General features: G+C 37.4%; 1 pseudogene; it reads right to left on the bottom strand.

Moving 5' to 3' along the window:
- Positions 1-11,679: 11,679 nt before the first annotated feature.
- LOC140241759 (casein kinase I-like) lies at positions 11,680-56,275 on the bottom strand (annotated as a pseudogene).
- Positions 56,276-56,627: the final 352 nt, after the last annotated feature.

Raw genomic sequence — 56,627 nt, 5'->3', positions numbered from 1 at the left:
CTTTGTATTGTTGTCCACTCATACGTCATATCCTCTAGTAGTCTCCTCATCCAGCGGTTTCAACACCAAAACTTTAAAAATTCATAACTTTTGCATCGATTGTCCGATTTTCCTCAAACTTTCACTGATGTGTTCTACTAATGTTGCTGCTTTCACTCAATCCACATTGCTTTTTGGGTTTACCTTCCCTTTAAAAGATACTGCCTTTTTTGTATTAGAGACTGAACACGGAAGATTGAAATGAGGTCTATATTTTTGCCAAAGTCAAAAAAGATTTGTTTCTCAGTCTTCGGCATGTCAGTGACATTCTTATTTGTGGTGGCAATTGATATCCAGTTTGTCATATGGTTATGCAAGAAATCAAAGTTTATCGTAGCAAATACTTACATGAGGAATATGCAGACACTGAATGTGAATAGGGTTGCTGCTCATCATAATGGTATGGTATGAAGGTGGATTTGAAATTTTGCGATATCCAAAAATATTAAATAATGGACTGTATTAAAGACTAATTTGACTCCAAATGTTCAAATCTCATGAGCAACGCTGCACACTGGCACTGGTCTGATGGTCCAGGACCAGTCAAAATCACTGTCGGATTAGTAACTTTTTCAGTCTGAATAAACCAGTAAAAGATGGTAAAACTGGCTACCTATTGGTCAGACAGACAGGTCGGACTGGTAGAAAAAATGGGTTAGCGTTCAGCCCTGTCATTAGTCATGTGTAGAAATTAAATGTACCTAAATTTCATCACAGTAATAATATTCTCACAGTACAATGAAATGCATGCAGTAGAAGTTAATTATTGCATGCATCATCTCTTTATACCTCCAGCCTTCATACCAGTATGCTCTGACTTACATGGTTCAAGCTGATCAGTATATTGTCCCAGGCTTTGTAAATGGATTAAAGTTAACCCATTTGCCTACATGTCAATCTCTTTCATAGAATGGGTAGCGAGAATCCTGCGATCTCATTGGTCAAGAGCTATGTGTTGATTTTTACTGGCCGCATGCTGAGTCACAGTGGTAAACATGTTATCACACACTTGTAACAAAGGTTTGCGCACTAAGCAGGCGTTCGCGCACTCAGTAAGAGACGCCTATTGGTTAAAACAATCATGCATCAGCTTTTACTGGATGCATGGTTCTGAAGAAAAACCATGCGTCCAGTAAAAACTGATGCATGGTTTTCAGGCTGTCGTCTCTGGCAAGCCAAAAGGAAATGCACCCAGTAAATTTGTCATCGGGTAACACAATAGAAAAATGGGTTTTTGGCAAGAAAATTAGCCATTCTATGAAACAGATGACGCACATGTCTTTTCGTGCGTCAGTTGGAATATAGTGTGCATGCGGTAACTATGGAATTTAGCCTAAACCCACTCGGCTTTGCCTCGTGGGTTAAGCATTCCATAGTTACCTTATGCACACAATTCCGACTGATGCACTCAGACCTGTGCGTCATTTGTATACTGAAGATACACATGAAAGGTGGAAGCAAATGTGATTTGGCTCTTTGATGTAAACGGCTGCAACAGATCTCTGTGTATGCGTCTATACAGCAAATGAGAAAGGTAGCTCATATAAAGCATTCATAGTACTCTCCTTGTGTCCCATTTCTGTGATACAATGTATCTCTTTCTCTCAGTTGAGTGGGCATTCAGAAACTCAGTATTTCCCATTGGAGTAGCGTTGGACCTCTGTTTAGGCCGTGTGTATTTTGTTCGTGTGAACTAAAGGTTATTACAAAACAGGTTGGCCTACCAGCTATTAGGTTTCTACTTTTCACTGTGGCTGCTGGAATAAACAATTTCATTTGATATAAAGTATCGTTACACACAGAGATAGAAAGGAAAGTAGAAATATGAAATGTCACTTTGAGCCACCTGCCCTTTGTTTACTGGTCAGTCATGAAGTGCACGATATACTGTATATGCATAGGTGCTCATCTTTGTACTGAAAGGAAAATGTGTGATAATTGTAAACAATTACTCATTTGGTGGAATGAAATGAGCAATATCAATGTTTGATATAAAGCTGAAATGAAAGCAAGAAGAGAAAATTTGTTTACAGATCCTTCACATTTGGCAACTGATTTACAGAATATATTAAAGTCTTCTTGCACACAAGAAAGTTTGCTTGACTTATACTATGACCTTTATACTTGACACGTGATGTGCTTTTGCCTATGTAATAGTGTGTTCGTGTTTGTGTGTGCATGTGTGTCCAGGAAGGTTTGTGCGACTGTTAACAGAACAAAATACATGGAAATTCTGAAAGCATGTCTTTACCCTGATACTAGTGTGGAAAATGAAATGTATGCATTAGCCTGAACGTGTTCCACTGACTAATTTTTCATCAGTGTCTGTTGATGGTTCCTGAACTCATGATATGCGGATTTGGCTTATTTATGATGTAGACCATTTCACATAATCGTGTGCATAAATTGTTGAATGGTTTTCAGTTGAATCCTGATGAGCAGTGAATGAAGATTGATTCATCAAGCCAACCTTCCTTCTTCATGTTACTGGGTTTTTAAACCATCTCAATTTGCTTCAGTTCAATTCAGTTCAATAAAAATGTTTACTTTATTATCAAGACCTGATTAGATATGAACAATAAATCAGTATCGGGATGTTTTGGAAAAGGCCAAAAGTCTTACATGGACAAAAACATGTTTGTACAAACTATTTCTTCATGTACTGGTGAAAGAATCTAAAAGCCTTCCTGATAGGAGAATTGTTGTTGCTTATTGAGGTACTTGTAGCACATAAATACCTATCTGATAGCTATTTGGAATCTTGCTGATTTTGTCAAGTGACTGTCGGCAGCCCTAATGTGATTGTGTTGGGATGAAAAAAATGAGCAAACGGAACATGTGCGAAGCTATGTCTGCAGAATGGGCAAGGAGAAATTTTTTTTTTTTTTTTTTTTTTTTTTTTGGTGGAATAGGTAGGGCAGAGCAGAGCCTTTGCAATTTGTTATTTTTCTTGCAATATGTTACATGTATTTTATATCAAAGAGGAGAAATATTTTTATAATTTTGAATAAATTTGCATGGATTCGCCCAATGTATGTCTCATATAAAATGTCTTCCTTCTGTTCAGAAATTATGTGTATCTCACATCTACCAAGTAGACCCAGAATATTCAACATCAGTCATTAAATAATGTTGGAGCAATTTGTGCAATTGTGATGATAAATTTGCACAAGTTGTATGAGTAATGTTGATATGAAATTTCCACATTCTGTACAATTGTTCTCTGTATATCTCATAGCTGGACAAGATCAAACATGTAAATGGAATTTGTTGTTTAATGAAGAAGCATAGCTATGATTTTGAATGAATTTACATTTTCAACTCGCCTTCCTGAAAGGGAATTTCATCTCGATATTATGTTGTTTTGTATGAAAACAGAACAAAAAATGAAAAGTAGATTAGTGAAAATTTTGTAAAAAAGTTAGACACACAAAAAATAGACTGATAAAGTTCAGAGAGCAAGAAAAATTGGCAACTCTGTGTGACATCGATGTTGAGCAGCTTTCCATTCAATTCATACACAAAAAGTCACAAATTTTTCATTTATCTTGAGAGAATTTTTTTTTCTTCATATCTGCTCTTGGTATATAATAAGAGTAATACAATTTGTGTGCAAAAAATGGAGAGTTGCTCAACACCTATATCACACAGATCTGCCAATATGTCTTGGTCTTTATCCGTTCATAATTGTGTGTGTGTGTGTGTGTGTGTGTGTGTTGAGTTTTTCCCCAAAATTTTCACTGATCTACATTTCTGATTTGTCCATTTTCATACAAAGCCACATATCATCAAGATGGGCTTCCCGTTGACTGATTTGACAACTCTGAGTGGAGGTCTTGAATGTTCCTCCTAGTCCAATCATCCATAAAGCAAGCAGACAAAAATTAGATGAGTAATGAAGAAGTAACATTTTTAAAGGACAAGTTCACCTTCATAAGCATAAGCATTGAGACAATGCAGCAATATTTGTAGAACACATCAGTGAAAGTTTGAGGAAAATCGGACAATCCGTTCAAAAGTTATGAATTTTTGAAGTTTTTGTGCAGTCACCGCTGGATGAGAAGACTACTGCAGTGTATGATGTCACATGCATACAACAATATAAAGAAAATATAAAGAGAATTTTACAAAATTTCATCCTTTGAAAAAAGTGCACATTCCCTTGACTTGTTACTGACATATGTTATGGGTAATATTATTCCCATTGCCTTTAGAAAGAGACAAGTCAAGTGCTCTTTTATTATGCGAAAAAAGTGAAAATATGTTAAATTTTTTTTACATTTTCTTTATGCTGTTGTACTCATATGACATCACAAGCCTTAGTAGTCTCCTCATCCAGCAGTTCCAACACAAAAATTTTAAAAATTCATAACTTTTGCATCGATTGTCCAATTTTCCTCAAACTTTCACTGATGTGTTCTACAAATATTGCTGCATTCTCTCAATCCTTATGTTAATGAAGGTGAACTTGTCCTTTAAATTGTGAATGGACATCGGATGACATTCTGGCTGGACAAGGGAAGAATTGCAGTAAACTAAACTAAGCAGGATCAAACAAGTGTCGGTACAATGTCAATATATGTGATACAGCTACTAATGTGGGCTCCATTTCATATGCCGTATACGCCATATATTTAGCGAGTCTAAATTTTCGCGAATCGGGACTTCCCAACAATTTTGCAAGGGGTTAATTTCGTGATCGTGGAGTACTGTACTGAACGGAGAAATGTATACTCATGTGTCACATTCATGTTGGGATCAGAGTTATTATTTTCATGAATAGCACCTGACTTCCGAAATTTGTGAAAATAAAAACTTCGTGAAATATTTGGCATATACAGGCAAAGAATTGTCGACACAAAATTCACAAACTGCAAACATCAACAGATGGTGTGTGTTGATTGTTTGACAGCGGTTCATTTTTTAAGGCATCTAAATATAAAGTGACAATACATATATGCACACACAATTTCACTGGCTTAGGCAGAGTGATGGCACTGTACATGCCGGTATTTATTAATATAAGCCAGTTTGTAGTTTAATAATCTGTGCACATGGTACAAATGACCTTTCTCTTTTCTCAGTTGGTTAGGCACTTCACTGGTTTTCAAAGCAACATAATGCATAAGCTTGCCCAAGGTAACAATTTATGGAATTCATCAATCATGTTTCAATAAAGCAAAAAATAATCTTGCATGGGCCAGATGACCAGAATGGTCTGTCAATCAACACTTGGGGAAGCATCCATTTTATTGTTTTGCATTGAATGTATTAATAACCTTTTTCTATTGACATTGCAATATACTAGGCTTGCTGTCAGGTGGATGTGCTGCACCAATAATTATGTGAATAATCACACTATATCTTAGTTGCTTATCTCAGTGAATTTCAAAACATGCCTGTTGGTGCAAATGACCTTTTTCTACCCGTGCACAAAGTGAACTCCGAACTGGCTTATATGTACAATCAGGATAACATGAGTACAGCCTCAATACATGAGTGTCGCCTTTGTCTATTGGGCCTTTTTATCTCTTTATTTGCCGCTATTGTTTAAAGGGGAATTCCGGACCAGTTCACAGGTAGTCTTATAAGAAAGCATACAATTTTATAAACGTGAAATTTTACGACATCAGAAATTAACTCAAAATTGGATAGAAATTAAGGAAGTTAAAACATTGTGATGTTAGGCTAATTTCCACATTTCCTGAACAATTAATATGAATATGCAAATGAGTTGATGTCATCAACTCATAACTTGCCATATATTTGTACACAAAATTGTGAAATTTGCTTCTTCTTTTTTTGTGTGTGTGTTTTTGTTTTGTTCAAATGCAATTATGCCTAGTCTGAAATCCTAATATATCTGACTGGTCATTATTTTGAAGTTATTCAGCCAGGAAAAAAAAAAAATGTTCACACATTTACAGCAGAAATATTTAATCTTTGTCAATTCTTTGTCCAAGATTAATGGAAAATTTGTGAGATGATGACATCAATTTGCTCACTCATTTGCATATTTATATTAACTGTTCAAGGGGTGGTGTGCAAAAATTACCAAAACTTCACTTTTTCTGAACTCCCTTATTTTTATTTGATTTTGATTAAATCTTCCTTGTTTTGCTTATAAGATTTTACTATTTCTTTTCAGTCTCACTCATAAGTGATATTGGTCTCCCCTTTAAAGCTGGGTAACAAGCACAGCATACATATAAATGTAAACATGAGGAAATTGATATTAACTCATATCCACATTGCATTCTTGCATGCAAACTGAATCAACGAACATACACAAGTTTCTTTCTGGTATGTGTGTGTGCGTGTGCGTGTGTGTGTGTGTGTGTGTGTGTGCGCGCGTGTGTGTGTGTGTGTGTGTGTGTGTGTGTGTGTGTGCGTGCGTGTGTGTGTGTGTGTGTGTGTGTGTGTGCGTGTGTGTGTGTGTGTGTGTGTGTTACTTTGCCACATACCATAACTGCTAAGAAGGCATCTATCGCATGCAGAGTTTCAGTTTCTGGTGGAAGCTGGAAAATAATTTGGGAAACTTGATACCCATGACAAGTTACTTTCATTTCAAACTGGGTAATAGTGAGGATAAGTGTTAGAAAAATAGATAGTGAGGGATCAAATCTGAAACCTGGTGTAAGACAAACAATTTGAACTACTGAAGTACATGTACATGTAACTGACATAAACATTGTAAACGTGCGATTTTACCAGTTTTGTGCTATATCTGTGTTGCGTTATGTTTGCAGTCTAAAAGGGATGGTTTCATCCTGGTTTACTACACACACTTCAAGGAGGAAGAAACCCCAAAATAATATTGAGCGAATGCTGCAATTTCAGTAGAAAACATCAGTGAAGTTTGAGGAAAATCTGACAATCTGCTAAAATGTAGAGTTTTTGAAGTTTCGGTGCCGTCATCGCTGTTTGATGGACTACAACATTACATAGATGATGACTGGCGGGGGAGGGAACATACCGAATGTTTCACCCGAAGGGTTTGAAATGCTATTGAGGGAGGTTATAAGTCCCGAGACGAAGTCGAGGGACTTATAGCCTCCCGAAATAGCATTTCAAACCCTGAGCGTGGAACGTTTGGTGCATGTTCCCGACAACAAAAGTCATCATCTGTTATATTATATGGGTGAGTCAAATACGATACGTCAAATACGTCAACATCAACCACCAGCACAACACACTGGATCGCTCACTCGATCGCGCAGAGCCAAATTAACTGTGCGCGCGCGGTACTAGGCCTTCTGTCATTTGTTACGTGAAAATGTTTTCCCATGGGAGACCATTACAAGAATGTTCGCCCATGGGCGAAACATAACGAAACGAATTGTACCTCCATCACGTGACTGTGTTTAGCCAATCACTAACCGGTATTTGACTAACCCATTTAAAGGTCCAGTTTACCTTTGGGAGCAGTGATTTCAAAAATTTTCAAGATATCATATTTGATGCATATGTGTAGGTCTGTTGTATCATAAAACATCCTACCATATGAAATATTTGCAATAAAACCTAAAATATAAGGAGATATCAGGGTTTTTCTCAATAAACCGTAACTGTATACGGTTTTGTCTGGAAAATTTTTTATTATAACTATTGTTCACATTTTGTGTATTTAACAACACTTAACATCGATTATACGGATTCAAATTTTGAGAGTGGTTGTTTCTATCCCTAACTCACATTTTAGAACTATTTTATAGCACTAATGCTTTCATCTGCAAATGGTAAATTATGCCTTTAATATTACTTGATGTCATGCATGGACAACCATAAACACTATATAAGGAGAATTTAACACATTTTCATTTTTCGAGCAAAATGAAAGCACGCACTTTACTTATCTCTTTAAGAAGATTGGCGGAATTATATTACTCTTAACACATGTCAGTATCAAGAGGAGGGAATGTGCACCTTTCAGACAAAATTCAATTTTGTGGAATTGTCTGTGTATCGTCATTCACGATGTCACAAAATGTTGTAGTTTTCTAGTCCAGCGATTACGGTATCAGAACTTTTAAACAGACTGTACAATTTTTCTCAAACTTTACTGATGTTTTCTACTGATATTGCCATATCCACTCAATCCATATATCATTTTGGATTTCATTCCCCTTTAAATCAGCCATAGCTTCACTCACACAGAACAAAGGACACAGGTAGCCTCAGTGGTTTCTTCATTTTTTTCCAATGTATATCACAGCAGTATGCCTACTTTTTTATTTACCTTACCGACAAATTCACATTTGCTGTACAGAGCACTGGATAGTGCACGACTCCCTTCGCTCTGTTCATCTCAACAGGAGAAGGTAACAATACAATATTTGGTGATCGTAACTCCCAGGCTTGTGAATTCAACAGTGAAGAAGTCATAACCACGACATACTGGAGTAAGCAATAAGGATACAAACATACAGAGAAATAATCCACGTTTGATTTCGCCCCTGACGACAGAGAGAGTGAGACATAGTATCAAAAGACTTTTACGGCTCAAAAAGAAAAAAAAAGATAGGGGAGCGGCGAATTTTTGCTGCTCCGGCTTTTCCTCTCCCTGTGACAGTTTCACATTCACAAATATGAGAATTCTTTACACAAAAGTACAAATAAATACATTCCATTACATGCTTGGGAAGAATGATGCAACAGACATGAATTGGCTTCCCTTATCATCGCTCCTTCTCCATTCACACAATATTTGCACGATGACAGAATGGCGTCTGTCTTGCAAGATTTCAATGACCCACGACGACTACATACCTAAAATAAAAGAAACACAATTGTACATAATCCTAGCGCTATTATAAACATCACAAGAAAATTAAGTTAATGTACAACTTTATTTTACACAATGCAGGTATGAAACAAAACATACAGAGGGAAAAATTGACAATGACACAGGAACATGGTGTTAACATTCAAAAGTACACCAAGCTGATTATCAGAGAAAAAAAAAAAATCATAACGAAAAGTCTATCAGTGAAAATTACTCACGCAGCTTCTAAGAACACTTAACCAGCTAAAATATAACATGCTGAGAGTTGTTTGGAAAAATTTACAAAATAACTGAAAGCTAGGTGGAGGAAGAAGATGTGCCTTTGAGAGTGAAGATTTTTCTCTATCGCTTTCTTCATTGTCCCATACACATATAGGCAGTGTCTACCCTGCCAAGGAAACTGAAACTTGATCAAACGTCTTCTAGAAAAGGAAAGAAAAGTTACTTTTGACCTCATTAATCCAGCATGTTTTTACTATAAACAAACAATAATGTCCTAAATATAAGTCACCAGCAATCTGAATCTAGAAATGCTTTGATAACATAACATTTCTTCTGAAAATCTAGCAACCTGTATTCCTATTTGAGAGTCTCCTGCCCCAGTGTGCAGACTCCCCTCATATATATGTGGCAAGCACCTCTGACTTGGAAGCAAGTCGGTGCTGTCTAGCCAAGGGAATCATAGCATCACGAGTGACAGGTTCGTGGACACCTGACAAATATTCTGAGCAATTGAGGCCCCTCTGTCCCATTAATCAGTACACAGGTGGATGGGGTTCTTCCCAAAGATGGCTGTCAAAAGTTGGGTTTGACCGAAGTGGAGGATTCGTGATGCCGTACTACCCACCTACCAGACTTGCTTCCTTTGCAAATACGGTGGCAGAAGCACAGAAATCTACTGGGCCCAACCTCTTTGGGGAATGGTCCCATTTGTTCGAAATGTTGGGACCCTCATCTAAATGGTAAGTAAATTCCTGTAGTTAAAAAAAAACCAAAACAGTATGGGCACAGATTCTCACGTATCAATACCCACACTACATGTTTGACCAATGATAATGTCCCAGTTTTCCTTCATTACATAGTAAATGCCAGATTTTATTTCATTTTTTTTAAGGGTTGAAGACAAAATCTCCAAACACATTGACCTAGTGGTACCTATAACATAAATAAAACGGAGGCAAAATACAAATATTGTCCTTGAAGGATATGAACAAAAATTGGAACTCAAAGTATGAGGAATCAGCTTTCCAAACAATGACTGAAAAACACTTTGTCTTGAAGAGATTCAGTGTAGAGAATAAATGAAGAATGGACGTAAGGAAGCATGATTAATGCATTCTATATAGCAAATGGGTAGACAACATAAGGTGAAAAAGAAACAAACTGAAATTAATCCATTTTCACCAGGCTTCCATATTGGAAAACCTCCTCAACTTAGCTTGTCATCAGTCAACCCAAGAAGCAGCACTCTATCTCTCTTTAAAATGGCACAGCAAAACCAGGCCTGGGCTAAACACGCTCTGTTCGTCCCAATGTGCCAGTGATAAGTAACGTTATTTTTGGGACTACATGAAACCAAATTCATCAAGCTCTACATCTCCTTTAAAAAAACAAGCTCAAACGTAACTTCCAAGATCAGCTTACAACTGAAAAGTGAGTGGTATTGCATGTCATTGTATACCATTGTGAGAAAGGTTGACTCTTTTTTGTTTTCATATTTTCTTTTTTGAGCTGTCCACATAGACTCTACAATTACACTATATACAGTTTATTCCACAAAAGAAAACACTGACATGCAATACGGAACAGAAATTTGCATCTTCTGTGTGATGATATTTACACGTTATGGCATCTCTCCACATTTTCTAACCATCTCTTGACTCATGTTCTCTCTCTCTCTCTCTCTCTCTCTCTCTCTCTCTCTCGCTCTCTGTCAGTTCATAATAAGTCTCATCCCCCTTTCTAGATCACACTGTCACATTTTGGCCTTCTGTTTATACAGCGAAGACTATCAATCATGTATACAGTGTCAGCAGTCCGCGTCTGATACCTGGCTACTGTGCATTAAGTCCAACAAATGTCAAAGATCTGATTGTATATAATCTTTCAATCCGGCAGTATCCTAATACATTTATATTTCTGGACTAAGCCGAATTTGGTCACCAAGGGAAAGCTTCTTACGTGTATAAAATGGAGAAAAGATTTTGATATGTGTGCTTTCTTTTTCTCTTTACAAAAATGCTATAGACATTTCTTTTGTTTTTGTATACAGATCTTGTCAAATAAGCAAAAGAAACCTTACAAGAGATGGCTAGTAACTGATCAGTGGGAATCAGTGGGAATGCTGGGGGATGATTGTTCCAATCCTTGTGGGATTCATTTTGATCTATTGTTGTGTGAAAATTATTTGCTTCAGAATGGTCTCATATTCAAGTAATGAGCAGTTTAATGTTTCTAGGTTAGCATGCCTGTACAGTGACGGGGCACTAAACTGCACATTACTTGAATATGAGATCGTTCTAAAGCAAATAATTTTCACACAACAAGAGATATGTAATGTACTCTTAAATGAATCCCACAAGAATTGGAACAATCATCAACCAGCATTCTCACTAATTCCCACGGATCAGTTACTAGCCATTCCCTTTAAGTCTACATCATATACAATTTTTTAGCAGATCTTGTTGTTATAGTCCTAACATGACTCAAAATAGTGAAAAGTATTTATATGGTTACCATTGACAGAGTAAACACCTTATAGTTAACATGCTGGTACAACAATCATGGAAAAAAAAAACAAAAAAAAACATTTCACTATCAGTCTACAATGTAAATAATTCACTGAGACATACCAATTGCATAAAATAGTGTAATTTCAATTTTCTTCAGGGTAACCAACTTAACAAGTAATACACTTACTCCGTCTTCAACAACAAATACACAATGTTCATAAAACATGGCGCCATCCTGTATTTGATGCTTCCATGGGCTTTCTCTACGTATCCATGTATATTTGTTTGTTTTGTTTTGATTCATCATTTGTTCTGACCAGTAACGAGAGACAGTTAAGTTACAAGAGTTTGCCAGTTTGGGGTCTCTCGAGCCATTCCGTGCTAGTCCTGTTCACAGGCGAGCGAGCCTCCGACTGGTCTGCATTTTGCTATATTGCCGTAGGCTCTGCGACAAAGATCAGTCTATAACTACTGGCGGCAACAAATATCTTGATAGTGAAAAGGACTGCCCATTTATGTATGCGTGAGTGCTGAACATTCGCTGTTGTCCGTGAAGAAGTGTGCGGGTTTTGGCTTGACCTCTGCGTGTCTCCGGTCTCAGCGCTTGCTTTTACTTCTGCTCTCTGAGTGCTTGTTGGTGCCGACGTTGACACCGTTTGAGACACTGGCCGAGGCGGACTGCTGGGTCACCTTCTGCTTGAGAAGCGTCCAGTCGAAGGTGAAGTCGTACTGGTGGTTGAGGGTGCGGAACAGGATACGGAACAACTGGCGCAAGTACACATAGTCTGGTCCCTCATCAAAGCGCAGCCCACGGGCGTAATTGAGATACATGGCAAACTCTGCTGGGAATCCCTACAGATAAAACAAAACACCAATAAGTCTAGGTGAGATTTCAAATCACAAATCTCTCAGGGCAGAAATATTGATTCATTCTCAAATTTAAAGTAGCAACCTATGCAATGCATTTTTTTTTTTTTTTTGAAGGAATACCCATCCCTGAAATTTTCAGTGTTGTTTGCAGAACATATCGAAAACAAGGCATATCAATTTCCAAATTATTGCAAACTCACTCAAAACATTTAGTGTCATTAAAAAAATGTTTTCAGACACATTTGGAGAGACCTGTCAAATAACAAGATAAAAATTCATAACAGCACCACAGCTACCTTGAACTTCTTATCCATTCTTTTCAAAACAAAGACACAATGCATTTAATTTTTTTTTTGTGGTTCATGATGTATGAAAGAAAAAGGAACAATTATAACTTGAACAAGACAGCTACAAAGACATGAATGCCCATTTAATGTGAATCAAACAAATGAAATAGAACAACAAGTGATGCTTTCCACACTTTAATTCCTTCATCCCTAATTTCTCACTAAGAGCTTTATGAATTGTAAAGCAACCTCTTTTCCTTTTTTTTTTTTTTTGGGGGGGGGGGGGGGAGGAGGTATTTGGTAATCTGAGGCCTATATTTACAGACAAGGCTAGAAAGCAATATCTCCCTTGACAACTATTTACGTTCATAACCAGGATGCCGGCTTGTCCAGACATGATTAGGCAGGGACTGGACTCGGCACACATACGATAAGGTGATATGCTGTATACACAAATGACTGGACCTCGTTATTTCCTTCCACTAACTCTTAGAAACATGTGAACATGAGCCAAAAACAACATATAGGAGTGCATTCTTTTATCTATATTTTTTTTTGTGTGTGTGATATGCTTTGTTGAAATTGGTTGTCTAAGAGAAGACAGGTGAAACAATGAATTCAATGGCAGTGGGTGGGGTGGTGTGGGGAGCGAAAAATGGGGCTCTGAGGGGCCCTCTGGAATGACAGCTTATGTGGTTAACAAAGTTAACAGTTTATAAATTTCATCTTTGAAACCTAGCATTTACGAGAAAACATAGGCCAGAAATCTTAAAGGTACTGTTTACAATTGGGAGCAGTGATTTAAAAAATGTGTAGGTCAGTTGTATCACAAAACATCCTACCATATAAAGACTTTGCAATAAAGCCTAAAATATAAAGGAGATATCAATATTTTTCCAACTCAACCATAACTGTAGACGGTTTAGTCTAGAAACAATTGTATCATAACTATTGTTCACATTTTGTATATCTAATAATACTTAACATGGATTAAAAGATCAAATTTGTTACACTGGTTGTTTCTATCCCTCACTCACATTTAAGAACTATTTTGAAGTGCTAAAAATGGCTTTTTGCTTCATCTGCAAAAAGATGGCTGGTGGATGCCCAAGGTATTTAAAAAGAACAATAATGAAATATAGTGCACTTCTAATTGCCCCATGCATAATATACAGCATGGTTATTGTGTGATAATACCAAGGGCTGACAATCAATGAAATTTACTCCGGAAACTGGCTGTGTGATCTTTACAGGAAGTAGCTCTACTCTCAAGGGTTCTCTCATTGAAATACACTCACTATAGCTGGGAATTACAATTCTACTTACAATATATCTAGCTTTTTATGTGAATGAATTCACTCACCTGCCTTGGGCAAACACTGAAAGGATTGGGGGGGGGGGGGGACAGACTTAATGGAAATTCAGAGAACTCTGATTTAGGGACAATATGCTGTGAAAATCCAAGCCAACTCTGAGGCTTAACAATTTAAACCTCTGCAAGTGAAATTTGAATAAAAAACAAGGGATTTTTTTTCCATCTTCCCTACTTAACTTACATCAGATATTCAGATTAAAAAAAAGAAAGTAAACAAGAAAGGAACCAAAGGTTGAATATAGCATCTTCTTTCCTGAGAACAGTATGAATGTTTTTATCAAACATGCAAAGCTGGCAGCATGCATGAAACCAATTGGACATCAGAATGATAAGAAAATTTATATCATTGTACAGATATTGGATCTGCCTGCAAGAAGGGCTAATATTAGGCGTGTCTTCATCAGACCAAAGTTCAAACTAGAAAAGCACTCTGAGAGCGCAGACCTCCGCCAAGCAGCTAATTTACACACATACACTCAATAGAAGCCTTTTGTTACATCATCAGTTTTCAGCTGCGTGGCGCCTCGGATCGCCCGAGTAGAGCACGCGCCTTAGAGCGCGTATGCAAACCTCAAATACGCTCAACTTGACCTCTCAAGTTCATTCACCCTATCTGCAAAAAGACAAAAAATTCTCTTAAAATCCATAAAAATTCCCGGATCACTACCAAACTTTAATGATGTGTTCCTTGTGTCATAACCAACTTTTCCTGCAAGTTTTATTCAAATCCGTTCACAACTTTTTGAGCTATTTTGCAAACAGACAAACCAACGTCGATGATCATTTAACCTCTTCCTAGGCGGAGGTAACTAGTGGGCTATTTTGCGGTTTAGAAAATAGCTTGCTATTACGAATGTGCATCTTCATCAGCTCGATACTAGCCCATTTGGAAAATTAGTCCGAAGTTGACGCATGCAAACTTTGCATCATTACTCAGCTCGCTCACTCAGCCACAGAACTCTATGGACAGTTCTGTACAGTCAGACCGCAGCGTCCGAGCTGTGTGAGCTCAAGTGCCGTTCAATCAGAAGCATGGGATCAAAAAAAAATTTCAGGCTGATGAAGAAGCAACCCAAATAGTGAGCTAATTCGTGAAGTTTACAAACTAAACCATTTTTTTTTTTTTTTTTTTTTTTTGGGGGGGGGGGGGGGGGACTTCCCCGCTTAAATAGTGCACTCTATTTTGCACAAATAGCAGGTTATTTTGGTATAGGCCTATTTCTTAACCACAAAATAGCATGCTATTTTGAAACTTCAGTTTGATGAAGAAAGGCCTATTGAACATGATATGTGGGAGGACATTTTGGGGCAATCTGCAGAATTATGTGGAAACCATGGTATAATGTGTTGTTGTATCACTACAAGGACTTCCTCTGAAAAAAAAAAAGAGGGAAAAAAAGAGAGAATAAAACATGATAACTACCTTGCAGAGAACTTCCACAGGTGTGGACATCTTCTTCTCACTGATCTTTTCATATTTCTGCTTCTTTGTCATAGCCTTCATTCCCTGCCAGGGCAAACTGGTCCGGTTGAAGTACATCAGCACGTAGCCCAGCGACTCCAGATCATCTCTCCGACTGTGAAGAACAGAACCGAGGAAAGAAGAAACATCATTCTCACGACAACGTGGTCACTGGATTTTTATGTGCATTGTGTAATTCTCATAGTGTGGTTAGAAAAGAAGAGATATATGGCAACTATAAGTTACTACATTGTCCATAGTTTAATAAGCTAATTCATAGAGAGCACAAAATTGTAACAGCTGCAATAATGAAATTTTTGGTCTCTGTTTTTTCTCACTACACACTGCTTGTAAACATTACAGAAAGACTATTATGGAGGATACCAGAGGGAGAGAGAATACATGTATGAGAAAGAGAGAGAAGATGAGTAGATGAAAGGAAGAAACACTGAATCTCTCTCCATAAAAATCAAAATCAAAATCAAAATCAAAATCAATCCTTCCATGAATTACATACAAGCCCATGCTATGTAAAGTAATGTTTGAATGATCACACTATGACTGCAGTACTGTGCATTACCATGGAAGCTATAACAGTAGCTCCATGGTATTAGTACTATTACTTTCGCCACTTGTGATAAAATGACTGACAAAAAATTGCTCACTGAATACATTTCACACGAACATGTACTAAAAAACAAAAAAACAAAAAACACACACACAAAAAAAAACTGTTATTCTTTCATTCATTCATTCATTCATTCATTCATTCATTCATTCATTCATGTACAATGTATCCTTTGTTGCCAATCAAAAAAAAAAAACAAAAAAAAAAGGCAGAGTAAAGAATGAATGACCATGCATCCTCAATTGAAAAATACTGTATTTGTTGCAGCATGCTGATATAAAACCTGGGACTGTAAAAATATAGTCCAAAATTATTACAACATCCATCCATGGCATAAACTGCCATGGTAGTCTGTGAACTACATTGTACAGTAATTAACTATCAGTTGGCTTGTACCTTTACAGTAAGCTTCTATTACTTTGGAATACAAGGGCAGTGACTACATGTATGTACCGTGAAGAACTAGTATCAACAGAACTCCTGTTGTCATTTACACATTCCTATCATAAACTACATATGTATGCATCTGCAAAGTACGATATTTACAACATCACCCCTACACTGTACACCACTAACTAAACACTTGTGATAATTATTGTAGAGATATATGGATAGATATCACAGATTCTTTGTTTCTTCCTGTCTTAGCATGATATGATACATGTAATCCTAGCATGTGGGCTTTATCCCTTGGCATATCAGTACATATCATATGTAACCTCTACCTGCACTAAAGAGGCATTACTGCAAAATGAATTTATGCAAACATCACTCTATCACCATGTTCCAGGACTTACATTGTATTACAGGCAATGCCAGAAATACACATTTCCTCTTACAAACTGCCATAAGTTTTGTTGTTGTTGTTTGTTATTTTTATTTTTCTCACTACACATCCAGGAGTAGAATACAAGCTCTACACAGGATATGGGAACAGCACTGGCTCGAGAAATGAAAACAGTTGTATACATGTACACAATGTGTACAATGATATGTACAAATGTATGTACAGTGTAATACATTCAAGCAGCCGCACAACCACAATGGTACTCTGGTGACATGGTGTATGTAGCTAAAGGGGCATGGCATGGAACAAGGCTGATCTACAAAACAATCCTATATCAGGGTGCTACATAACTTTATTTTATGTGGTCAGGCAGGTTTCCGAAACAGGTTTCTGGAAACCTGTTTCTAGAAGCCCTTTGAAGCAAGATAAACGCAAAGCTGTTTTGAAACGGCTTTGTAGAGCGGTTACAGTATAGACCGATTCAATTTCGATGACCTATTCACCTACCGCTGCTAGCGGCGCTATAACGGTCGCCATAACTGGGGGCCAACGGGGGCTTCCAGCGAGCTAGCTACCCAGCGAGTTGCACTTGCAGCTCAGCAGCCTAGCGTACCCATCGCACATAGTTAGCCGGGCGCGGCCGCCGCGCCGCGGCCGGCGACCGCCGGCGCCGCGCGAAAATATTGTGATTGTTTACTCACTGTGGAAAAGTTATTCAGCGGCTTTTAATGCCTTTCTTTTGGACAAATTGAGTGATTAAGACATATTGATCTACAGGTACTAAAGCTTCAAAGGAAGGATCAGGAAAACACATTGTGCAGTTGTTGGGTGCACAAATAACAGAAAAAATGGAAATGGAAGCAGCAAGTACGGCAGTGTGTGAAATTCAGACACCGCTGACGCCTGATAAAGTAAGGCAAAATTAAAGACAATTAAGTGAAATACAACGGTATAAAAATGCAGAGATTTCGAAACAAACTATGTCTACTAGATTCTCTATTTAATTAGGTTATCACTGCATAATGTATTATTCGTAAAATATATTGTTCATCTTAGAAGACAAGTTTAGATCAAAGAATTTGATAATTCACTTTTTCTTTTTTATCCTTGGGTCTTGGTGTCCTACTTGCCAAAGTTAGAATACACTTCCTGGCTAGACTTTATTATTATGACAAACATTTTACAGCCTACACTACATCTAAATAAAATGTTTCAAGATGCGTTAAATTCTTAATCTTGTTTCACTTCTTCAATGTTCAGCACTGAATTGACCATAGGCCTATTCAATTTTGGCCTGGAACTCTGAATTTGACTTTTGATAAAGTGATACTTATAAATGGGTCAATCCACGTCAAATCAACCAATGGTGTTAACCCGACCCCCTTCAATTTTCTTTAAACTCGCACCAAATGTGCCCCCAAGTGTCTGACGGAAGATTCTAAAATATTTTGCCCCAAGGTCAAACGGTTGCTAAGATATGGCCTCCCATAGCAACCAATGCGTGGCCAAACAACCGAGTTTAAATAAAATTTGCTATTTTTGATTGACTGCTGCAGTCAAGTTAGATGAGATACATTGCTCATTTTCTGTAAACTTGAAGAACTTTATGATGCTAACATGCACAATATGTTACGGCACGGATCTGACATTCGGTTTTTGCGCAAGAGGTCACCGAAAATGGTGTTAAGCGTCAACGTTAATGTTTTTGGGTGCATGTTTGGAAGCTGATAACTTCAAAATTCAATTAGCTTAGAACCCAATATTATGCATATATAGAGACTCTCACTTGCTCTACACACCTACCAAAAATCGGCCAAAAAGTATGCTCCGTTTTCTTGAAGGGCGCCCTCAAAGTTGGCTTTTTTCAAAAAGTTGCCAAGTGCAAGGTCACAAATCACCACTCGTCCCATCGAGTAGTGATACCAATTTTTGTGTATTGATAGACATTTACCTATATTTTCATGGGTTACCAAAAAACTTTTGTAACCGGAATGTTTAATAGCTTTTTTATGCATTCGAAAGTGGTTGTAAACACCCAAATATCGACGTAAATTGACGTATAGGGTTTTCAGCATATTTCAAATGGTGATAAATTAGAGATGAAGTGCCAAGACACAATGGTATCTTCTGTGATGATAGTCTGTAACTAGTACCAAAAGGATATACATCACAAATTGTTTTGACATATTGGCAATGACCTTGAAAATGCAGCTTAAAATCACAAAAAACAGTAAATTGCTCAATTTTCCGTGACCATAATGGTGCTAAAGTGTGTTTACATCAATTTTTAGTTGTGTGCCATTTCAGTACACATGGTGATCTTAAGCTGAAAACTGCTAATCATGTTCCATTTCTATTCTATTTCAAGCTACAAATAATATTTGAAGTCATCTCCAGATATTTTGACCTTGACATTGTTCTGAACACAGATGTAAATTCCTTAATATTAGCATTATTCCCAACACACAAGTGATTTACAACTTTGTACACCATTTTAAACTTGAATTTCTGTCAGACAGAATGCCTGATCATATTTATATTTACAGTACTGGTAGTCTGTAATGAGCATTTAGAGGATGTAGTATCAACTTATTTGTCTCAAATGACATTGACCTTGAAAATACAGCTGAAAATCATAAAAATCAATAATCGTTCAAAATACTTTGCAATACACATTATTAGAGCCTGGTGTTTACAGTGACTCTGAATTGTGTATGATTTTTATATTGATGATGAGTTACAGCTGATAATTGCAAATGTAATTTTCCTTTTGTTCCATTTTGAGCCAAAAATGATATCAAAAATCATATGACCTTGACATTATTCTAAAAACAGTCATAAATGCCTTTGAGCATAAGAATATATTCACAACACACATAAGATACTACTCTACAACATTATTTCGAAATTGATTTTCTCGACAGAATGCCTAGTGTATGAAATTCAGAACCAGAAATTCAAAGTCAATGACATTATTAGGATGGAAGTAGTCTTGAAATTTGTTCTTTTGATCATTCTATTTTTATGGCTAAAATGTTAATGGTGATTATGCATCCATTTTCTATAGGCATACAACTTGGATAAATTGGACACTACTGTAAGTGTGTGCACTGAGCATCATAGATCCTCAAAGTACCCATTACAGACTACCTTTAGTGCAAATATCAACATGACTAGGCATTCTGTCCATGAGAAAATCAATTTTGAAATGTGCTGTAGTGCTCAATGTGCGGTGAATATGCTCATTTTGAGGCATTATGGCTATTCTAAAATAAGGTCAAGGTCAAATGATATGTACATATGACTTTTGATATTATTTGCAGCTCAAGTGGAACAAAAGGGAAAATAACTAGCAATTATAGGCTGTAAAACACATCATTGATATATAACAATTACACACAATTCAAAGTCGCTGTAAACACCATTTTTAATTAAAGTGTGTATTGCAAATTTGAACAAATATTAATTTTATGATTTTCAGCTGTATTTTCAAGGTCAATGTCTTTGAGACAAATAAGTTGATACTACATCCTCTAAATGCTCATTACAGACTACCAGTACTGTAAATATAAATATGATCAGGCATTCTGTCTGAGAGAAATTCAAGTTTGAAATGGTGTACAAAGTTGTAAATCACTTGTGTGTTGGAAATAATGCTAATATTAAGGAATTTACATCTGTGTTCAGAACAATGTCAAGGTCAAAATATCTGGAGATGACTTCAAATATTATTTGTAGCTTGAAATAGAATAGAAATGGAACATGAATAGCAGTTTTCAGCTTAAAGTCACCATGAGTACTGAAATGGCACACAACTAAAAATTGATGTAAACACACTTTAGCACCATTACGGTCACGGAAAATTGAGCAATTTACTGTTTTTTGTGATTTTCAGCTGCATTCTCAAGGTCATTGCCAATAAGACAAAACAATTTGTGATATATGTCCTTTTAGTACTAGTTACAGACTATCATCACAGAAGATACCATTGTGTCTTGGCACTTCATCTCTGATTTATCACCATTTGAAATATGCTTAAAACCCTATATGTCAATTTACGTCGATTTTTGGGTGTTTACGACCATTTTCAAATGCATAAAAAAGCTATTAAACATTCCGGTTACAAAAGTTTTTTGGTAACCCATGAAAATATAGGTAAATGTCTATCGATACACAAAAATTGGTGTCACTCCTCGATGGGATGAGTTGTGATTTGTGACCTTGAACTTGGCAACTTTTTGAAAAAAGCCAACTTTGAGGGCGCCCTTCAAGAAAACGGAGCATACTTTTTGGCCGATTTTTGGTAGGTGTGTAGAGCAAGTGAGAGTCTCTATATATGCATAATATTGGGTTCTAAGCTAATTGAATTTTGAAGTTATCAGCTTCCAAACATGCACCCAAAAACATTAACGTTGACGCTTAACGCCATTTTCGGTGACCTCTTGCGCAAAAACCGAATGTCAGATCCGTGCCGTAACATATTGTGCATGCTAGCATCATAATGTTCTTCAAGTTTACAGAAAATGAGCAATGTATCTCATCTATCTTGGCTGCAGCAGTCAATCAAAAATAGCAAATTTTATTTAAACTTGGTTATTTGGCCACGCATTGGTTGCTATGGGAGGCCGTATCTTAGCAACCGTTTGACCTTGGGGCAAAATATTTCAGAATCTTCCGTCAGACACTTGGGGGCACATTTGGTGCGAGTTTAAAGAAAATTGAAGGGGGTCGGGTTACAAATTGTCTGAAAATTGGTTGATTTGACGTGGATTGACCCAAATATTAAACCATGGATGGTGGCAAACATCCGTTTCATAGTCATACTAAGAAAGTATGATTTAAAAATCACTTTTGTAGATTATAATACAATGTATTAGGTGTTAGCGTGATGTTATGCAAGGTTACTTAGACCTACAACAGTAGAAGTTTTGGTTGTAGACATCAAGCGACGTAGTCGTAACTTAAGTTTAGGCATATACGGCCTAGAAACGCCTAGATTTTTATTCCGTTTGGTTTACTTAGTTAGGCTTGCCTGAAGTTATCGACAACCGAAAATAATAAGGATGTAGGGTTCTAGAAGTCAATAGGTCTACATCTAGTCTGGACTCTTGCCTAGATTTCTAGACAAGATCTAACGTTAGACAGATTCTACCCTGCTGGCCCGACACTCCCGAGTAAAGGCAAAAGCGTGCCCTAAAAAGGTTAAGTTAACTGATAGCTTGCAATTTATTGCACCATATCTAGCTCAAGATTCTTAATCATTATTTGTATTTAATTATATCAGTTAACTTGTCAACAGCCTAGGCTTATTAGCAAGACGTCTGCCTGCGCCTAGCAATAATTCTCCCCAGCGGTTTTTATTCTCTTACACAAATGTGAATATACGGGGCTTACACGCGAGTACCCAAGTGACAATAAGTCATCGCCAAAGAAATAGAGTCTACAAACATTCACGGATCGTACCGATATTTACCTTGAAATTCAAGTTTTGGCTACAGCCGTATGTCATCTACCCATTCGCTCATAGTCGGTATAAGTTGTTAAATTTTTTTATATTTTTAATTAGCTTGCGAAAAAAAAAATGTAGACTCTAGTTGTCACAAAGCCAGATGCGTCGATCGCTGCCAGCGCCAGAGATAGCTAGCTGGGCGGCTGGCGCCGGGTGGTAAAAGCACTGGCTGCTGCTGGCACCCTTGCCACGCACGCAGGCCTGTTTGGCCCGTTTGGCCCCCAGTTATGGTGTCGCCTTAAGAGGGCGCACTTCCATGAACAGTTGCTTGAATCGGTCTATATGAACCCTTCTCCTCTAGTCAAATTGCACAATGTAGCTGCGAAGTGACAAGGCCAATTTTCGTGTTCGTGATGAGTTGATAAACGCAACTATTTTGGAAGCAGTTTCTAAAGGGCTTTGGAAACAGCTTTTGAAAGCCATTTCAAACAGGGGAAAGATGATAAACGCAACCTTTGTGGGTTTGTTGGGGGGAATAAGTGAAGAAAAAAAAAGGTAGCTTCAAAACTTTTTTTGCCCGAATTGGGCAAGCATTTATTCTCATTGTTCAAAAACTCTTGCCCGAATTTGATTTTTCACTTGCCTCAGGCACGTACTTATGTAGCACCCTGCTATTTGCACCAGCTCTTTGTGGGTATAAGGAAAAAAAAAACAACAAGAAAAGGATAAAGTTCTTCTAATGGTATGACAATTTCAACAGAGCCATGGGCAGTGTTAAAATGACACAGGATGACCGATGATCAATCCTGCACTGCTGAGCTACAATGTACAATACATTACTACACTGGAAAGCAAACTTGTGTGTACATGTACATGAAGGCCTATGTGTTAAATACTGTGTAAATGTACTAGGCCTATCTATTCAATTCTTGGCACTGGTTATCAACAAGCAAACAAGAATTTGTATAAGACTTTTACACTCTTTTCTCATGCCATACTCACAGTGGCAGCATGCATTTCCTAGCTGCAGTATCTCATCCCTTTCTACCACAACACCAAACACATCACCCCCCCCCCCCCCCCCAGTACACTGCACTGCTTATGTTCTCTTCACGGGTAAATTGCTCTAGTGCATAAAATGTATGCCAAGGAAGTGGAACTCCACAAGGAACCTGGCATACTGGACAGCAGTTGAGGTCAAGGTAAAAATATCAGCCCAGTATATGAAGAGGCTGCAACCCCCCCCCCCCCCAACACACACACACACACACACACACAAACCCATCTCACTACATTCCATCTAGGAATGGGCAGGGGGAGGGGGGTTGACCCTTAACCCCCATCCCACAGCCACCCTCCCCCCCCCCATGTTACACACATACACACTACACATACAAATGTTCTGCAGCCCGTGATAGGTACACATACATGTACATTTATCTTGGTAATTCACTTGGTAACATTGTCATTCACAAAATAACATGATATTTCTCGTAAGCACTGCACATGCACGTATGTATCTCCTACACATAGGAAAAATACAGAAAGTGTGTCAGGTCACATGAGATTATATACAGTTGTACTGTACATTGCTGTAAGGTACACACGTAGGTGGTATTTTCTGTCAAGCCATGGTATTTCACCAACAATGTACACTGTGTAAATGCACCTTTTGTTACATCTCTAGCAGAATCATAAAAAGATATACAGTTGTAGTTGCCATTGTTAAATAACAGCGAAGGTAAATGGGAAGACCATCCTAATGAAAAAAAAAAATGTTACTGCAACAAAAATAAATTTTCTGTTATTCTACTGCTCTGATGGAGAAGACATTATAAAAATGGAATATAAAAGTGTGTACAACTATACCTCCTATCACAATCATAAAGACACTGTAAGGTAAAATTGATTTTACTACAGAGGGATGTAAATAAATGTAGCCATGGATTGGGTATCAAACGATTCTTGCTAGTCATGGAAACTGTACAATTGTATGCGTATGAACCTTTGGAAATAGATTTGTTGCCTGACAATGTACCACATAACATGATACACAAGAATCACATTTGGCCTGTGACCACATACAGTAGTGGTCAACATTTCAAAGCAAGCACAGAGGCTGTATTACATAACTGGACGAGTGGGGACACATTGCATACTGCTACTGACAAAATGAAACAGAACCAAGATGTATACTGTATACGCTAAATATTTCGCAAGGTTTTCATTTTCGCGAATTTCGCTAGTCACGCGCTATTCGCAAATTTAAAGACACGCAAAAACATTGACTCTGAACCCGACATGCATTTAAGACGTGTGTACGCATACAACAGAGACTCCAACCCAAAGGACCTTCTGATCTGGAGATTCTCCCGCCTGAAACCCCTAGCAAACGGGAGACTCCAAGTTGATGTGTGCAAAGCGCGGAGTTCCTAAGGTTTTAGACGCTCTCTGGTGCTATCGAAGGATTATTTTTTCAACATACAATAGCAAAAAGTAAGAAATCCTTTCTAACGGGAGACACAGAGCCAGGGCGGGAGAAATTAAATCTCAAGCGGGAGAACGGGAGATTTTGCAAAAAATGTGTTTTCGGCGGGAGATCTCCCGTCGAAAACGGTAGAGTTGGAGTCTCTGATACAATTCGCGAAAATTTAGACTCGCTATTAAAATATGGCGTATTCAGTATTTGCAGTCCTGGCTGGAGATAATCTTTTCTGTTTTAAGGTTGAAATACTAATCACATTTGAATATACAATTTGCATAACAATATGAAAGGACAAGTTCACCTTACATTTGGATTGAGTGAATGCAGCACACTTAGTATACAGAACACATAGTGAAAGTTCAGGGGAAATCAGACATTCCGTCCAAAAGTTAGGAATTTTTGAAGTTTCACTGCTGCCATTGCTGGAGGAGAAGACAACTACAGTGTACAATTAAGAGTGATGTCTCATGCATGGAACAATAAGAAGAAAATATGAAGAAAATTAAACAAAATGTCATCTTTTTTTGAAAAGCAAACATTCCCTTGACTTGTTATTGATGTACAATGTTAAGGGGAATATTACACACTCTTGTATCTCCCGTGCCTTCTGAAAGAGGCAAGTCAAGTGCTCTTTTACATTATGCAAAGAAAGTGAAAGTACATTAAGTTGAATTTTCTGTACATTTACTTTACATTGTGTATGGCTGCATGGTAATTCAAACTTCACATGAAATATTGTAGTAGATTTGAGTGTGAATCACAATAGTATGAATTACCACCCATCATACAGCACTGCATTTCTCATGTGGCCTGTGACAACACAACAACATAGAAGATATACACTGTACATTTGTGCAGTGCTCACTTCAGAGATGTGTATTTTCAGGCAGAAATACAATGGTATATATATTTTGTGAACAAGAACAGGGACAACCAATTACCATGGTATTTAATACCACAGTGATTCCAGTGTGAATGTAACTACTGACAATCTCTCCATGTCATCCCAAACAAAGTCTTTGTTCCCTTGTGTTCTGTGTCATGACAGCTGTACCTAGGGCACAAAGAAACTGATTGTTTTGGGAATGGGGGGAGAGTTCCTGTAAAGGCTAAAACAACAACAAAACCAGTCTTTGTTTTGAGGGTCAACGGGTCTGTGCAACTAGGTCCATGGTGCAACACAGCCAGCACTCTCTGTACTGGCTGCACACAGCAGTGGGATTTTAACCTGACACAGCTTTCTATTACTGATCAGCCGGGGACTGTGATATTTGATACACATGGTACATATTGTATTATCTGTTCTAAACAAGCACCCATGACACACAATGCACTGTGAACATTTATACAGATCATACAGATGCACAGGTATGCATCATGTTTAGTGGTGCTGACAGATATTGGACATGGATAGTGTGGTGTGTGGGCTTACATACAGCCACATTTATTCTGCAGGCTATTAATATTCATTGTACATACATGTGTATTTCCAACATTGTACCAGATTGAGAATGGAGGTAAATTACCTGTCCCATTTATGATGCTGCGTGTGCTTTTTTTATCATACTGATTTCTTCTTCAATAATTACAGAATGAATGGTTCACAGCTAGAATTTTTTATCAATTCTTAATATTATAAATAGACTGAAAATCATAATTCTTCTGAAATATACTACTAAGATGGGGAAAATCTATGCCAGGGAGACTAATCATTCCATGATTTTACTAATCAATTAGCCCTGAATGACATTTTAGCAACAACTTGGACCACAGTTGCAGGTGCAATCTACAGATGTCTACCTGCACACAAAGAATATGATTCCTAGCCATAATACTGGAAAGATGATGCAAGGAACATGACAATATGGAGGTAGAGATACATATACAAAGCCTCCAGTGAAAGGTGTTCACTCATCATAATCACTCGGATCAATAACTGCCGTCCATGACTTGCATTTATTCATACTAATGTCCTAACTTGCACTCATTCAGCTCTGATAGCTGAAGTTCAAACTTAAGTACAGTACATGTACTCTAATACCATAGGGACTCTGCCCTGTGCAATGCGAGTGGGTGTCTACACAGAAAGGGAAAACCTACACACATCTCAGTCAATAGCCTTGTGGCATACTGTGCCGTTCACATTGTGTACAGCCCTCAACAAGCTGTGTGATAGGGTTGTCGCTGCTTTGTTGTCCTAGATCCAGCCTGCCAGTGAGTCAGCAAGGGCTGATCTCAAAGTGTGTGTGCTTTTTTTTTCTCTCTCTCTCTCTCTAGTAAAGGTGATTAAAAAGCAACATCTGAACAGTGTGTCTACCCCTATGACTTATCACACACTAAGAATAGCCTCATATAAGTTGGTTGACAACACATGTATTACTGTATGTGAACATGTTCAGAGTGGGACTTTAAATCACATGATCACCTCAAATCAAGAAGCCAAGTGCACGCCATAATATAGGTTTTTGCTTCCTGTTTGGCTCTAAAAAAGTAAACATACTTAACTTTCACTATCCTAATGAATCATATTTTTGCACATGAATAAATATATGTATATTGTTCTCATATTATACTATTATACATGTGTTGTACTCTCATACCCCTGAAGGGGTTGACAGAGTTAATACAATATCTGAATATCTAATATCTACTACAAAACACAATATTAACAAACCTATACACCTATGGAAATATCCTGCAACTTTTCATTTCTGATATGCTCTTGTCTAAACTGCATTGAGATGAAACCAATAATATAGCAAATGAAACATTCACATCCATTGATATGTGAACCTCAGTTCCCTGTGTCTACAACTGAGTGCACACTAGCGACCCATCTCCTATGGGAGCTACGTACAAGAAGAACAAAGAGACATTATTACCTCTGTTCAATAAAATCAAGAACCATGAAATATAATACAATCACAAATGCAAGTGCTTCATGGACACATTGCATGTACTGTACGAGCTAAAATTTCGCGTACAGATATTTTCACGAATTGGTCCTTCGAGGACATTTTCGCGTGTTTTTAATTTCGTGGTTGTGAGGGTCTAACTGAACTTATTTATTTGCGCGTTGTTATTTTCGCGATTCAAAGGCGATTCGCGAAATTCGCGAAAATAAAACCACCGCGAAAATTTCAGCTTGTACAGTATTTCCGCAATTCCTCTGTACAAAATTACACGCTGGGTAGTTCACAGCAGCCCCCCCCCCCCCCCAACACACACTACTTGTTTTGGCTTTACAAAACAGAACCACAATGGGGAATAAATTGAAGAAAAAAAGAATTACACACACACAAAAAAAAAGCACAGCACCCAAGACTTTTCAAAGGTTCCGTCCTGTCCTTAGATTCTTCCCATCTGAAAAAGTATCTAAAAGCGGAGGAGGTAGCATTGAGCCTGACCCCCCTTTCCCATTGTTTTTTTTTTTTTTTTTTTTTGGGGGGGGGGGGGCCTGCTACACAAATATACAAACATGTTAAATATGGTAGAGGTCAAGAACAATATGCTCATCTAAATAAGTCCATCAATTTACATACTGTAAAAGTGGATATTTTCGCGTGATTAATTTTTCACTCTTGCCCGGGTAAGAAGAGTTTCGCGTGTATCAATTCCGCAGAATCAAGACATCGACCCAAACAGGAACACATGGCAAGCAAAAATATTTGTGTGCTTTTATTTTCACGCTAGTTTCTGGTTGCGCAAAATGCGCGAAAATTTCAACGCTGCGAAAATTTCTACTCTTACAGGAGTGCAATAGTACACAGAACAATTCTACGCACTGAATCAAACAATTTTCATATATTTTATGCCTCTGCTACCCCCATACATTTGCAACATCCAAAATACACACTCAAAACTGCAATTCATCATACAGAATCTTGTGAATTCCATTCAATATATAGTACAATGAAGTTGTGGATATATTTTGTAGTGGTGGAAGCCAAGCTGCAGAAATATCTAAATACAATCATGTAACTATCTTGTAGGAGAAAACTTAATGTGCAACATTCACCATGCAATTTTCAGTATGATGGATTCTCAGTAAGCCATGATAATGCACAATACACTTGGAAAGCAGACTGATATAAAAGTCATATTCCAATCGCTGGTTTTGCTTTTCAAAAGGTCAGCCTATGTCACAATTTTAATAATGGCGATGCTTGAAGCCATGCAAATATGGATGGAATATGGATGTCATTTATTTGTGTCCAGTACATACTGGTGCACAACGTAGCTCCAGATGTCCTATTCTATTAGCAGAAAAATGTCATTTTCACTCAGTATTGATAACATTTTGAAAGCTCAAAGCAAAACTTCCCAGCCTTTGCTATGATGTTGAGACTGGATGATTATTTTGAAATGCTCCCACTTGAAAAGAGTCAAAAGAAATTGTTCCTTGAATACTGGGCGGTTTTGTTTTTACCTCCTCAAGTGTTCCAGTATTGTCATTTCATACACTACATGCACTCAATGTCGATTTTAACTGCAAGCCAAAGAATACAAGTAGTTGATGATTGTAATTTCTTTGCTTTAATGTGTTTACTTTACCAGGGGGCTCCTCTTTTCAGAATGCGAATATCAAAACTTCTGGTCAAAAGGTGGTTCTGACATCGTATTTCATATGATGATGATGATGATCCACAGCATTTGTATGGCGCCATGAAACATTCAAAGGCACAGGCTCCTCCCTAGAGATTTAGGAATTGAATGCCTGGTGAAAAATGTGCACAACTATACATTTCTAGAGGCATTTCTTAGAACATACTGTGAAATTAAAGTTCAGATCAGACATGCCTTTTTTTTTTTTTATTTAGATGAAGATTCCAAAAACCACACTTGGACTTCAACCATATGGGTTGTTGTTAATTGCAATGCTCAGAGTACAGCTGAGGACTCCTACAAGTACAATGCATCCTATTGAAGGCCCTGTGTCTAATATGTACCTTTAAGATTACATCAGTGTCTACTCCCCAGATAATGCACTCCCTGAAATAAACAAGTCCAAGGGTTCATCGTCACAGCAAACATTGGCGCAACATGTAGAACATGCAAAATGGCCTTTCTGAGTTAACACATCATTCCCTATACCATGTAATATAATAAGCACAGTATGAAGTCAACAAGGATATCACACCATGCATACCTGGTAGTATGATGTGTCATGTAATGTACAGTACTTGTACAGCATCTACAATTTGTATGTTGTACATGTACGCGTAATACCACCTCAGGTATTACTTTCAGGGTAATACTCATGTTTAGCCTGATACACCATGCTCGAACTTGCTGAAAATGACAATCATTCAACTGGCACCAAACAAGCAACTGGACATTATATCTCCAAAGAATTCACCATACATGTATATTGCATATCCATATGTACAATATGTAGAGGTGTACACATATTTTGCAGTCTATGCACTCTTGCATGGAACATGTAGTAAACAGAGCTCTGCATAATGTATCTATAATAGTATCATAACCCTCTGAATTAGCCCTGTCCTTCTCACTATCGGTGGCTTGAAATTATCAACATCCTGCTGACATTGGTTCCATTTATAATCCCACAGTCTATATCAGACAGCATGTAACAAATAACTTTGAAAATTAAATGAAAACAGAATGCACAGAAGCAATGATCTACTCACAGTACAACTTGAAAGAACAGGGAGGCTACCTAAAGCCATTAAAGACTAGAAAGATTTTTTTTTTTTTTCTGATAGAAGAAGTATAGATGAAGGCAACTCTGTGAACATTTGAAGGTAAAATCAAAATGGTAGAAAGTAAATCATCTGCTATGCTGTCCTACAGAAACTCTGTAAGAACAATTTTGATCTTGATGTTTCTAAAGTTTAACTATTAATGACTTCTTCCAACAACAAATCACTACTTGAATGTGATTAAAAAAGAGACTAAATGTTTTTTTTTTGTTACCATTAGTATGTCGTCTTATGGCGCTTTTGATGTTTCTTTGGAATTCTGTTGAACATTGCCATTTTTCTGGGAGAGGGGAGGATCAAATGTTAACTTTGTAAAATTTTATCTTTTCAACAAAACCATACGCTATGTACTTTAAAGAAGTATTATTTACACACTAATTACATAATATACATAGTGAGTAGCACCATATGCACAGGACAGAGGTTTTTTGTTTTGTTTTGTTTTTTTTTGTTCTGTAAGAACAATTTTGATCTTGATGTTTCTAAAGTTTAACTATTAATGACTTCTTCCAACAACAAATCACTACTTGAATGTGATTAAAAAAGAGACTAAATGTTTTTTTTTTTTTGGTTACCATTAGTATGTCGTCTTTTGGCGCTTTTGATGTTTCTTTGGAATTCTGTTGAACATTGCCATTTTTCTGGGAGAGGGGAGGATCAAATGTTAACTTTGTAAAATTTTATCTTTTCAACAAAACCATACGCTATGTACTTTAAAGAAGTATTATTTACACACTAATTACATAATATACATAGTGAGTAGCACCATATGCACAGGACAGAGGTTTTTTGTTTTGTTTTGTTTTTTTTTGTTCTGTAAGAACAATTTTGATCTTGATGTTTCTAAAGTTTAACTATTAATGACTTCTTCCAACAACAAATCACTACTTGAATGTGATTAAAAAAGAGACTAAATGTTTTTTTTTTTTTGGTTACCATTAGTATGTCGTCTTTTGGCGCTTTTGATGTTTCTTTGGAATTCTGTTGAACATTGCCATTTTTCTGGGAGAGGGGAGGATCAAATGTTAACTTTGTAAAATTTTATCTTTTCAACAAAACCATACGCTATGTACTTTAAAGAAGTATTATTTACACACTAATTACATAATATACATAGTGAGTAGCACCATATGCACAGGACAGAGGTTTTTTGTTTTGTTTTTTGTTTTTGTTTTTGTTTTTTTTTACATCGTATACCAGTACTACTACAGTATATATTAAGAAAAAAAAAAAAAAAAAAAGAGGATGATTCACTGATATTCCAACTACTGTAAAGCAAAAAATTTTGCAGCATGAAATTTTTCTTGAATTGCGACTGGCATTCAATGCAAAACACAGGAACTTTTGTGTGCATTTAATTTTAAAAATCTTGGCTCTCGTAAAATTTGTGAAATCAAAATGCATGCGAAAATTTCTGGTTTTACAATAACACTTCCTGCATCATTTTCATTTGCTAAAATTTTAACTGAATTTGCTTTGAATTCTTTCTTTTTGAAAAAAAACAAAACAAAAAACAAAAACAAAAACAATCTCTCTTGGATTCATTCTCCTGTAAGGATTTTAATGTACTGAACCAAAACAAACCCATTTGTATTTTTGAGTGCTGGTAACACAGAAATATTCACAGATTTTGTGCTTTTTTGGCTCATTTTAAAACCCACGAAAACATCTTCAAAATGTTTCTATGTTGATTTTTAACAGATTGAATCATGCACTTTGTCAGCTGATAAATTATACTAACTACAAGTTTGTGTATGCTAGTATCTTCCTGTGCTGGCTGTATATTCAGATGGATCATTTGTGTGTATACTGTGAATGAAATGTGTGTAGTTGTGTAATGCCAAATTGTAGTGAGGTATCATGTGCATGTACATTACATGCATGTTACCCAGTATCAAAGTAGTAAATATATTTTAATTTTCATCCATGGAAATGTCCTAACACTTTTGTGTGTGAGTGTGTGTGCGTGCACGTATGAATTGGTAGAAAACATACTTCAGGCAAATGCGCAGCGCATACAAGGTAACTTTTTATTACAAGAACCTGCTTACTTGTTTTGAAGCTGCTCATCATGTGAATTTAACGACGTTTACAGTAGCCATCATGAGATTAATAGTCTTAAGACATTATGCATGAAGTCAGTTTCATATGCTGTTTATATGAACAGGATAGTACACGTGTACTTCTATGAAGTTATAGTACAGTGTATATTTATAATACATTTAATATTTATACCTAAATTTGATCTGCAATACACGGTTCATCTCAAGAACTCTCCATGACTACGTAGTCTGTACATGGTACTTATTTCATGCCTGATATCACACATTACTTTATTACCCGTTTAAAAAAAAAAAGAGACAAGAATTAAAAAAAAAAAAAAGAGAGACAAGAATTAAAAAAAAAAAGAACTCCAAACCAAACGCATCATTACCATCTAGAATGTCTGAGAGAACTTACAAACAAAATACCTCTGCTACCTGAACTTCCTACCAGCAGATCCTCCATTGCCTATCATGCTACAGAACTATACCATACAGGTATACATGCCTTCATTCACAGACATCTATATTCCGAGTACACCTGCATCTATCTCTGCACTGTTCAGCATGTTGTAGCATGACACCTTTTAACATGATTCTGGGCCATGCTGGTTTTCTTGCTCTTCTCCTATCATTCACCCACAGTAGATGATGATTTGCCCTTGAGCATTCCAATATCAAGATAATACACACACAGCAAGAATCAAGCCAGCACTTAACAAAATAGCATGATAGCTTGAAATTTATCTACAAATTGATACATTCTTTATTTCAGTCATTCTAATCACACATAAGGTGGGTCTTCATCAGCTCGAGCTTGAAGAATAGCGCGCTTATGGAGTATCAGAGAAATAAGCCTGAAGTCAGCTAAAATGTGCAATCGTGTCTTCACTAGCTCGAGCTTCAATCACGGTCAGGTTTATAAGCCAAATGCTGGCACATGCGCACTTTAAACGAACGGTACCTGCGCGAACACACTCCGACCCAACTGCCTACGTTCCTGCGTGGTGCACAACGCATGCAGTGTCGATGTTTAAGCTCGAGCTGCTGAAGATTCGTTAAGGTAACCACGATATTTTGCAAATTAGCTGGCTATTCTGCAAATAAGTCCAAGATTTCAGTGGTTTATTTTCTGATTGGGCTAATTCTTTGGATCAGAAATAGCGGGCTATTCTTCAAACTTGAGCTGATGAAGACCCACCTATACAGCGTATTCTATGCCCTCATAGAGTGACTGGCTATTGATGTTAATCCAAATATGGTATGAGACTGATCATGGACTGATCAACCAACTTCAAAACTACAAATATTTACCTTAGACCAGGTACAATAGTTGTAACCTATTAAATTAATGAGAGCACAAATATACATTGTACACCCAAATATACATGTTTATTTGTGGGCCAACATACACTGCATACACTTTTTTTTTGATGAAAAATAAAATTTTCAGTTATTTGATAAACCAAAATTTCAGTCTTCAGCATCTTATTTTCAAGCTTAACTCTCAAATAAAGAAATGAATACTACTCTTTACATTATACAATTTTTTTTTCTATAATAAGCAAACTAACTGTTTTGCATTCATGTTGTTTTCTTGCACACCTCCATGAACAATTCCTTTGTTCGCTTAGGTAAGAGGTGGTACATGTGTACAATTGAATCATAGCAAGTCACTTTCAAATGATCAGAAAGTAATTATAATTTGAACACATGAAGACAAGTCTTAGAAACTGCAGTCTTTATCAATCTATTGAATGAGAAATGCTCGGAGGCATATCTTGCTAATTAAATGATAGAGGACCTTCAGTCATGCATTGCACACACATACTTTGTGGATGCATGTACAGTTGTACATGTATGCAACAAATTAAAGACCTGTATTGTGCACCACAGCATCCAAGAAGAAAACACAATAGACAAAGACTGACACAAACAAGGTTACTGAACACCCAATGGTGAGGTAGACAAAGAAACAAAGGCAGATGCACACCACACATAATGACAAGTACTTCACACATTCATGGATAGACAGTAAAGACCACAATGGGTTAAGTGGCGGACTTTGTCACGCAGCACTGTTGTCACTGACTTTCTACATAGTGTCTACTGTTCTCGCTCTCGGAAAGTTCACTGTACTGGAATGATGTCCATTTCTGGAGGAAAACACCATTACTAGGCAGTGAGTCATCTTCAAAGGATGAGGCTACATGGACAACACCATACAATGTACCATCCCCACTTGCATTACATGTTACAGCACAACAGATTACAATTCAACCTATTACAGTCTAGGTACCTGTTGTACCACATGTAACGAAAATTGTTGAAATTTACAAATAACCATACTGTGCAATGCCATACCATTACAATGAATATCATGTCAATACAGGTTGACAATTGATGTAGGGCCTATTTGTAAAGCAATGCAATAGAGAGAATGTCAAATCAAATTAAACAGAAACATTTGAATGCTCATTTTTGTCAATTATTTGGTTTGTCACACAGGGGAGGAAGGGAAAATAATAAAATATCTAATAAACAGCAAAGAAAACAGACACATTTAAATACTGTAAAACGAGGAATATTCGCGTGCATTTTAATTTCGCGAATTTCGCGAGTGCCAAGATTCGCGAACTTAAAATGCATGCGAAAGTTTTTGTCTACACTATATGCATTGAATACCAGTGGCAGTTCGCGAAAATTCCATGCCGCAAAAAGGCCATCGGCTCCAATTCGCGAAAAATTCATGCCGCGAATATATCATGTTTTACAGTAAATGAACTGCATTCAGTGGTCTCAGAGGAAGTAAGCTAGCCATCAAACTTGAGGGAGTTGTTCATTTTTTTTTTCTTTTCCTTACAGGTGTACATTGTATTAACCTCTCAATTATGTACATGTATGCCTCAAAATATTACAGTCACTGAAGCAGTTGTTAAGAATAATGCACTTCAGTCATGTAATGGGCATTTTAAATGAAAAGGAGTTCTCAATACAGGAACAATGTCACCAGGCATTGCATTTAACAGGCAACAAAAGTAGATGTTGACAAAATTGTATCTGAACTGAATGAGTGAAATGTTCAGGAACTGAATTCATCCTCTCATGCCATGTGAGTTCTCACTGAAAAACACTTTGATGTATTTCAATAATAAAAGTATCCCCACTCACTTTGCACTTCGCATACAAAGCTTGTATGTCTACATTGTATACAAGTGTATATTACAACCTCAAGCTCTTATAAAAATCTTTACAGAGAAAAACAAATGTATTGAACAGTGTAGAGATTCCTCTCATTAATGACATGTCACACTAAAAAAGAAAGAAAAAGAAATACAACATTGTACTGTGGGCTCTTTGATGCATAGAACATAAACTGCATAATAGGCATTGGAGCACATCTGTCACAACCGAAAGAGCACAGTAAGTAGCATGTACTCATACATGTACAAAGGTATAGAACTACAGGTGAATAAGGCACATGGGTGGAACATAAACTTGGGAGTATTGTCACTTTGAACAGCACGTAATGTTGCAGGTGTATAGCATTGTAAGGAGTAGCCATATTTCATGAGCAAGTCCTCTGGATATTTACACTGCTGGTACACAAAAGTTCTGTAGTGTACATTTGCAATGCAGTCCCTAAAGTAACTCGGTGCAAAACGCTGTGTGTGTGGATTTCCCTCTGCACTTCCTCCATACAGTGTCCCCATATCCTATTTCAATCCAACCCAGAAAACATGCACTGGGATAAACAGTAGGGGCTGGTATTCCTAGGAATTGTAATACATAATAGTTCTGTATGTGCTCTCGCCTGTAAAAGAGATAGTAGTGACTCACAGCCTTGTATATACAACATGTATTACAATTGTACATGGTGTAGATACCGGGTATGCCATATAGACCTACTGTAATCTTTACAACATGAGGATTTTTTAAATTATGCAATGCCCTACGTATGATGTACGTATTTTACCCAAAGGTGTTCATGTCTGCATTCAAATTTAAATTGACTTTACCAAGATCATACTGAAATGCAACACATGTTCAGTGTACATTGTACTGTAAACATTTAATGTACAATCTGCATAGATGTTGTAACGTTTGGTTATTAACTGCACAAGAATATGGCATGTACAGTACATTGTACATTGTAGTTGCCTATATGTACATGTTGAGCTACAGTGTACATGACAGACTTTTATTTATTCATTTTTTAAAATGTATTTATTTATTTGTTTATATTTTAAATTATTTAAAACTATACATTTTTATTCATCTATTTATTCATCTATTTTGTATTTATCATTATTATGTATTATTATTATCTTTTTTGGAGGGGGGGGGGGGCTTTTGATACACTTGAGTTATAAACATCTACATTGTAGGCCCTAAACGTATGCGTGCTTGTCGGGGGGGGGGGGGGGGGGGGGGGAGGGGCATGAAATGAGAAATCTATCTCGGGTGAATGCTATATTGAAATTATGACATCATGTGGGATGGATCCTAGCCAGCCCCAGCCAGATTTGCTGAGAGGAATTCCTTGAATTGAAACCCTGCCAAGACATCCATTAACCACGCATAAACATTGAAAGCTGGACTGCCCGCACTTCACAGATACATGACAACCCCTCTGGTACTGTGAGCAAGCCACCTTTGATGTCAAATTCAAGGTTAGCTGGCCTTACCGCACACATCTAGGCCTACAGTGATGCCACAAAGTACCCGTATTGAAACTAGAACTTGCTGCATCCCATATTACTTTTGACTTCTGGCATGAAATGATAACACATGTGTGCAAAAATGTAGCAATTACAATGTACCATGTGTATTTCAACATTTCTGTATAGGTCTGTATTTGCACACAGCAGGTCTTCACATCCCCATTTTATCACTGTACCCATTGCCAGCCAAAATTTCCAAACCCCAACAACTAAAAATGAGAATGATTCTCCCGCCCCCAAATCATAACTTCTTAATGACTTTGATTCTGCAATGGAATTGCTTGTGTCAAGCTTTTTATTCATAATGGAAACTGTAGTGTCTAATGCTTTTATCAGGGATGCCAGCACATTGTATAAATGAAAGGGCCTGAAATACAGACAGCAACTGTAGATCTACATACATGAGGCCAACTTTGTGCAAGAAAGGGCCTGAACTTATTTTATAATTCTTACATTCGCACAACAAAACACTCAGTACGCAAGCATACAGCCAGCTGTAAGCAAACTCCCTCAATTACCCTTTTGTGTGTGTGTGTGTGTTTTTTTTTCAAGTTCAAGCAAACCATTTCTGCTACCTAGGGAAACAGAATTAAAAAATCAATGCATTGTATGCTTGACAACCTCCCCTGATGGTTGGTTAAATACTTGTGACATCAAGCAATTTTGCAATTCAAACTGAAACTGGGATCGCCAGAAAATAAATATCTTTCCAGTAGATGTCAAGTCCCTTACAGGTGTACATAAATTTGTATTGTACATGTAAGTCAATACCATAAAACTTAAAAATAAAGACAGCCTTTGCACTGATACAACAAATCCTCCACTATGAAACACATACTATTGATACTGTAATTAATTACACTGGTAATGAGCAGCATATATGACATTACATACAATGTTGTACAAGTACTGTACCTGCAGCAGAAACATACATTGTATCCTACACAAAGTACAAAATATATGTAAGTCAGATTACAACATTTTGAAAGGGAAAAAATGACATTAGCCGAGGAACATGCCATTTGTCATCTGTTTGTTTGTTTGTTTTTAAATGCACATAAGTGGTACAGTTGGGAATGAAAATCACTAAATCTCTAGCACTTCAATATACTGTAAAACAAGGAATGCTCACATGCATTTGAATTTCGCAAATTTTGCAAGCGCCAAAATTCGCGAAAATAAAATGCATGCGAGAGTTCTTGTCTACACTGTATGCATTGCACGCCAGTGGCAATTCGCGAAAATTTCATGCCACAAAAGAGGCCATCGGCTCCAATTCGCGAAAATTTTATGCCGCGAATATATCATGTTTTACAGTATTGTTTGTTGTGTCTCGTGTTTGAGTACACAGTATAAGATTGTACTTTGTACGACTGTACATTGTACTTTCTGCTGCATGGTATAAAATAAATATATTTAAAGTTGGCCTGTCATGGAAGTCCATACCACTGTAATTTGTTGAATGTACATGTATTATCCCATGGTTTCTGCAAATATTTCTACAGAGCATACTGTGAATTGAAATGCACAAAATGGTTGAAGACATACATTGTAAAATGTCGTACAAGACGACATGCGGACTGTACAGCATGTAACATAGAGAAACAACAAATTTCCTGAAATGGCTTGAGATTTACCCATTTCTGTCCATGGCATGAATACTGATGTACAAATAGTATCACGGGGAAACAACAAATTAATTTAACTGGAAAGGTATGAGATACTTTTCCAGTGCATGAGCAATTGTTTTTACTGAAAAGCCCTAGTTGCAGAAACTAAACACTTGCACTAAACAGTTTTAACACACAAGTTGAAGAATTCAAATTTGCGGTGTTGAGTTTTCTCCTTAAATTGATCACCAAAACCTTATCCAATACAATGTACCTTTTGCTGAAATCAGCAGTTCCTGACATGATTCTACTCTTTCGTAATTTGCAATTTCCTACACTCCAATGGTGAGAGGGCTGAACCCTGACATATCCTGTCGTGTGGTTATATAATGAATGTATGCACATACATGTATAATCACATTTCATATGTATCACCCTGTACCATTGCTACAGATGTTCTGCAATGTCAAACGTACGTTCTGTGGATACAATGTAGGTGTACGTGTACATGTATTGTAATAGAAAAATATACAGGTGTACAGTACACTGTCATTCTCGACCAAGGTCATACATGTACATACCGCAATTATTTTTCAAGAGTTCAATACTAAAAAGACAAGTTTTGTCTTACCACACAGTTTTTGTAACAAGAGATACATGTACACACCAAGGTTCAATCTAAATGTAGACTGGCATGAGTATACAAGTAAGAGACTTAGCAGCACTGTTTCTGGCAATCTCATACAACACATCCTGTTTTACTATTTACTCCCCCAGGGCCATACAGCTGTACATGTACCACAGCACAATTACTTCTTGGAAATAACAGATGCCTCTGTTACACACACACACACACACACACACACACACACACAAATATGGGAAATCCCCTTTTCACAGCAAAGTTTGGAATAAACAAAGCCACTAAGCCCCTTTCCATGCAAATCTCTTTCACCTTATACCCCTTTCCCGCTGAAGAAAATCTTCCCGGGGGCACCTGGGGGCACCCGGGGAACCCCGCAGTGTGAAAGGTCACTCGGTTGAAACCTAGGGGAAGCCTAGGTGAAACACCGATGAAATTTTGGGCAATTTTTACCTGAGAAGCGTCCTGGGTAAACACCGATAGTTCAACGGGAAATCACCCGGTGGTTCACCGAGAGCGCCCAGCGTGAAAGGTTGTCTCGGTGAAACACCGGGGAAAATATGCAGATTATGTCAAAGGTCATGTCTTGTTTCTGGTCATGCACACGTTTTCAGCTAGCTACAATGTAGCGCGCACTCGACTTCCCAAATCCACATGTACAGGGTACTAGTAATTCGTGTTTGTAAACATACACACGACACTACATAGTCGTTTCGTGTGCAATGTGGCGTTCACAGTGCGACAGCATTGTTTTCCATCGTGCTGTGCATTGTATTGTTTGATTAGCATGCCGTACACGTGTATACAAAGCTGATATAGGTTTACAATGTACTTGATCGCTTTGATGCTTCCTCCTTCTTCGTCTTCCTCTAGTGTCTAGCTCTTAACTCTTCCAGTAAAGTCTGATAGTGATACAGTCCGCCTCTTGCTTGATTTTTTCGTATTTTGTGCTTTTTTCGTCAAGTGCTGGGTTTACAGTGTGCAGGAGAAATCTGTTGACGTTTTGTACTGTTGAAATTTGAGGGAATTTTGCAAATGGCTGGAGCGTGGACCAAAGATGAAGAGAGATTGTTACTTAAATTACGTAGCGAGGCAGCAGTGAACGAAGAACTGAGCAGGACGTCGGCTGACGCTGGCACCGCGTACGAGTCCCTCCTCCGAAAACTTGCTGAACATGGGATCGAAAAAACCAAATCGCAGATGCACAACAAACTCAAGTACATAAGATCACCCACGTTACGAGCAGAAAACCCGTCTAGGGGAAAGTTTCACCGAGAGCAGTGTGAAACGAGGGCACTGAAACTTTCACCGAGAGGTTCCCCGGTGAATTCACCGGGGAACCTCTCGGTGGTTCACTGAGACGGGCAGCGGGAAAGGGGTATCAGTGACCAAGCATGTGGATTCCTCACCAAATATCATTCTTACTATTAAATCACAATGAATGATACAGAGTATGTTAACCCGTTGAGGCCGGACTAATTTTATTACAACACGCATTTCCCATAGACACTTGGCTGAGTATACTAGGGACTCGTCCTCAACAGGTTAAGGATTTCCTAATGTACTTATGTACAATACCACTGCTTCAAAACCAGAAACATTTGCAGCATGAAACTTTCACAACTTGAAGCTGACTGCCTTTTTCACAAAATGAAACTTTGCAAATTGCAGGCAATGGAAAAAATTACAAGTAATTACCATGCACTGGATTGCATAGGCAAAATCTTTTATGCACATTTTACTTTCATGAACTGTAGCTCCATAGGCCAAAAAAAAAAATTGTTGCATTGGCGTAACCCGTCCGACCCTAAAAATTCCGCCGACCCCATGTTTTTTTATTATTTTTTTTTGCTATCGATATCAAATATCTTGTTGATTGCGATCGCGATCGCACAAACCCGGAAGTGGAAAGGGCTCTGGGGATATCGGATGTACGAGGGAGAGATCTAGCGCCTCGCATAAGCCTTCCTTGATCAGTACGTCATCTGTTTCCAACACGGACACGTACTCTAACAAGATTATACGTAGCATTCAGACTGCGATGTATTGTGCACAGTTTTGCCGTAGGTTTCTTGTGTGGAGAACTTACACGAATCTGTATATGTGGGACTGTAATAGAGATCGCCGTGTGCGATGAAAAGATCGTACATATGGGTCAATTTGCATCTATCTTATCTAAGTCAAAATAATAAAATATGAAGTGAAAACATTCAGGATAGGGATTTCAACATCTTTAAATTCTGTGAAGGGGTATAATTCCAGTAATATCGGCCTCATAAATGATTTGTAGAATAGATGAACACAGCACATTCGTTGCAGCAGTTGTAACTGTTTACTGAGCTGAGCACGAGTTTTACACGTAAAATGCAGGTAGCAAAAAAAAAAAAAAAAAATCCGCCCGACCGACCCTATTTGAAAATCTCATGTTACGCCAATGCAACAATTTTTTTTTTTGGCCTTATGAAATTCGCAAGTTTCATGCACACAAAAAATTCTGTTTTTTAAGTACAGTACATACCACCTCAACCACATCTGAGAACAATTTATCGGTGAGTGTGAGCCCAACACACTCACACACACACACACACACACACACAAACACTGTACAACAACAAAAAAGTCAGCTTGACAGCTCATTGGCAAGCTTCCTGGACATGGGTCATCTTTTCACTTCTGACTCCCAACATATTCCGCATTTCCTAACCATACTGCAATTGCACAGCAGATACACTGTATCATGCAACTTTCATACAGATGTAGCTCTAGAAAATTCTCAGACAGGCAGCAACGTACTATGTGATTCACAGATTTACCATAAGGAACAATTTAGCACTCACACACTAACCATCATAAGAGAATCACATCAGTAAAAATCAGCAAAAGTTGCTCATAGTAACAGGCTTTACCCATGAGACTGTGATTCTTTGTGTTAGATGGGTACTAAAATCGACCACAAAAATCCTCTCAGATTAGATTGGACATTATCAGTAAAGCATGAACTATCAGAATTAATATTGAATGTGAATGGGCCATCAAAACTGAATGGAAACCTGAATTTAACACAGCAAACATCCTTATTTACAGTAATCAATCAAATAGGAGAGAAATCATTCTATAGCCTTATGGGAAAACTGCTGTAACCTGGGCCCTGCTGCATTAAAGTTTCAAGATCAAACATAAGTCTCTGATTACTCACTTTGGATTGGCTGATACCTGACTTACATTTGATTTTATGACTTATGTATGATTGCATCTTTTTTATGGCCCTGATCTAATTAACAGCAAGAATGGGGGGGGGGGGGGGGGTATTCCTTACCTTTGTTCAATCCCAAGATGTGCATTGATGCTGGCGTATCTTGCTGTTCCCGTCAGATTCTTGTCCTCTCGGTACTGTATGTGCTGTTTGCTCCTTGAGTCTTTGTACTTCTTCGCAAGACCAAAGTCGATGAGAAAAAGCTGCAAATAAAAAGAATACAAGACACTGATGACCAGTGGAATGTGTAATCTGCATATCAACATGCCCTAAATGGCTATGAAGACAGCAACTATTCAAAACGCAAAATCATATTTCTTTGTCATTTAATCCCATGTGGGAAGTTCTGATTTCTAGACTTACAATATACATGTACTTCATTAGCAACTTTAATTTGAATTTTGAAAACATTCTATTCCTCATCCCAATCACTATAAATTCTGAAACCCTGCACCCAGTATGACTAATATATTACGTTCAAATGAAATATCACCAGCAAGTCTCCTTCAATATGCCTTGATTATTAAAGGCCTTCTACTTGAACAGAGCATTTTAATGATAATTAATACTGCCTGCTAGCATGCATTTAACTGGTGAAGCCATAATAGCATCAAACAAGCATGGCAAATCAACGTTCCAGCATCAGTATCCCTATTTGTACCTGAATACAATTTGATTCATGCAAAAATGATCTAGAGGCTATTAAAAGCACCTTTAAAAACAAATATCATGCCACCCATTCTGGTTTCATAAACATTCAAAATATAAAATCATAAAACTAGCTAATTTTTATATAGTGTATTTCAGATTTGGTAAGAATTTCAACCCACTTAATCAGATTCATCTGTGCAATCACTTTTCTCTGAAGATCATGTTCAGTAAAACATGGTCAAGGGAAGTTTTTAATGCAATTTCACTAATTTCTTATATTAAAGTACCTTCTGAGTGATTTAACCAAAAAGAAGAAGAAAAGAAACACACACCCTGAAGAAGGCAGAGGTTAGCTTGACCTTTCATTCACTTCCATCAACATATACCCTGTGCTCTTTGGAGACACACATAGGATGCATGCACATAGACATGTGTTTTGAATGCATGCACCTCAAGAGCTTTGGGTTTGACTGACATTTCATTGGGTTGCAGCACACTGATGTTCACTGGATGTTGCTGTTTGCAGCTTTCACACTGTACACAGGATCTGTTTTTGAATCGTCTAGACTCTACACAAGATTATGAAACATGCCTTGAAAGACATGATTACAAGTGAGATTTTTTTCTCCATCCAAGCCTTCCATAATGCACACTTGATCATCATACCTGATTGCAGTGCCTGCCAATGCCCATTAGGAAGTTATCTGGTTTGATGTCTCGATGAATGAAATTCTTGGTGTGGACATATTCAATTCTTGCAATCATCTGTTGAAGGAAGAAATGAACATGGCTCAAATTGTAATATCTGGTCTCTCCAATGTATTGAAGCCCCACATAACTTTTTGTAAACTTTATTGATGCAAATATTTCACAGTAGTATGCATATTGCTGTGGATGCCATAGAAATTTCAAAATAGATGTCTTACACTACACATGTACTGTATGTACAATTGCCTGATTGACCATTCAAGTAATTACAAAATACACTCCACAAGAACATGTGTATTAGGACAATTGCATTCTATAAATGAAACAACTTAGTATCCTACAAAAGAGGGGAACAAATGCAGGCAAGTCATCGATACAAGTGTAAGTAAATCAAAAATACACTTGACAGGAACATGTTTATTAGGGCCATTGCATTCTAAAAATGCAACATCTTGGTATCCTACTATGTATAAAAGGGGGAAAAGATTGCATGCAAGTCATGTACCAATTCTGTAACTGTGGTTCAAAGACTGCTGGTACTATTACAGGCATGTATGTACAGTTTACATATGTGGAAAAGCTTGTGTTTTTAGTTTGCATAGTGGGAGTATACCACACAAATGGCTTCTGTAAACATGCCAAGCAATTTAGGCCTCCATATAGGCACTTCTAAAATCAAATTCAGTAAATGCATGGGCCATAATGTTTGATTCGTCATTAGATATGATTAAATGCAAAGTCATTGTATTCACTAACAAACGTGAATCATGAACAATTTTCAACATTCAAGAATACAACACGTACACAGGAATTCTGAGGTGCTGCTCATACATCAGAATGTGTACTACAAAAGAAACAAGTCTTTAATGAAAATATAAAAAACATAGACTAGATGTACATTGTAATTACAAACACATATGATAAAAATAAGGGACCTGGTGCATAGAACTATGATAACCTCACATTTGATGGTACAAATGTGCCTCTGCAATCGTTGGTAACTATAAGTAATTTCTTGGGTTTGATTGGATATAATGGCGCGAGGGTAGATTCATCGTGAAGTTACACTGTATCATTCAATTTAATGCAACTGGGTCCACAGCAATTGAAATAGTATGAAGTCTATTGGACTACATTGTACACTGAACCCTACATGTACAATAACAAACTCCACATTAGTCTCTGATAACCAACCCATTAGCACTTGGGGAAAGGGCTGAAAGTTGAACAGTAAGTACACTTTTTAGTGTGTGGATAACTGTTCCTGACTTGGCTTCCTGCTCTCTAATGTGCCTACATGTTATGTACAGTGTAGCTGACCTACACTGTACACACGCACAGAAGGCACACAAGAAATGCAGGAAATGCATGATTTTCACCAGGCAGTTAGTTTGCTTTAAACACCATGTATTCCAAAGTGGGCAAATGTACAAGTTGTACGTATATAAGATGTAGCATCAGAACAGATTACACACGGCATTACCACTTGCCACAACTGAAATCAGTTCCCACTGGTGAAAACCACAAATATACACAATATCAGTAAAACTCACTTCTGTATGAACTGTATGTGACATGTGTACATGTATTGTAAAACATGATATATGTATTCTCGGCATGAATTTTTCGCGAATTGGAGTCCACGGCCTTTTTTGCGGCATGAAATTTTCGTGAACTGCCACTGGAATTCAATGCATATAGTGTAGACAAGAACTTTCGCGTGCATTTAATTTCACGAATCTTGGTGCTCGCGAAATTTGCGAAATTAAAATGCACGCGAACATTCCTTATCTTACAGTATGTACACTGCACTTTATGTACATTTGTGTAGCTAACCGGTATCTTGTACACTGTATATACAGGTGCACAGTTTATACAAAATGCTGTAAACCCCCATTTAAATATTTAAGAATGAAAATATCTGAAAGGCTTTGTCCCTGCACTAATAGATTAAAGATAACACTCTTTTAGAAGATGAATACAAATTTGACAATTTTGTAGTATATCAGATCGTATGACTAATTCATCTCAAGTGATATACACGTCAAAGTGTAAAACATATCCATTGCACACGTTGTACACTACCCTTAGTTATAGACTGTGATGTCATTTGCACAATATTTGGTTTTCAAAGCAAATTCCACTGGGGACATATTTTTTGATGACTCGTGTAATACAACATGCAGGCCTCTAGGATGCTGGATTATTACACATCCTACAAAGTACGTACAATGTAAGTGCAGTTGCAGGTTTCTTCATGTGAATTTGACAAAAGTCTTACTTTGATATCTCTGTGTAAACAACATTTACAAAATTAGAACAGAAAAATTTATGTTTGATTACACATATTGTTATTTCAATATCAGGATGCTCATTTAAATATAATCATCTGACATTTAGACTTTTGTGACTTTAATGTCTGTCAGACATTGAATAGTGTGAATATACTCACAGATTTGTTGCTGTGATCACACAATTTAATTCAAACAACTTAACTTTCCTTTTTGATGGGAAAATGATCCTCGAGCATACCACACAAACATAAAATTGACATTATAATCATCATAACAGGCCTAGTACAACTGATAGTAAATTAGTGTCACATTCATCAAACAGAATTTATGCGCATAGATTGTACTACAGTGTACATGTATGTCAACTATTGATGTATACTCTGACTACTCCATATCATTTAGCAAGCCTAACTTTTTTGGTTAAATTCATAATCTCGAAGTACAGTAATGAAGAGAGAAATGTACAATGTACAACACTTGCATGAACATACATGTATATACATTGTACATGTGCACATTGTATTCATGTCAAGATCAGAGTTGATGATTTCACATGTTATTCAATCTGTGAATTATTAGCACCAGACTCACAAAATTCACCAAAATTAAAAACCTCACAATATATAATTGTGTATAAAACAGTACTTGAACTGTGCGTGGGACACAACAAAACCAATTTTTTCCATGACATGCAAGATGAGAACATACATTGTACATAATGTACATGATGTACATTGTACATTGTATGTGTACATAATCTAGCCAGTGTCCACATAATGAAGTTTTAAAAGCTGGGTAAATACGAAGTAAAAGCACAAAGAGTGTGCATGACTCATTTCACACCGCTAGAAACTTTGAAGGGCAATCTGCCAAGGAGTTGATTAATATGGACAGAGAGGTGAGACATCAGCTGCTAGCTGTCATTGGTTTTGCTGTCCAGGAAAATGCTTCACACATTGTGTGCAATCATCATCCCTGACCACAAGGATGGTGGAAACACCAGTCACAAAGCACAAACAAGGACTTCTCCTTGAAAGATACTGGTAACATTGCTCTGAAATATAGAATCTAGTTAGCCTTAGTTTTGTATGGTTCCCGATTGAATATATGCCTTGAACCCATAAAACCTCAGAAGTTACATATTGTATATCAGGTATTTGGTAAAGAGGCACGCTCATGTACAATTTGGGGTTATGTGATTTGTTTAAAATATGTCTTTAGTTCAGCTTCATAGACTGGCAACTTCTCTTCCTCTAAGTGTGTGTTGTACATTGGTATTTTAATATTAATACACTGTACTACATCTACAGCCTTGATAAGTACTGTAATTGCTGCTGAACACATCATAAATTAATGCATGATGCACACGCCCAACATAATCCAAGGCAGTTGTGCGGCTTTCACATTACTGTACATTGCACATTGTAAATCAGTATGCAAAAATGACTATCACTACAGATAACGGGCCATTCCAGTTCATTTGTATATTTAATGTTTTCATGTATCTTGAGGTAAAGACCTAACTTTGTTGCTGTCTTTCTTTGTGACTGTACAGTACATTTGGAGGTAGAGACACGTATACAAACTCATTATGTTTTAATAGGGCTCCTTACAAGTGTATTTGTCTTTATTAATATTACTCATAGTGACAATCAGCTTAAAGTAAACTGGTAGATTCTTCTCCTATAAGCATGTGGTGCATCTGGCCAAATCGTTGATGTACACTGTACACTTTACAGTTGTAAATATGTACGGTATGTGCAGCCAGCACGTTTTTCTCTAGGAACATTCAGTACAATCCTGGTCATTCTTGAGAGGGTAAAATAATTCACGTGCAATGTTCATAGAGTTGTTGTGATACAGGTACATGGATGGCTCTCTGGCATGACAATCAATGCGGTAAAGTACAATATAAAACTGAATTCGGAAACAGATGAATCAAATCTAACATAACCAACCAATCTTATACAAGTAGGTCAACCTTTTCCTGCAATGGTTCAAATACTGAAGTGCAGCAATATACAACTGTACAGTGTACATCTGTACTCCTAATGGAAAATAAGCTGTGGCATAGGAATGAATGCCATTAGAAGATTCAATAATACAAACACCAATCAATGTTCATCCTTGTCCTCCCCTCCCCATTCTAATTAGATATCAAATAGACAATGAAGGCTTTGTTTTGGAAGTAAATACACCCATCTAAACACACACACACACACACACACACACACACACACAACCAATCACGCTGTATATGTTATCATATAGCTACTGTATAATGTATGTACCTGAAAGGTCCACTAATTAACAATGTAATAAAACAGTGTCTTCTCGTAGCAATGCTGTATGAGCCACTGGCACGTACAAGGCGTACATGTACAACGTATGTTTAACAGGCCTAAAAAGTCCTGTATATCAGTGGCCCTGAGCTGCAAAGCAACATTTGAATGAGGATGAGCCTACAGCTGTAAACAGGCCCACAGCTGTACAAATGTTGAATTAAAAACAAAAACAAAATGAGAAAAAAAAAACCCAGAAATGGGCTTCATACTCCTCACAGAGGTGTATCATACAGAAAACTTTCCTAAGAATGAGAGTAGGTCATAGATCTACACAGATGGAGAAGGAAAATATACAACAGAGATTTATCCTGTCATCATATACCGGTACATATGTAATAAAGTCTACCAACTGACATGTACTTATAGTATGTGTTTAACAGTGTTCTCTGTCAACTACAAAATGACCCTCATTGCAAAGCACAATGTACAGTTGTACCTAAGATGTCTATTGGAGTTACAGTGGTCATCTGACTTTATAAAATAATGCAGGATGATTTGCACTCAAAATTGCAGATTCCCGGACTGGAACCCTATTCCAATTATGAAACTGCTCTGCCAAAAACCCATGAACAATAGTGATAAGATTATGTCAAACACTTCTCATTCATAGCACAAATGGTAAAATTTCAGATTTTCTTTCACCTTTAACCTCTGACATCCTCTAGCTTTACACGTTGTACTTCCAGTTCAGAATAATTTACATGTGATTGAAATTGACCCATACATACCTGATCAGCCAGCATGAGGACGGTCTTCATTGTGAACTTCCTACCACAGAAGTTAAAGAGGTCCTCAAGGCTGGGCCCAAGCAGTTCCATGACCATGATGTTGTAACTGTGTCCCTGTCCATACCACCTATTAGAGAATCAAAATGAAATCCCCAATGACCTTCACACTGAAAGCACAAAGTTTAATAGGAAAGTTGTGCAATTTGAATTCAGATAAAAATTCTCAATACTACACATTTTCCAGATGAACAAGCAAAAAAAAAAAAAAAAAAGTTTTATACTACACGTCGTTAAAGCAATTCCATGCCATGCAGTAAAAGGCCAAATGCTTCTTTACAACTTGAGTTCACTCTGTGCAAAAATGTACACGTATATCATGTACAAGTAATATGAGTGGTGGACAGTATTAGCATTAATGTATTATGTATAACATATTAACATATTTCACATTGCAATGCACAATTCTAAGCACTGATGTTGATGATTATCAATAAGATTCCCAACAATGTTGCCATTTACTCAGTCAGCATCTTGTATCAGAAGACAACACGTAATTGTAAGTCTATGGTGGAAATTATCATGAGAGTTTATTACACCAATCATACATTGTATGACTCACTTGCATGACAAGGGTCATGTTTCTTTGAATACCATCCAACACAATAAAACTTCATTGCAATATTAATTTGTCTGAAAAGAATTAGTAAAATTTTACAAGCACATCAGTAAAAATTTGATCAAAACCAGATAAAAAAAATTATGGCAGTTATAAATTTGTGAAACTACATGTATGTTAATTTTTTCAAGACAGTTCTTGAACAGTATATACAAAATGTACAATGTACATGCTTTAATGTGCAAATGAATAAGCTTACATGAATGATGTCATCATCTCACAATTCTACATTGATCTTGAACAAAATAATGACGTAAATGCAATTTTTCTGTCATAAAAGTATAAAATATCATGTTATTCCTGGCTGAATTTGTTCAAAATAATAGTCACTCAAATACATCCGTGTATTACATGTACATGTAGGTTTTGAGACTGGGGCATAATTGTGTTTCAACATAAAAAGCTAAATATACAGTTGTATACCGGTAATGTAAAGATCTTGTGAACAAACTACATGGCAATTTGTGAGGAGATGACATCAACTCACTAATAATTCCGCAATATTCCAAGACTGTTTAAGAAGCGTTTCACAGAAATTAGCGAATCTTCACAATTTCATAACTTTACTATTTTTATCTGGTTTCTATCAAATTTTCACTGTCATGCGTATAAATTTTTCTTTGCAGACTGACTGGAATTCACTTGAAACAACATGCCACCGGTGATGACAAGTGTGATGAGTAATCACTGAAATACATGTAAAGTATAATGTACACAGACTGCCCTACAGTGTATACATGTATATCATGTGCAAACATTTGCGTGTTAGTCCAAGTTTGACATAAACAAGTCAACACCAACATTTTGCTGAATTCTGCCATGTTCATAGGCGCCGGAAGTGGGGGGGCAGGGGGGGCGGCCGCCCCCCCAATCCAAAAAGTGGGGGGGCAAAAGGCATTTTTGCCCCCCCAAAAAGCCCCCCCCCCAAAAAAAAAAAAATAATAATAATAATAATAATAATGAAAATAAATGAATAAACAAAGAAAATAAAATAAATATGTATATATATGAATAAAAAGGAAAAAATATGGCTACAAACGGCAGCTTTTGGACTGTAAAATGTCAAAATTTTCAAGCTCGCTCGCTTCGCTCGCTCACATCCAGCAGTAATGTTGAGCCCGGTGCGCCTCCCCCTTAATTTCTAAAGCGAAAAACGTAGCTACGACGGCAGTTGTTGCGACTCTAGAATGTCAAAATTTTCAAGCTCGCTCGCTTCGCTCGCTCGCATTGAATCGTTATGCCATTCTCCTAATGTCGCTGACAGTAATTGCCAGTAGTTGCGCCCGATGCCCCCACCCCTTAATTTCCAAAGCGAAAGATAAATATAGCTAGAAACGGGAGTTTTGGGACTGTAAAATGTCAAAATTTTCAAGCTCGCTCGCTTCGCTCGCTCGTATTGAATCGTTATGCCACTCTCCTAATGTTGCTGCCAGTAATTGCCAGCAGTTGCGCCCGATGCCCCCCCCCCCCCTTAATTTCCAAAGCGAAAGGTATAGTTACAAACGGGAGTTTTTGGACTGTAACATGTCAAAATTTTCAAGCTCGCTCGCATTGAATCGTTATGCCTCTCTCCTAACGTTGCTGCCAGTAATTGCCACCAGTTGCGCCCGATGCCCCCCTTAATTTCCAAAGCGAAAGATATAGCTACAAACGGGAGTTTTGGGACTGTAAAATGTCAAAATTTTCAAGCTCGCTCGCTTCGCTCGCTCGCATTGAATCGTTATGCCACTCTCCTAACGTTACTGCCAGTAAATGCCAGCAGCTGCGCCCGATGCCCCCACCCCCTTAATTTCCAAAGCGAAAGACGGGAGTTTTGGGACTGTAAAATGTCAAAATTCTCAAGCTCGCTCGCTTTGCTCGCTCGCATTGAATCCTTATGTCATTCTCCTAATGTTGCTGCCAGTAATTGCCAGCAGTTGCGCCCGATGCATCGCCCCATTAATTTCCAAAGTGAAAGATATAGCTACAAACCCCAGTTTATGGGACCGTAGAATGTCAACATTTTCAAGCTTGCTCGCTTCGCTCCCTCGTATTGAATCGTTATGCCTTTCTCCTAATGTTGCTGCAAATAATTGCCAGCAGTTGCGCCCGATGCGCCCCCATTTATTTCCAAAGCGAAATATATAGCTACTATTAAAACTCCAGTTTTGGAACTGTAGAATATCAAAATTTTCAAGCTCGCTCGCTTCGCTCGCTCGCATTTTATTGTTATGCCATTCACCTTATGTTGCTGACAGTATATAATTTGTCGATCGTTTCACACCGTCATTCCATAATCCATGCAAGGAAAACTTACAATGTTCCTCAATGACTGCGTTGTTGAATGTATCACATTCCGTAATGTATTGTAGTCCCATTATTGCTCACGCACACACGCACAATATATATATATATATATATATGTATATATATATATATATATATATATATGTATATATATATATATATATATATATATATATATATATATATAATAGATGTGTGTGTGTGTGTGTGTGTGTGTGTGTGTGTGTGTGTGTATGTGTGTATTGTGTATAACATATGCATGGTCTAATCTTGAGCCCCCTCCAGTGTTTGCCCCCCCAATCCAAAACTGCTTCCGGCGCGCCTGGCCATGTTATCAGTGCTATGCACCTTAAAAATGACAGGAAAGAAAAAAAAAAAACATGAGAGAAATCATAACTGGAAGTTATTAAATTGTAAGAGCTGATCAAGAATTAAAAAATTGAAGTTCCTATGAAGAAATAATGTGATTTTCAGATAGACAGGAAATAAACAATATATATATATATATATATATATATATATATATATATATATATATATATAAATATATATATATATCATAAAAGAAAAACCTACAGTGGAAGAGGAGGGAGTAAATTAGGTGTAGATTTTGTTTATGTTTATGTGTGTACTTATGGGTGTACAAATTGTATGTAGGCATGGAAGTTAAGTATGAGCGTGACTGCATTATAATAAGTGTTTATTCAAATAACATGAATAAGTTTTCTAATGGGCTTATGAGCAGAACAGTGAGTTTGCTTTTTGACTGTCAGCAGTGGATGAATTGGAACAAATCCCTTTCCATGAGAGAACAATGGTATGAGTCAGCTGATCAAGGATACATGGAAAAACTCATGCAACTTACCATGTTAATCATAATACCAACAAAAGCAGCTCCTGCTTTTAATATCACATTCATCACAATCTTCCTATTTTCATTATCGATATTCTAGAAGTAGAATTACATGAAATCTGATGACAGAAATAATAGATTGCACTTGTTTTATCAAATTGAAACATATTCATAATAAAATGTACAGGACACTTGACTTGAAAATGTACATTGTACATGCAGCTTCTGTGATGGCTAATGTATCATGTGTGTCTGAATATGTAATATCCATCCACTTACTTCATTGTTGGAATACCAGGACCTCCATGTAGTATTTTGTACAGCTTGCTTTCATACAGCAACTGCGGGTGTCTCGCCTTTTCTGCCTCCAATTTGACAGCCACTTCCTGCAAAGAATTAAAGCAAACTGACGAGTATGTGTATGATCTACTCAGTAGCTTAAATGTAAATAATATCAATCGGCAGAATCATCAATGCCTAATGGACAAAAAAAAAGAACAAAAAAAAAAAGAGAGAATGTTTTGAAGTGCTCACTACATTTACATTATTTATAAATAGGCAAACTCTTCAGGCACATGTTTTGACGAAGTTTGTGACTTCCAAGTTTCCTTTTGACACCTCAAGCCTTATCTCCAGCCAGCTACACATTCATGGGGTTTGTTTGGTGTTGCAAATAAATATCAACACTTCACAGGTTATCACTCACAGCTTGTGGTCATGATATACACCTGTATGTGACAGACGGTGCCTTGCCTTCAAAGTGGAGAACCACAACACAACTACAAAACTTATAACAATTTATACATAACTTATAGACATTTTGTATGTACGTTACTCACGTAAAGTGCATGCTTATAATATCACAGAAGGTACATAAGTCCATAGAGAGCCCTCACAATAAGTCCATTGAACAAAAAAATGGCACTTTCTAGCACAATCCCTGACCGTTGGGGTTCATCGTTGCAGAATTCAAAATGGCACGTGGACCAGAGGCACTCAGTAAATGCAAATTATGCGTGCGCGTGCGTGGCTGGAAGTGCAGCGATCTACTGTGTGCGTGTGCGTGGCTGGAAGTGCAGCGATCTACTGCGTGCGTGCGCTCTTTGGTAGCAGCAAGCACGGTCCGATCGCGATTATCCGATGTACCCTTCGCACATGCTGCAAATAATCTTCATTTTCGGTAAGTTGTGAAATCTGTTTGTCAATATCGATAACATAACAGTTGTGTCATTAATAAAGATTACATTTAGTGAGTTTGAGGTGACAGAAAAATGTCAAGTATCAAAACTCATAAGCGATCGTAAAGCGATCCCTGAGCTCTCTTTGTGTTGTGGGCCGTCCCGTACAGCCCTGTCGTTATTTATACAGCGACTGGGCTATGTATACATGCCGGGTATGCACCATCATATTGTTCTAGCAGTAAGCACCCACGACTATTGGTTAAAATGTGCACATCAGTGAATGTACTGTGGGGAGGGAGGACTGGAGGTTCAACTCATCGTTGAGTAGTGGGATTGTAATTAAAAATGTAAGCCTGGAAATTTCAGCTCAAGGATTGAGATGTTGTGAGTTCAGCTCACCATGCTACATCTATGTTTGTCGTATGTACAAACTACATTACAGTTAACAGTGTTTCTTGCCGCTGTGTGTAGGTACATGTACACGTACACCATACAAATTAGATCTACTGCAAATCACTCATGACACTTTCCTTTGTAAAAATCAGTGCATGCTTAGTGAAAATTAACTGGGTATCATCAGCAGCATGCAGCAGCAGGATGCTGCCATTAACAATATTTAACCACTTAAACCACTATTCCACTCCAGTATCATTAGTCACTCAGATTCAGCACACACGGCCACACTAAATCAAACATTATTCTTCTAATAATATTTCTTTTTTATTCCTTTACAAAAATTACTGTACCAAAATTTGACCATGCCCAAAATATAGGTAGGGACTAGGGGTAGGCCTCCTAGGCCTAACAGTTAGTCTATGCCTAACCGTTACTAGGGAGAATCTAGAAATCGACTTTCAGTAACGTTAGATCTAACGTTAGATCTACCTTGTTAACGTTTAGACCCTCTTTGGAATCTGAAAATGACATCAATGTTGCACAAACAAAAGATTTTGTAATCTCATTGTTCATGTGGATCATGGCATCTTCATTTAGAACGCGTAATCCAGGAATAGATTTACAAAGACGGATTATCACGGAGTTTGTGAATTTTAATGAATAAAATTAAAGTTTACGTTTATAGTGACTTCCATTGCAACAGTACAAAAATCAGTTTGACCATGAACACTCAACACTGGAAGTGGAACAGTCTGAATTGAAAACTGCTTGACACGAGTTAAGTTTAAATATGTTAATGGACAGCAAACATTCATTCAAGAGTGACGCTTACCTCTCCATTTTGAGTGTTGATCCCCAAGTAGATGTCGCCAAACGACCCACTTCCTATTTTCCTCACAAGACGGTATTTATATTTTTCGCTACCAACTAAGAATTCACGTCCAGACGATTGACATGCTCCTGCATGCAAACCTGCAGCTGAAGGCGCAGCCGACATGTTTTCTCCCTAAGATTGCGCCTATGCAACTGAGACTCTCTACCTTTATCTACAGGAATACTGAAATGAAAAGCACAATTTTGACGGTGTTTCACCCGGTTTCATTGCGGATAAACATCACACTACATTTCTATCCTACCAATAAAATGTTGTTTGAAAGCACAGTCATTGTACTTGTTGATAAATCAACAAAATCGGGTAACAACAAAAAGTACTTCGCCGCTTTTCCTGGAATATGATTACTGCACAGCTAGCTATGTTGATTGTATGTACAAAGTACATAGGATTCACTGCACACAGTACGTTACGCAGTCAGTACACACAGTCCACACGGTACCGAGTCTCGGATCTAACGTTATCAATCGCACGTCGATAGACACACCATACATTACATTGTGCGTACGTACCCTGCTCACAATACAGTATACAACATTCTGTGAAAAACGCATACCGCACGTTTGATGTGCGTACGCGTACGTACGCCCTCTGAACCTACCTAGTACAATGGTACCTGCAATCATATTTTGGATACCAATCACGAGAATCCGCGCGTGCGGCCGTCGGACGACACAAAGACTTTGACCTCTTTGCTGTTCACAACAAAATATAGGCACC

Source organism: Diadema setosum, chromosome 18 (assembly GCF_964275005.1).
Source record: "Diadema setosum chromosome 18, eeDiaSeto1, whole genome shotgun sequence".
NCBI lineage: Eukaryota > Metazoa > Echinodermata > Echinoidea > Diadematoida > Diadematidae > Diadema > Diadema setosum.
Note: the sequence above shows the minus strand (reverse complement) of the source record. Positions and strands in the feature narration are given on the sequence as shown.